At 37.5% G+C, this 72,089-nt stretch overlaps 2 pseudogenes; one reads left to right on the top strand and one right to left on the bottom strand.

Moving 5' to 3' along the window:
* Positions 1 to 14,481: 14,481 nt before the first annotated feature.
* On the bottom strand, positions 14,482 to 17,641 carry LOC149228547 (pentatricopeptide repeat-containing protein At3g12770 pseudogene; annotated as a pseudogene).
* A 14,241-nt stretch (positions 17,642 to 31,882) lies between these two features.
* LOC149228546 (boron transporter 1-like) lies at positions 31,883 to 55,363 on the top strand (annotated as a pseudogene).
* The last annotated feature ends 16,726 nt before the right edge of the window (positions 55,364 to 72,089 follow it).

The following is a 72,089-nucleotide window of genomic DNA, read 5'->3' as shown; positions in this document are numbered from 1 at the left end:
ATGGTTCTTTTAGAGATAGTAGCTTGTCATGGCCATATTTTTGTAAATTATATGTTGTGAAATGATTGTAAAAGTGATGACGTGTTTTCCATCACTTATGAAAGACAACATGATGATGTTTTTAACCTTTTGTTGATAGTTGGGGTATTGGTTTCCGTTATAATTCTGATGTAAAATTGACCAAAGAGCATGTTATAAACTCTTGGAAAGTATGGGGTTTCTTGGGTCATGATTGGTCTTGTAAAAGAACATGTATGTTGTGAGTTGTACTACAGGTTTGCATATGATACAAGTATCAGTTCATCACTTATGACTCTGAAAAACAAAGGTGAAGGAGAAGGAAGTGTGGCTTGTTGGGGAACTTGTTGTGCAGACGAGGGAGTACAACATATTGCAGATTGTGATCATGCTTTTGGAGGACCAAAATCTCCTCAGTGGGGATGAATGATCTAGGTGGCGGCGGAAAAGGTCAAAAATCAATGTGCTCAAATTTGATGGGAAAATCACTAAGTTATAGTGCTCATCGTTACGATTCCAGCAATGTGGACGACACTCAAATCCAAATCCATATGGTCATCTTATCGTAGTCAGAAGTTAACAAAACAAGCAGGAAAAACAGGGCCTGCATTGTGCCACATGATAACCACGTCTTGCATGGCATCCAATTATTGACCAATTAGCTAACTACACATGGCACTTTATCATTTGATCTTTCCCCTAAAAAAACAAAAAAAAAATATTATTAAATCTCATTAAAAAAAAGTATTAAAAGGAGAAAAGTTCATCATATAAAAACAAACTATTAAAAACCATATTAAAATATGGCTATAAAATACCATATCAAAAAAATGGTTTGTTTTTAACAAAATCAATAGATATTTGTAATGTTCCATTGGTTGAATTAAAGTTTGGACCCATGAGGTCAACATAACTATATTATGGTCATAAAATTAAGTTAAGACCAACTATTATATGAAAAACAGACATCAAAGGGCATATTATAAGGGACAAGCCATATTAAAATGGCATTCAATATTAACCCTTTGTAATATATGGCCAAACCATATATATGGCGGAGTCGACGTTAAATGGTTAACAACCAATCATAATGGAGGTCACAATGACGGATTCAACGGTAACCATAGGCGGTTGGGGAACAATATTTCTTATTGGCGGAACCTACCAAACATTACAAATGGAAAATGTGTTTTTTTATAGTGGATGTGATTTAATATATATAAGAAAAAATAACATTGCGACAAATGGGTCACCCAAACCCATGAACTTCCCTGAGGTTGTCGACCCAATCGCAATTTTCCAACCAATTGCCCAATGGGCACCACTTTGTTTTATCTGCTAATGGAATTTATATAAACCTGTTCAATCATTTGCTTAGGAAGTGGAGGCGGAACCGAGAGTAGATGGAACCGTGCACATAAACATTTTTTTAGAGTATTTTTCAGAGGATATTCTGGGAATATTATTTTTTGTGGAATGTTGAGGAATCTTTAGATTCTCTCGAAGTTTATTTTTGAAGGTGTCACAAATATGTCAACTTTATACTTAAATTACTCAGATTTTTGTCAGGAGTCCAATGGTGTAATCAGTGTCCTCATCTGAGAAGAAAAATTTCAGTGAACCTGCAAAAAATAATCTTTGTGGAACTTTGAGGAATCTTTAAGATTCTCTAGAGCCCTAAAAATAACAGTTTCAAACCTAGGTCAACTTTATACTCATTTTACTCAGTTTTTCACAAGGAATATGATGGTGAGATCAATTTCTTCATCTGAGCAACCAAATTTCAATCAGGCTGCAGAAAAGAATCTTTAAGATTTATGGGGAGCTCGGATTTAACTGAGTCAGAAGGGGGTCGAATTTACAGCTAGATTTCATGATTTTTCGTCAAGAATTCAACCATGTAGTCCATTTCTTTAGCATAGGTGTGCATTTTCAGACCATCCCCAAAAGTGAAGGTATAAGATGCATTAATGTCATGTCTTCTTTTGATTTTTGTTGAGATGATGCTTTGATGTTGAGATCCTTGTTTACTACTATGTTGGAGGATCCTTGTATGCCACATCATGTGAGAGTTTGATGTTTTTTCATGTTGATGGAGAGCTTTTATGAGTGAGAGTTATTATAGGAGAACATCTCGTGGAGAGACAATGTGCCAATCTAATTAATGGAGTCCTTCCTTTTATTGACAAAAAAAACATCATGTACTCATCATCATCTTGCAACATTTAATGAAGCGATCTCCCCACCCTTGACATTAGGCCCGGAGACGTAACCCACACTGGGTGAACTCCATTATCAACTTGTGTGTGCTCTTTGATTTGGTGGTTTCTTATATGTTTCTTCTTCTTTAAAGTATGCACATGTGTTTCATACTCTTTCACATGCAATTATGCTAACCTCAGAGAAGTCAAATATATTGGCTAAATCTGGTATCTGAGAGAATCTAGATTAGGAGCCTTTTGCGAGGGAGTCAAAGCTTCCTTCTAGTGGTGGTTGGTAAATTGTTGAGGGGGTAGAACTGGTAAACTAGATCAAGGGGTAGTAGCTCCCTTCTAGTGGGCATTGGATAATGAGTGGAAGTTGTAGCCTTTTGCTTGTAGGAGCCTACATGCTAGCAAGATTCTATTCCAATACAACACCATGATGTAATGAACGGTTTTTCATTATAATAAAAGAAGAAGACAAAGATGACAACAACAATGGTTTTCTCCCACATTGGGTTTCCACCTAAAATCGCGATGTTATTATGTGTCTTATGTTGATGTGTTAATGTGCCTTGCATTCCATGGTTTACATGTTTTATGATTAATGTTGCACATAAATCTCATATATATCTCACTTAATGTTGGTAACAAACTAATGGATTAGATGCATTGAAAGTAAAAGTATAATCTAAGTAAGTTTAAATTGGGCATGCAATATTGATTCACTCCCCCTCCCTCACTAAGTGTTTCTAACAATTGGTATTAGAGCATGTATCTCTAGTAGAATCTTAATTGTTTGAGAGTGGATCAGGGAAAATGGGAAGGAAGTACGAGAAGAAGAAAACACAAAGGAAGAAGCCAATCTAGGAAAGCAGTGATGGCAATGTATCAGACGCAGTGGAAATATCAACAACCATAGATCAAGGTCCTCTCTTTTTTATCAAGAATGACGAGGATACTGATCAAGAATCATCAGATATTGGATCTTTTTCTAATTATAGTATGGTTCCATGTTCATGTAGTAATGATGATAATGAATCAACTAAGATTACTCTTGTGCGTATAAGTGAAAGTAATAATTTTGCAAAGAAACTAGAGCCATAAATAATGGCCTTGGAAGTAGAGATTGAAATGTTCATAGATGAGAATAGAGACCATCAAAAGTTACTACAAATTTTTGATGAAAAGGAAGGATCTTACAAAGAAGAAATTTTCATATTAAAGGCTCAGTTGGAAGAGGGAAGCAAAATTGAAGAAGGAATGAGGAAGCAATATAAGGAATAAGAAGATCAGTGTCATAGTTTGGAGGATGAAGTAGCTTCATTGAGAAATGAACTCAGAAAGAAAATCTCCCAGCTATAGAAGGAAACAAAAATTGAAAAAGTTGTAACAATCAAGAAACTTAAAGAAAGAACCAGTTACTATGAAGGACTTGAAGCATAAATCATCTCTCTCAAATCTGATCTTAAAAAGTTAGACAAATGATATGAAGAGGTACTTCAAGTATTTGAAGAACAAGAAAATGAGCTTAAAAATGAAATCATCGAGTTGAGAACACAATTGGAAAAGACAAAAGGAGAAAAAGAGGTTGAGGTAAGTATACTAGAAGATAAATTATCAGAAAAGGATAAGCAATTAAAATTTTAAGATAGCTCAAAGATATTGGATAATCTTCTTAACAATGAGAAATCCCCTTCCGTCAAATCAAGACTTGGTTTTCATGAATATGTTAACGGAGAATCTAGTTCACAAGCCTATGCAACCAATTCTAAGGATAACAAAGAAAACTATAAAAATCTTGGTAAAGAGTTAAGAAGCCAACCAAACCAACAACCAAGGAAAGCAAATTTTCAAAGGAAATCATTTGCTCCCAATAATAGAAACAACAATCAATTCTCTCCTTTCAACAATGATATTGAATGTTTTATTTGTCATAACTTTGGACACATTGCAGCCAATTGTAGAATCAGATTCACAGGAAGATCATCAACTCTCAAGTACTCAAGTTTCTTTAAAGGGTATTGCTTTTCATGCAAAGTATTTGGTCACAAAGTTATTGAATGCAATAGGCAAAATATAAGGCAGAAATATTATGATTCTCTTGTTCCCTTCTCTAGTCATGTAAGGTGTTATGCATGTAATAAGTTTGGACATGTAGCAAAATAATGTAGGAACAACATAATGAACACGCAGACAAACAAGAACATTGTTGGATCCACCAACACTACTCATATTAAGCAAAAAGAAGAAGGACATGTAAGGTATGGCATTGCTCTTTGCGTATTTGAAGAAGAATAGCATTGATACAATTATAGTGGATGCTCTCATCACATGTCCGGAAATAAGGACAAATTTATCTCTCCTCATAAAAACAAGAGTGGTAAGATTATTCCTGGAAATGGTTCATTTGTAAAGGTACTAGGAATGGGTAATGTTGACCTTGATGTTAAAATAATGAAACAACTAATGTATTATTGGTTGAAGGGATAAAGAAAAACATCCTAAGTGTTACACAGTAATTTGTCACCATTGGTCACCGTCCCTGTTACCCCTGTTTCCGTACGTTGGAGGACGCATTCCGGGACCTGTGAGCAGTGACATAACCTAAAAACACTTGCATGCGCCAATGGTCGCACCCTCTTTTGAGGATCTCAGTGATTGGCGCGAGTAAGACATTGTGGACCCGCGCTAATGGGAAAAGGGCACTTTTCAGGGATATTTTGCAGAAGGTGTCTTCAGGGAACATGAAGTACATACTCAGGGGAACATAATGCAAGTGTTTTTAGGTTATTTCACTGCTCACAGGTCCTGGAATGCGTCCTCCAACGTACGGAAACAGGGGTAACAGGGACGGTGACCAATGGTGACAAATTACTGTGTAACAGACTTTACGAAAAAGGACACCCCTGGAGTTTCCTTTTCTGCTGTCTTTTCAAACTCTCTAAACATGAAAAGACGCCGAGTTATTCCTTTGTCAGACTCGTTAAAACCTGATGACATCGGATTTTGTCAAAATGACACACCACAAGCATATGCTATCCCCCATCAAGCTTGTTAAAAATAATTGGGGTACTCGCCAGAAATGGCGGGGGGGGAAATGGAACCATAATTATTGTCGTGTCGGCAGTATGTCGCTCTTGAACATGGCACTTGTCTGCTTTCGTGTCTGAGTGGGGATATCTCATCTCATTTTTCACTTGCCTCCGTGGATTTGGGTAATCCTGTTTGACCTCTCATTTGCTCATTGCCTCGTCACCATGGCCTCTGATCCATTGATGTCAAATACTGCCAATTCCACTATCGTGCCACCGATATGTTCAAGAGAAGTTGACCTCTGTAGAAAAACAACCTCCCTCTGATAGCTCACATAATCCTGATTCACAACATTATCTCTCTGTCTCGTGTCGATGATGTGGGAAACATTATGGCCCACCTTCGATCAAGGTTACTTCCTGTCGACTTCAGCTCATTATCCAGGAAGTTGATCCAGAGACTCCCTTCCGGTGCCTTGGAGCCTGCATGCCTCAATGGCAGGTTCTTCGTGTTCGACGTGAGGTTTTCATCATTGGCCTCCGATCGAATTATTCTATGGGTGTTCGACGTCAGATCACTAATTCGCACGCCGTAGATTGTACCTGTAGTACCTTGAGGGCCATTGTCATTATTGGTGGTACCTCTCGCGTCTGTTAACAGTTTCCAATATTGACTGGTAATCAGACGATGTTCATGCATGTTCGACTTCAGCTCATATATTCGCATGCTTGAACTTGTACTTTTGTTCGGGTCGAGATGGAGCGCAAGACCCTGGATTGTGTCTGTTGTAATCCAGGCGTGATTCTTGATACATGATTCATTCACTGGATGGCTGCGACCATACCTGAGTCGATTCATTGATCCTAACCAGATGGCTGCGTCCATACTATGGATCTAGATTATTATGTACTCTCTTATGGATGGCTGCGACCATACCACATACATCATGTACTTGAGCTATCAGTTGTATCTCTCAATGCAGATTCTCGGCGGCAGCTACATGTGTTCTTGTAAAGCATTTCACCCCTCTCTCTCTCTCGGGCCTCATGCTTTAGGGGGCATCTGTTACACAGTAATTTGTCACCATTGGTCACCGTCCCTGTTACCCCTATTTCCGTACATTGGAGGACGCATTCCGGGACCTGTGAGCAGTGACATAACCTAAAAACACTTGCATTATGTTCCCCTGAGTATGTATGTCATGTTCCCTGAAGACACCTTCTGCAAAATATCCCTGAAAAGTGCCCTTTTCCCATTAGCGCGGGTCCACAATGTCTTACCCGCGCCAATCACTGAGATCCTCAAAAGAGGGTGCGACCATTGGCGCTCTGTCTTAGAACAACACCCGCGCCAACCAAGTTTGGTAATGATTTTTGACAAACGCGCGCCCAGATGTTTTTTCCCTTCAAGTTATGAAGTCTTTTGAGGATAAAGCTCATCTTCTAGATGTCGAGAGTCATCATCTATCCTTGACATCTATCCACAGCGGCTTTTCGGAGATAGTGCCAATCCACAATGGGTGTCCTGATGCATTGTATCTTCCTCCCTTCTCCATCTATAAAAGTCTGTCCTCATGCATTAGACAAGCTAGTTTTTGAGTAATGCTAGTTGTGATTATGCTTGTCTTGAGTGATAGTAAGAGTCTTGAAGCATAGGGAGGTTATGCTGCTGGAAGTCTGAGAGAGAGAAGGTCTATTGCAAGACATACATAGCTGCTTGCCCAGCCAGAGGAGAGGTTCAACGTCAGAACCTTGGTTGTATCTTTCTCTGTTGATTATTCATTAATGAACGACTATCATTATGGTTCCGATCTTACTGTTTATGATGATAATGTTTGATCTATTTCCTTTATGACTGAAATATAGTTGTATTTTAGTGGATTTTATGCTTGTATTCGCTTCGTTCTTTGCATGTGCAGGTATCCACTCGCGGAGATCGCAAGGATCGTGACCTGCCGAAGCAAGGGAACGGGAGTATCAACTCTTCTACGACATTAGCGTTGGACTCCAGGTTGGTTCTCATAATCCACTTTTAGTATGCAACTAGGAACTTGCATGGTAGCGTGAATTGATTGTTGCTAGATCCATTTTGGGCTAGTGGGATCGCCTCTGTCCGCAGAGGGGATTTACCTCTCCAACACTAAGTGTAGGCCAAATAGAAGATAAATGGAATGTAATCATATACACATCAATTGGATGCAAGATTATATAAAAAGACAATGGAGAAGTCATATGAAAATGTTTCCAAAACTCAGATAAATTATATGTACTACAGAAGAATATAGGCAAAAAAAGGAGGTCTAGCCCCTCTTCTTTAGATTCAGAGTAGAAGGAAATAATCCCTTGTTGCATTATATTGTACTAAATGAATTCTTTTAACAATAATTGCAAAAGAAAATTTGAGGTAGATAGCCTCATAAAGAGCAAATGATAACTTGATGACTATCAGTTCCACATGCTCTCTAGTGCATGATCTCAGGGGGATCCTTGCATTAATGGTGATTTCACATGTTAATCTTATTGATGATGATTTATGCTACTATTGTTGCATCTATGATGACCAGGATAAGATATGACATGTTTAGGGGGAGCTATTCATTTGCTTCCAACAACTCATTGTTGGCATTATGGTTGTGATTGTTGATGCATCTATTGTGATCTAGATTGGTGATAAAGAATTGGCATAGGTTTAGGGGGATCCTCTCTTATGCTTCCAATGATTCATTTTGTTGTCGTCAGTGTTCTTATTGATGTCATGGTTGATTATTGATGTTGATCAATCTTCTTACATCTATTAATGGTGATTGGAAAATGAGTTGTTGTTTGATATTGATGTTATATTGTTTCATAATTGCATATCATGGTTGATGATTGGTTGAGATATTACCCGACTACCTTTCTTGTTATTGGTTGGCATATCATATGAAGATCTTGGTTGCTTCCAAGTATTTCCTCTATGTCACGATGTTGGTTGGTTGTTAATGATGTGTTAAATGCTTGAGATACTTTCTACATATGTCACACGCCTTGCACTCTATTTGTTGATGAATGGTCCTGCTCCATGGTGTAATTTCAGTCATATAGGAAAGATATACTTATGGATTCTGTGTTGCCTAGTCTATTGTATGCTCAAGTGGAGCATGGTCAGTTGGACCTTTTGCTTCACAACAGAAGTTGTGCATGACAGGGGGAGGTCTTCTCTTGGTTTGGTTTAGTCCTTTTCATTTGATGTGAAAGGGGGAGAGAGACTTGGTGTTTTGCAGAAGATTGCCATCAAGTCCAAAAGGGGAGATTGTTGGCATTATGTCTCTGGGTTGTTCTTGATGTCAACCTACATTAATGTTTAACCTGTCTTTATGTTTGATGCTTTCATAACTACAATGGATTAATGTGAATATGACGAGCAAGATTGTATCAATATGCTTACATGGAGAATTATTTGTTTAGCAGTCATCTAGTGTAACGATGGTTTGATTGGTGTATCAAATTTCAATACAAGGTTGATGATTGGTATGCATACTTGAGGTTTGGATTGATGCTATAGGTGATGTTTGGTATGCATACTTGAGGTTTGGAATGATGCTACATGTGCCATAAAGTAGAAAGAAGAAGTATTGACATTTTCTAGACTGAGCAGAAAAACTTTTACCTAGCCTAAACCCCAGCCGCATGGAGAAGGGCTTAAGGGTGTGGTTAGAAAGCTCCAATGGCACGAAGAAAGGACTGTGAGGGCGACGAGAACCCTTTCAGCAGAAAACTCCCTTCATTGTGGGTGCAGCTAGGACTGTAGATGAAGAAAAAAAATGAAGTGCGTGTAGGCTAAATTGATCTGGTCAAAGATCACTATTGGTTCCTTGCCTATGGTATTTGAAATGCAATGGGTTATGCCCTAAGGTATTAGGAAGAATAAAGGCTATATTAAAAAGAGAAAACCAAAGCAATGGGTATACATTTGTAAAAAGCATTCGCATAAGGTTATTTTTGAACATGGATGCACGAAGGGCATGAAGCTAATGATAGATCTGCTTGTTAATTGTTTTGATTGTAGGGATTGGTAGGAGTTATACACGGTAATGTTTGTATAGTCTATAGATCTGATGTTGATTCTACAATACAAGTCCTTCTAGTTGTTTAACATGAGTATTTGCATAGAGGTGAAGCTTTTAATTGATTTGATTAAGAATATCTCACTTGCTTGTCGTATGATGCAAAGATCAATATCTTAATGTCTTTAATTGTCTTGATACTTGAGAGCCATTAATGCTCGTGACTGATAGAATATGTTTTGTAAAGACGTATGATGAGTTTACAAAGTTATGATTAGTGTCTTGGCAAAACTTTTGTCTTATGTAGAATCCATATACAGAGAAGGGTTTGTAATGTAGAGATCTACATTCTTCTTGACAAGATTGGGAGCAGAATGTTACCAATGTATGTCTTATTGGTGGCAATCCCAAGGAGGGACACGTAGCAACGACCGTTTAACTCTTGTCGATTTTCGAATTAAATAGTGGCAGGGTTTTCGTGTGAGGTTTTAATGCAATTTATGTTTTCGGCCTGCACTTTGTACTGGCCTTGGGTTTGCAAACGCGATCTATCACACCCGCCGAGGGTATTGGGAATTCATTCTTGCATTTGTCGTGCTCTGGTTCGGCTCTATGGGAGCATTGTGCCTTCGCTTGGTTCTTGTGATGGTTGGTAAGCGTTGTGCCTTGCTTGTCCCGTATGGTGGTTTGTTAGTGTTGTGCCTTGCTTGTTCTATGTGGTGGTTTGTTAGCGTTTTGCCTTCACTTGCTCCTTGTGGTGGTTTACTTCGCTGGTTCTTGGAGGTTTCAAGTCGACTTTCAACCTACAAGTTGTTTCATTTCTGTCACCCGCTCATGCTTAGTCTCTGCGCTGTTTGTGATGATTTTTTTCTTGATGTTAGTCCTGGTGATGATTTGGCTCTGTGCAACCACGGGTTCTTTCCTTGCTACTACAGTGGATTGCTCAACGAACTCAATTCCAGGTAATTTCTTGTTCCAATTTCATTTCCTCCTTTCATTTTTATGTCTCTAACCCTCTGGCTCCTTCGTGAGCAGGCAAATCTCTCTTATGGCGTTCCTGTTGGGAGAAACCCTCTAGCAAGAGTCTCAGCTCTCATCCTCTGTCACGGAGTCAGGCCTTCTGCAGGTAAATCCCCGCTCCCTTCTTGGTTTATCTACTCACTATATTGTTGGTTTCCTTGGCCCTACCGGTTTTCTAACTGTTGCCTTGTTTTTTTATGGTGGTGTGCAGGTCCTTCCTGGGGAGCGCTGCTCCACGGCCTTATCCTTGGGAGTCTTCGCAGGCTTAGGGAAAATCTGGGTAGGGTCTTTCCGTGGCTGTATCTTTCCTTTACTTGCTCTGTTTTTAGTTGGGTATAACCCTTGGGGTTTCACTTTCTCCGTGTATCTGTATATTTTCATGGGTGTTCATACCCTCGCTACTTGACTAGTCTGGGCCTATAATTTGTGGTTTTCGGTCTTCGTGGGTTTCAAAACCCTCCACGGTTTTTGGGTTATATAATTTGTACAATGAACTGTTAAATTGGAAATGAAATGAATGCATAGGTGTGCTTGAATGCTGAATGTAAAAGTACCTGGTTTTTTGTTGAGGAAAGGAAAATGTATTGTCTATGTTGGCTTTGCCTTTGTATGGTTCCTGGTCTAAGATGCCTTCAGTCACAAGATTTTGTCGATGTCATTCGGCTTCTTAATGAGTTATTTCACTGTTTTGCTTTCAATACAATGTCTGAGATATTAATGCACAGTAAAATCAAAAAATTGTCTTGCTTCCTTAATGATAGGTTCTAGATTCATTTGCTTTCATAGATATTCAAGAAAATTGTAAATTACAAATTATGTGTCTTCTATTTGTTTTGGATGGCAGCCCCCCTTCCCTGAGGCTGTGGTTTTTCTTTTTCAACGTATAACTAGCAGTTGTTTACAGTTGAGGAACTATTCCTTAGTTACCTTTCAGTTATTTAACAGTTTCTTTAAACATGCTCTTAACTAATCCTATCTTTACTTGCTTGCTTAATTTTTAAAGGACAATGGCTGTGTCAGCCTTAATTTAAATAAAACAAAAATAAAACAGAATTCAAAATGTTTTTCTTTCTTTCCAGAAAAAATAAAAACATTTCCCACCAGTCGCCTTTTCAGTTGGATGCTCCTGCATCACTTATGCTAATGTGAATGCAAAGACTAATATTTTGCAGGGATGAGGCTTATAGCAATGTTTTATATTGTATTTGATCTTAGTTCTTTGGTTGAAGTTTTATGTTTTGTTTAGGGTTCATACTCGTGTGTAGCAAATATTAAATGACATTTGTTTATCTTCTTAGATCTTGATGACAGAGATTCTATATTGTCTACCCAAAAGGCTTAGTTTACATCATGATTTGGCCTAAGACAAAGAATGGCTACGCAAAGATCCTTTTGAAATTAATCCTTGATTGGTATTATGACCAGTATGTGTGCAGAGATCTGAAAACAATATATAAAAACTATAAATTTTGATTGCAGGAGTATACTCACTTGGCTTGAAGTAACTTATGCATGCAGAGACCAATGCATGACAATGGCTAGCATGATCTTGGATAGAGTTTGTTTTATGCAGTAACTATAAATTGTTGTATGGTTTGTTGCCAAGATCCGAATGTTGGTATTGAGGATCATATTTATCAGTTTGGTCTAGCTAGGTTGTCACCCATGGTTACACTAGGTTAATGATGCAGAGAGAAAAGGTTTGACATTGTTGGAGTCATAACTACAGTGACTGAGGTCATTCATGATTTATTATATATATCCTTCTCTTTACTCATGACAGTTGATGTGACTGGTAATGTCTTCTATATGTTTTATTTCTTTGTCTGTTGGGACATGTTGCTAGAAACTGTGTACAAAGAGTTGGACACTATACTTGATAGTGACTGGGTATATGTGCAGAGATCAAAATTTAATGTTGCTCATTGATGTCAATGAATGTCATATTTTAGGAGAAGCTATTGTTGCAGGGAATGATGTCAGGGACTATATTTGTCTTGATTGATTAAAGGGTCTGCAATAAAAGAAGTTTATGCAAACTGCTCAAAGACTGAATCTAGTGACAAAAATGTCATGACTTATGAACTTGTTATATATGTTGTTGTTTGTCCTCTTCTCATGATGTGCTTGCTAGTGATGCCATATAAAGGCCTTGATATTTGTTGGACACTATGCTTGACAGATTGTGTTGACAATTTCAGAATGAGAATTGAATTTAATGGATGAGTATTTGGATAGATTGGCATTACATTATTTGTTGCTTATGTGTATTTGAGTTGACTTGGCTTGACAGTGTTATGGCATGATTGGTTTGGTATACAATAACTTGGCATATTGATATTAGTATTTAGTGACTGGCTTGGTGAGTCAGCGATTCAGTTGGTATTCAGTGGTTTCAGCATTGGTATTCAGTTGGTTCAATGACTCGGTGATTCAGTGGTTGGCACATTGGCTTTGTATTCAATGATTCAATTTTGGTCTTTAGTGATTCAGTTTGCTATTGCAAGTTGTGGGTCCAGTTTGAAAATGTGATGAAAGGCGGCCTACAGGTTGTTTGATGGTTGATTGAGATAGGGGGTCCACTGTGAAAGATTGTGAAATGTGGTCCACAAAGGTGCTGAGGGTTGGAGCCTTTAGTGAGGGAGTCAGAGCTTCCTTCCATTGGTAGCTAGTAAATTTGTTGAGGGGGTAGGAGCCTCATTCCAGTATGAACGGGTAAACTAGATCAGGGGGTAGTAGCTTTCTTCTAGTGGGTGTTGGAGAACGAGTGGAGGCTGTAGCCTCATGCAGGTAGGAGCCTGCGTGCTGGCAAGAGTTTGCATCAGTAGAAGACCATGATGCAATGAAGGATTTTTCATTCTAATAAAAGAAGAAGACAAAGACGACAGTAGCGGTGGTTTTCTCCCACATTGGGTTTCCACCTAAAACCCCGGTGTCCCTATGTGTCTTATGTTGATGTGCCTTGCATTCTATGGTTTACATGTTTTATGATAATGTTATTCATAATCTGAGATATATCTCACTTAATGCTGGTAACAAACTAATGGATCAGATGCATTGAAAAGAAAAGTATAACCAAAGTGAAGTTTAAATTGGACATGAAACACTGATTCACCCCCTTCCCCCGCTTCCCATCTCAGTATTTATAACACCTCCTTTTCTCTGTTTTATTACAGCATAATATCTTGGAGCAACTCGGCTCTGTTATGGCAGAAGGAAGCAATTCTCTGTGGTCATTTTTCTTGGTCAATAAGTTCTGTTTCAAAAGCAGCAAAGGTCTTTCTGGTGTATCTCTGATTGAATAGTTTTATGAGGAAGGACTCATGTGGCTCTTACCTTCTTATCCGAGATCTAAGGCTACTTTAAGGGCAACGAAGGAGCAACACCAGGCAACTAAGGATACAATTGAGGCTCATTACCCTTCCTGAAGCCACTGGTAGGAGCAGACTAGGGCATGTCTGAGGCCCATTTCAATTCCCTGAGGGCTATCTATAGATGGCAGTTTCGTACACTCCTGAAGCTATTAGGGCAGCAAAACAGTTTGTTGGAACCTCCCTGAGGCTGCTTAGGGCAGTGGATCAATCCATTGGATTTTCCTGAAGTTGCAACCTATCAATGCACTTTTCTATGGCTGTTTAAGGGTGGCAAGACAGTGCAGAACTTACCCTATGGTAGTAGACCTGCAAGGAACAGTTTCCTGTGACAGATTAGATTCTGGAGTTATCTGGGAAAATTGCGGACTGCATTATCCAAAAGCTGGTCGATATGCATTGGACAAAACAAGCTTGGAAGGCAAACGACCAACCCAATTAGGGCAACATTAGATAGAAGGACTCTCTGTAGGCCGAGATCAAGCTATTAAGTAGAAAAAATCAGTTTGTAAGTTGGTTTAGTAATTGTGGAATCATTACTGTTGATTAATGTTGTAATAATATAAGTGGATAGTTTATATTTGTTAGACAGCCACTGTTGGACAATCAGAATATTGGTATAACAACCCTAGTGGCAGATTGGTATATTGAGATGTTGTAAAGTCTAGTGTTTATCTTTATGAATTTTACAACCCTAGAGGGAAAAAATTCCCTAGGGACATTACACTGAAAAAACCAATTAAATGTAGAGGTTTAAATATCTTCCTACATAACTGAGTATGTGGCCGAATATATGTAATTGTGGGGGTTAAACCATTATGAAATAACCTTTCCTTATTAGGCTAGTGGTGAAAAACGGTTCTTACTCTACTAGCACTATCAATTTCATATACTGTGATTCTCTACACTCCAGACTATAGCTGAAACAAAGTTTACTTTTATGGTCCTTTTCTAGCATGATAAGAGGATGAAGCTTTGATGCTTAAGCGATTCATGTTTCTATGCAACCACCCTAGTCATGGTTGTCACTAGTTTCTTCAAATTAGCATAATCACCAATAGTCTCCACAAGAACAAAGTCCATCTTTGAAACAATGGAAACGATTCATATCCCTCACAATGATTTCTCGTCCAACAATCTTGGAAATGAATTTAGTGGCAATATGACAATCACCACATATTCGAAGGTTCTTTGTGATCCTAATAGCTATGCCGGGGCATGTTTTGATAATACCAAAAGCAATGGCCAACTTCTCGCTGTGAGAAAGGAGAATGCGTTCTTTCTCCTTATCGTCCTCCACATCATCAAGAACAAAGTTTATGTGGGGTACATAACCCATGTCTCTCATCTGTCTGAACAAACTCTCCAGCATTGCATATATTTTATCTGATTCTGGGTGGGATTTGTCCCCTCCAACAAATGCATGAACACAAACCTTGTTCGTGCCCTTGTCCTTGACCTCAATCCAACTGCATCCTGGCTTCTTTTTTAATCCTCTGTCTTTCATCATTATCCTCACTTTTGCAACGTCATCCCATCTTCCTAATATAGCATATATATTGGACAGTAGAATATAATATCCCTCATTTTCAGGCTCTAGTTCAAAAAGGTGTTCTGCCACTTGCTGTCCAAGCTCTATATTACAATGAATTCTGCAGGCTCCGAGCAAGGATCCCCATACTGCAGCATTGGGTTCCAATGGCATTCTTTTGATAAAGTTGTAAGCCTCATCGAGATGCCCAGAACGACCTAGAAGATCAACCATGCATGCATAGTGCTCCACCCCAATTGTGATGCGATCATCACAACTCATGCGCTCAAAATAATGCCAGCCTTCACTTACCAACCCCGCATGACTGCAAGCAGAGAGCACAGCAATGAAGGTGATGTGGTCAGGCTTCATACCTGCATTCTCCATTCGTTTAAGGAGACCAAGGACATCCTGACTACGACCGTGCAATCCACATCCTGCAATCATTGCGGTCCATGAAACTACATCTCTCTCTGACATTCTGTCAAACACTTGACGTGCAATATCTATAACCCCACATTTCGCATACATATCTATGAGGGCACTTCCCACAATTACATTTGCGTCGAATGACTGTCTCAATACATATGCATGAATAGCTTTCCCATATTGCAAAACTGCCCAGTGGCCACATACTGGCAAAACACTAGTGATCGTCACGGGGTTCGGCTTCAAACCTGAAAGTTGCATTTCACAAAACAAACTGAACGATTCGCTAAAATTACCACTATGGGCATAACCTGCAAGCATTGCGTTCCACAATGCCACATCTTTTTGGCATATTTTGTCAAAAACCTGGCGTGAAATCTCTACACAATTGCAGTTTGCATACATGTCTATCAGCGTAGTTGCCGCAAAAACATCCATCTGGAGTCCACTTTTGATTATGTACTGGTGGATCTTCTTCCCATATGTCACATCTGCTAATTTGGCACATGAATGCAAAACACTTGAAATAGTAAACATGTTAGGTTCCATGCCTACCGATTCCAATTGCATTTGCATTTGATGAAACAGTTCCAATGCTTCATCATAATAACCATTCTGTGCATAACCTGCAATCATAGAATTCCACAGGCTCATGTCTCTGTGAACCATTTTGTCAAACACTTGACGTGCATCTTTTGTTTTTCCGCATTTGCAATAGAAAGCAATAAGTGCATTCCCTGCTAAATTGGTTCCAAAGTCGAACCCCATTTTTAACATATTGTTATGGATAACCTTCCCCTGTTTCAGAGCCGATAACTCGGAACATGCTTTGAGAACACACGAAAACGTGTGATTGTCGGGCTCCGGCTCCCTTCCCCTCTCATTCTGTTGTTGCAGCATTTGATTATAAAGAGAAAGAGCCTCTCCATAGAATCCATTCCTCATATATCCCTTAATCATGGCATTCCATAGAAGCACACTTCGCTTTGGAGTGTCATCAAACACTTGCTGTGCATGCATCATGCTGCCGCAGATTGCATACATGTTTACAAGTTTTGCTCTCAGAAAAGGTTTTTGGTCCAATCCACCACTACACATGTGACCATGGACTTGCTTACCTTCTGCCAAGGCTTGGGAATTAGTACACGCTTGCACTAGGGCAGCACAGGTATCAAAGTCAATAGCAATGCCCGTGCCCTCCATCATCTTCAAAGCCTCATTCAATCGATTCTCGTTGCAGAGTGTTTTCACTTGCGCTCGTAAAGCAGCTGTGTTGGCATCTTCATTTCTTCTACTTCTCATCTGTTTATGAGACGCGTGACCACCATGAACAAGTCTAACAAATAAAAGTAAAAGTAAGGTATCTTCCTTGTAATGGTGCCGATGGCATTTCAGTAGCAGCCGCAACATGTTTTAACATTCTACCGCAGTTCGCTTATGTTTTTATTATCTCAATTTATGGACTAGCAATTGTTTTCGAGGATCAAAAGCATGCCCAAACAGAGACAATTTCGATCAGTTGGTACCGAATAAATGTTGCAGATTGACACCATTGTGTATTTACACCCTGTTTCGCTTTCAAATAGACTTTGGAATCTCATCGGAATAAATATTTTGATGCCCGCTCGGCCATTTGTCCGAGCTATTCGGACATGAGCTCTACCTTGTAGTTAGCCTACAGCCTTTTCATTAGATAAAAAGGTGTGCAGTCACATACATAAACCCCAGGATAGAACAGGGCGAGCTTAAAATTGCCAGAAACGTTCAAACAACAAAAAAAGAGAGACTGAATGAACTTGCTAGACCTGAGGTCAAGAGAAAACAGACATCCAATCAAAAGACAGAGGAGCTTTGCATGAGACAAATGAAACCTCTGACCAACAGCTCACAAAGACAAACACCGATCGCATCTCTCGTAATTCTGAAAGAGAAATATGGAATGCCCGAGATACTGAAGCATTTGATCCAGTTTTGCCAATGATCGAAAATGGTTTAGTAGTGACCCACCTTTTCTCTGACAAACTTACTTTCAATCCTTTTAAGAAAACATGTTATTTTAAATGATAAACCATTTTAGATTGTGAATTCTGAAATTAAGTCATTTTATAGTATTATTTGGAGGTTGTTTTATTTTTTTCTTACAAACTATAGGTTTTTTATATTAATTTGATCTCTAACTCGATTGTCACTTGATTGTCATTTTATATTATTATTTGGAGATGGATTTTTTTGTCTTACAAACAAGAGGTTTTATATATTAATTTGGTGTCTAACTTGATTGTATGAGATGTTATCCCCTCTATTCCCTCTACCAGGTTTCAAATCCCATAGGTGTTAACTAATCTTTCGGGATCTTGTATATTATTAGTTAGGATTAGTATATCTAGTTGTAATGTTAGATGTCAGTTTCTCCCATATTTCTAGTTATGGATAAGTTATTCAAACATAATTGTCTCCCTTTGTTTTTCAGTGGTATAAATTCCATATGCTTGATCAATAACTATCAATCTTTCATTTTGTGGAGTTTATTTTGGGCTTGTTTATCAATGGTATCAAAGCTATTGTTTGAACTCCATGTCCACGTTTCCGATGTCCTTAGAAAATGATGATATATGACCGATGTCTTGAGAAGTTGATTCGTTGCTGCATGTCGGGCTTCTTTGATTCATGTGGCTGAAGCTGCTTCTAGAGGAATGCAGGATCCTTCAAGGAATGTGGGAATCAAACCTCAGTAAGTCACCTGCCATGTTGCATTGTTGCTGGACATCTCGAAGAGTGGTAGTGAGTTCTGACGAAACAATCAAGCTCTTCTATATGGAGGAAAAGGAAGGTTAGGGGGGCCAACTGTCACGTGGTCACTGATGGATTGTTGAACTAAGATGGTAACGGGGTAAGGTTGTAGCTTGGTAAATGTTGGTTGAAGCCGAACTATGGTCAGACCCTGGTAAGACCATACCATCTATGTATGTGTTCTACAAAATTGTTAAGATTCCATTGTGCACTGTTGTTATTGATATATAACTCATTTTAAGCCAATGAACATTGTCACTACAAGACTTATTGAACAACAAAGAACAAATTGTTTTATTAGGAGGAATGTTGTGCAGTCACACAAGTCTTGAAGGGTTAATTTGCATAGTTAGTTTTGACTGTCAAATTTTTCTGCAAACATGAATCCATTAGTTTCTTTAGTAGGTGTTGTTCTTAGTGGAAAGGAAAATTATCAAGAGTAGCTTAGAAAAGTTTAAAATACACTTATTTTTAATGACCCATGGGAAGGTATTTGTGAAGGAAAGGGTGATAATGAACTAGAACATCTTGAAGAAGAAAAACAACTAGCAATTTGGCAGAGTAAGGATAAAAAGGCTTATGCTTTGATCTTTGCTTTAGTAACAGAAGAGGTAAACATATATATTGGTTCTAGTAAAACAACATATGAAGCATTAAAAATTAAAAGATCTTTATGATTCACATTCAGGATTGGAGATCATACAATCACTATTGAAATTGTTTAATTTGGCGATGAAGGATAATGAGTGGATAATGATCCCATGAAACTGACTTTTGGATTAATAACATAATCAATATTTGTTGGTCAACATAATCAGGATGAACCACATTGGAGGGTTTGAAACGTCGACCAACAAATATTGATTATGTGATTAATCCAAAAGTTAGTTTCATAGAATCAATATGGATCATAAAAGTCTAAAATCAAAGATAATGATCGCATGAGGTTGGCTTTAGAAATTAAAGTCATTTGTCATGATATTTATTCCATTAGTGTTAAAGTTGATTTAAAACTCACTGCTTTTATTAAAGCTTGTTGCCGTGCCTATTCACACTAATTGGAATCTCTCCAAGCTAGTGGACAATTGAAAGAATTAGATTTTGATAAATTAGTAGGCAAAATCGTTGAAAAAGAGAAGGTTTTTGGGAAGAAGGGGTCTCTTCCCAATTTCAATGTTGAGACTTTGTGCCCTACACAAAAATAACAAAAGTCTCAAGAAGAGTATGCCATAAATAGTAAGAGTAGCAGAGGTCGAGGTAGGAGAAATTTTATAGGCAGGGGGGGCAAAAATAATCAAGGTGGCAGACAACAAAGTGACAAACAACAAAGGAATTTTTATAATGATAAACACATTGTCAATTGTTATAGATGTGGTAAAATTGGTCATACTGTTGCTAATTTTAGAATTCCTTGGGAGAAAATTAGTGAAAGGAGAGAACAATTGAATGAAAAGAAAGATCATCCACCTCCAGATAGGGAAAAACCACCTGAATTTGTTCACTGTGTTGTTGCACATTGTAACTTCAGCATAACCGATGTTTTTAGTACTTCATTTCCTTCATGGAAAGACAGTTGGATATTGGCCACAGGTGCCACTTGTCATATGACCTTTAGAAGAGATTTATTTGAAATATTTAGTTATCATATTGATTGAGTAGTTTATTTTGTTGATAAATCTCAAATTAAACCTTCAAGAATTGGATCCATTCGATCAAAGATACCAGGACTTGCAAATTATATTCTACATGATGTTCTTTATATTCCTCAATTTCAAAGGAATTTAATGTCTCTCATACAAATCTAACAACAGGGGCATTCCATACATATATTTGATGGTATAATATAAATCTGTAGAATATTTGATAATGAAACTATTATGACTAGTGTTGAAGAAGAAAAACTTTTCAAACTGAAAGGTACATCATCTACTGCATTTAATTATGCTCATTTGATTAAGCAAGGTGATACTTTGTCTTCCAGTTTATTATGGCATGTTCGTTTTGGTCATATAGATTATGATACTGTCATGATTATGAGACAACAAGGAATTAAAGGGCTTCCTACAATTCCAAGAAAGCTTACACCGTGTGATGTTTGTATTTTGGGGAAGCACAATAAGGAGTCTTTTCATAGTTCTACTTCTAGAGGTTCAAGAAAATTAGGTCTCATACATTCAGATTTATGTGGACCCATGCTTGTTGCAACTACAAATGGTAACAAATATATGATGACAATTATTGATGATTACTCGAGGATGTGTTGGGTTTATTTGTTCAAAGAGAAATCACAATTTTATGAAGTTTTAAAAAAATTTCATCTATTGATTAAAAATGAAACTCAACTTAACATTGGCACTCTAAGAACTAATAATGGTGGTGAATATACTTCATGTGCTTTTGAAAAATATTTGCAAGACAATGACATCAAGCACCAGACTACAATTCTTTATAATCCACAACAAAATGGTGTTGCAAAATGTATGAACATAACATTGCTTAATATGGTCAGATCAACGTTGTTTTTTAAGAATGTAAAGTTGATGTTTTGGGGAGAAGCAATGTTTTGTGCAATTTATATTAGAAATCATTGGCCTTCTTTTGTCATCAACAATAAAACTCCTCATGAAATGTGGTATAATCACCTTCCTTCTGTTCAACGTTAAAAAAGTTTTTGGTTCTCCATGTTATGCTTTGATTCCTAAACAACAGAGAAACAACTTGGGTGCTAGAAGTTGAAAATGTATTTTTTGGGGATATTCCAACACTGATAAGGCTTACAGGTTATACGATGAGGAAAATAATAAAGTTGTTTTTATCAAGAGATGTAGTTTTCTTTGAATCTGATAAAGATACATCCACTATTGATAGACAACTCAATCATTTGGATAAGTTTACATTTAAGAAATTTTATTATGAATCTGGTAATACTCTTCCACATCCTGAAGGGGGGATTCCCATTCTAGATCAGTAAGTAGATTTTCCTTTAATAAATTTGCCTCTCAATGATGATAATGGTTTTGTTGAGGAAAAATTGGATGGTAGTAGTGTTTCTGCAAGGTCAGAAAGTGTTTGTGTTCATGAAGAACCTAGTCCTTAAGATGAGTAACCACCTCAGACAACTCAACAACCATTGTGAAGATCAAAATGTATTAGAACATTTCCAATAAAATATGATGAATTTGAGACAATGAGTTCTTCAGGTGATATAATTTTTCTGTTGATTGTGAGCCTACTTGTTTTGAAGAATCTGCTAGTTGTGATGAATGGAAATATGCAATGTAGAGGGAGTATGATGCCCTCATAAAGAATGGTACTTGGAGGCTGGTGGGTCCTCCTATTGGAATCAAATCCATTGGTCGCAAGTGGGTTTATAAAATTAAGGATGAAGCTGATGTTTCACTTGAAAAGCAAAACAAAAGGCTTTTAGCTAAGGGATATGCACAAAAAGAGGGTGTTGATTATACAGAGACATTTGCCCCTACATCTAAATGGGGCACTATTATAACCTTGTTTGCTATTGGAACACAGAAAGGATGGAAAATTCATCATAAGGATGTGAAAACTACATTCCTAAATGAAGATATAAAGGAAGATGTTTACATGTTTCAACCAGAGGGTTTTTTTGTCAAAGGTAAGGAATAAAAGGTATGAAAATTGGTGAAGTCCTTTTATGGTTTGAAACAAGCACCTCTTGCATGGTATGAAAAACTAACTGGGCATATTCTCAAGTTAAATGCAACTCTATTTGTTAGGATGTTTGGAAGATCAGTTGTATACCTGGTTGTCTATGTTGATGATTTGATGATCACAGGGAACAATTATGACTATATATCATCTATTAAGAAGGATTTTCAAAAGGTTTTTGACATGACAAATTTAGGTTTACTTCATTATTATCTAAGAATTGAAGTTGATCAAAAACCTCATCATATTTTTATTTCTCTAAGGAAATATGTTGGATAGTTATTGAATAGATATGGAATGCAAGATTGTAATCTTATTTCTACTCCAATGGAACAAAATATGAAACTTACCTCAAATAAAGGCGATCCAATTGAAGATCCAACAAAGTACATGCAACTTGTTTGGAAGTTTGATTTATCTTTCTACTACTTGTCCTGACATAACTTTTGTTGTAGGAATTTTCCAGGTTTATGCATCAACCTTGTGAAGGTCAATGGGTCACAGCAAAACGATTGCTCAAGTATCTAAAAGGGACTCAAATATATGACATCAAATATTCCATTATTTCAAACTTCCATCTCACTGGTTATTCAGGTTTTGATTTTGATGGCGAAGAAGAGCATGGAGTATCCACTTCTTGTTATATGATGACACTTGGATCAACAATTATCACTTGGAGATCATGAAAGAAATATGTCCCTACTGATTATACCATTGAAGTTGAATATGTTGCTACAACTCAAGCTACAAAAGAAATCATTTGGCTTCAGAAAATACTTGAAGATTTGTAGGAGAAACAAAAGATTTCAACGCCTCTCTTTGTTGAAATTACTTCTACAATTCAATTATCCAGGAATCTTAGATTCCATGATCAAACCAATCATATCAACACTAAATATAATTTGATTCAACATCATGTAGAGGCCAAAATAATTCATCTGACACATTTTCCTACTTCAGAAAAAATTGCAGATATTTTTACCAAAGCATTGGGATGTGAAAATTTTGAAAAGTTCAAATTTTTACTTGGCATGTTAGATGTTCCTTCGAATTAAGGGGGGTAATGTTAACTAATCCTTCGGGATATTGTACATTATTATTTAGGATTAGTACATTTAGTTGTAATGTTAGATGTCAATTTTCCATGTATTTCTAATTATGGAGAAGTTATTTAAACATAATTGTCTCCCTTTGTTTTTCAGTTGTATAAATTTCATATGCTCAATTAATAACAATCAAGCTTTCATTTTGTGAAGTTTATTCTAGGCTTGTCTATCATTTGGGGGACATCTTTGGTTACTTGTGGTAAGGATCAAGGAGTAGGCTCCCCCATCCTACACACACACACACACACATATATATATATATATATATATATATATATATATATATAATTTCTTAAAATTAAAATTTGATTTAACATTTGATACTATAAAAATGATAAATTACTTAACTATAAAATGATATTTTAAATTTTATATAGATTGATAAGTTATTAATTATAAATATAATTACAAATTATAACCAAAATTCATTACAAAGTTATAGATCTAACTTATAAACTAGTTAAAGTATAATAGATTATGAGCTAGGTTACAATGGACCCATTTCCCACAAAATCTCTAACTCCTCAGTAGTCCAAGCAATGTTATGACCAACATCAAGCAAATACATTATTCAAGACAAAAAAATAGTGACAATAAAGTTGGCAATATGGACAATATTAAAGAGAGAATGGGGATGGGGGATGAGGTGACATATGAACTCCTATTTCACATTTATATGACAATCCTTCATATTTTTCCCATTTTTGTTCTTTTCAACTTGTTTCTCATGAAGAGGTATTTTCTACGGGTGGTTTCTCTGGAATATTGCACGGTTTCTCTTAGAGAGGAAATGGAGTAGTCTTCCATCAACAACAAAATCTTTATGGGACAACCAGCTCCACTTTACAGGAGGATCTCCCCTTTGGTGTTTCGATTAGAGGGGTAAGTGGTGAAACAACACAATTTTTTTCTAGAAGCCTCTATAAATTAGGGTTTCAGGTCGTGACAAGCCTGTAGTCAGAAGGAGTGGCTCAGGGTGTTTTTGCCTCTTTGGAAGGTTTTTTAAATAATGCAGGGGTGGAATTAAAGGGGTCTTTTGGGGTTTTTTTTGGGATCTCGGATGGTTTTTTTCAGTCAACTCTTTTTGGTATGGTTTTGCCTAGTCAGGAAGTAGGAGGTCCGACAGGGGGCTCTGGTCAAAGAAAGGGCCCTGAAGATGTGGTGGTTTCATAGGCCATTCCCCTGGTAGATCTTTTGGGTGGATGAAACAAAGTTGAGGTCCCCAAAAAGGCAGGTAGGAAAGTTAAATGCACAAAGGTTAGAGAGGAAGTGAAGAATTTAACGCCATGGGTCGACTTTTGTTTAGACGACATTATGGATATAATAATAAAAGTTATGGTAGGTAGAGTCCACGGCCAAAAGTACTCAATAGAAAGGTGGAAGAAATGGGTCAAAGAGGAATGAGGTAATACTTTATCTTCCCTCCTGGTGGTTATCACTCTAACAAGAGGATGGTTCATGTTTCGCTTCATTTCAGATTCTAAAGCCAGTTGGGTTCTTTCTTATTTCTGGAATATTGAGGCAACTCCCATTATATTTAAAATATGCTCCCCTCTATTTGATCTGAACTAGGAGAAACTTGGTGTAGGTTTGCTATGCATTCACATGCCTTGCTTTCCAATGTATCTCTAAACAAATGCTTTTCAGTTTATTGGCAATGCTTTCACGACATATTTAGACTATGACATGTCTTTCATTGAGTTTGGAAAGATGACATATGTAAGGGTGTTGATTAATTAGGACATGAGAGAAGGTTTGACTGCCAATTTAGACTTGAAGTATCGAGAGTTATCCCATAGAAAAATATTGGACTACGAGGGGGTTCCGTTCATATGTAGAAGGTGTTATGAGGTAGGGAACATGTTAAAGGATTTCCCTTTACCATATCAGGGGAAAAGTGGAAAGAAGTCAACATGCATCATAGATTAAGATTTGTGCAAGCTTGCTTCTGGTATTTTGGAGGGGTATGGTGTTGGTAGTGTTGAACAGTTGAGAGGAGACGCAGTGGGTCAGGTGGATGCGAGAGCTTCGTCGGTGGCATTTTGGGACCCGAAAGTTCATTCGTCCACCCAATCTCTATTGATGGGGGTATCTTCGAGGGGTGTATCTCTTGTTTCAGGTACTCACTCCTTTTCCCTCCCTCCTTCCTCTCTTTCTTGTAGCATGTCATGTTCTATGGTATCCTCATCTTCTCCTTTGGTTTTTGGGATGATTCATTTTCCAATTCTGTGTTCAATAGTGTCTGAGCATGTTTGTTGTCTGACCCCTTCTCCCTCCCTCTTTTCCTATGATGACTCCTCCTCTTGATCAGAGGGTGGATCCCAATACCTCTTAAGATCAAAGTCTAAGTCATAGGTCCCTCTGGATTCCATGGGAGAAATGTGTCCTCCATCCCCCTCCAAATTGTCAAAAATTTCACGTGGTCATCAATCCAATATCTCTAAAGAAAAAATCCAAGCTAGTTAGGATATAGTGGTTAGAAGACAACTTCCTTTAATTGGGGTCCTTAGAGCAGTGCAACCCCCTATAAATGTGTCAGGATGAAATACATGTATTTCAATTATAGAGGACCGGTTAGCTCCTCCAAGTGTCTAGCCTTGAAGCAGCTGGTTATTTAATCTCATTTGGATGTTTTTCTTCTTCAAGAAATGTTAGGGTTAAGTTCGTAGGTCGAAAAATCTTTGGTTAGTTTGTTCCCAAGGTGGTTCTTTCAGGTAGATGATGCCCAGGGCCGATCTGGTGCTTTGGCTATGGGTTTTAATCAAAAAATTGTTAAATTTATTAGTGTTTGGGGGTATGAGGGAGTAATGGCAGCTGACATTATTTCAGTGGAATTTGGTAGTCTTCAGGCTTGTAAATGTTTATGGGCCTTGTCGTGAAAGATTCCCCTTTTTGGAATATCTCATGAAAATTATTTTTCTAAAGGCTAACAATTTAAACTTTAGAGGGGACCTAATTTTTTTAGTATGTCTTTCATAGATTTGGGGTGCTTATGCCCATGAGGATGTTCTGTCATATTTTTTCTCTCAGATAATTGAAGTAAATGGTTTCGTTAATTTGGATATGGCCAAGAGAAGTTAAACGTGGAAAAATTGCAGGGTGGGGGAAGCCATGGTAGCTAGAAGGATTGATATCTTTTTTATAATGTCTTCTCTTATTGCCTCTATAACTTTGTTTCATCAGTGGGTTGGTATTGGGTGTGCTTTGGATCACTGTCCCATTTTTTTTAGAGATATGGGGAGGTTCCAAGAAGTAGAAAGCTCCTTTCAAATTTAGTTCAAGTTGGTCGAAGGATGAGGACTTCGGAGCGCTGCTTTAGGAGCACTGGAGACAGCTATCTCAAGAGGTTGATGGATCATGTGTTGCAAATTTTGTAGATAATTTGTCCAGGCTCAAAAAAGTTACTATGGATTGGGTGTTACATAGTATTTTGTTACACCTCCTACACTTCCCCGAGTCATACCCCAGAGTGCCCAAAAATTGACAACTATGTAGTGTACCCATCCTGATATGCAGTTAAGATCCTCCTTAAAGAACTAATTAAAAGTTGCCTTGAGCCTTTCCTGATAAAATGAGCTCAAAAACCTAATTTTTGGGTCAGTGCAACTATGTCACTGCCTACTCGTGTTGATGGCAGGTTGCACCATATTAGCCTCACACTGCTAGTGAAGTTTTTACCTAGACACTCGCGTTGATCCCTAAAAGGCAAGTTTTTCCAAAGAGGACAAGAAGCTTCGTGATCTAGAGGCTTCCAAAACGATGAGTTGGATGTTGTTCGTTGTGGATGTGGTCAAATTCTCCCAATATTACCCTTTAATATTATCCCTATGAGATTTCTCCTTGAGATGAGGACCTTCCCCTATATTTGGTGAGATCCTAACTTCCTCTGCTTGCCTATATATTCATCCTCTTCCATTCCCAAATGGTTGGTCTCTGATTATTTGTGCCCTTATGTTGAGATAATGCCTACATGTTATTCACTTTTGCTTGGAGAAGGAGCACTTGGAGAGCTTGAGCTTGGACTTCGACATTCACTCAAGGAGGGCTACTAACATCAAGGCTTGGGTTGTATGCTTCCTCTTTTGTTTATTAATATATACAATTGTTGGTTAACTTCCATAAATGCTTGTGTCAATGCTTCATTTATCTTAATTCTCCTTCATTTGTCAAGTATATTACATCGATTATGTTTATTGCACTTTTATGCTTTGTTGTGTCTTTGGCCTCTTATGCAGGTATTCAAACGTTGTGAGCAGTAAGGACTAAGCTTGAGGAGCAAGTGATCAAGATCTTCAACAAAGGAGTGCATCATAGCATCCGAACGAGGTAGGTCTCCTTCCTCTTCTCTCATTTCAATTATAATTTAGGAAAGTGTCTTGTAGATTGTCTCATTTGTTGCTAGTCCCACTCATTGGGCTTGAGGGATCATCCTTGCCCGTAGAGAGGATTTACCTAGAAAACAAAATGACAACTCCACTGGGGAAGTTATAACCTCTATAACAGGTCCGAAATGTTGGGTTCTCAAAACTATATAACAGGTCATTCCTCCTCTATCAAAAAGAAAAAAAGAAGTTATAACCTTTCCATCCATTCCTTCGATATGATTCTCTAATGAGTTTGATCAACCGTTGATTTCTCAGCTTCTGTGCATCACTATAGATTTATATAGTCACTGGCTTTTGCTTGAGAGTGTTGAGTTTGGTCTGATTTTTAAAATTTTTGGTCTTTTCCTTATTTTCCTTGCCCAATGCGTTTTCTGGTCTTACAGAAGCACTACCAGCGTTGATTTTGAATTAACAGTCGTGATGCTCTGTCTTTTAGCACTACTTTTCCTTTCACAGGTGTGATAATCCCAGAGGTTAGAGAAATTTAGGGTTTCTTCTCATTTTCAGTAGATCTCAACCTCTGTGAGTGTTTCTCCAATGTGATCTTGTTGTGTTTGCCTTGATTGTTGTCCTTTAGTGGTTGCAATTGCATCTTTGCTTTCGTTGGTGTGCGATTGAAGTTAAATTGTCTTTTAGGGTTTCTAGGTCTAGGTCACCCTTCACTCATCACTTGGCTTGTCTTTCTGAGATTGATTGTCTCCATTTAGGAGTTTTATTGTGGTCAGGACACCTTTTTCAAGTTGCTTTTGGTTCATATTTGTGAAGTTGTTTTCATTAGTATTGGATCACATTTGTACTTTGAAAATTGCTTTTGCTCCATTGTCAAATGTAGATTACAATTGTTTGCTTTGGTGAAACTGAAAGTATATGCTTGTTTTGATTTCGTTGTTTCAAAAAGAAAAGTGAAAGGATCTCTTTGTTTGAGTATTTTTGAAACAATTTTTGTTCGAAACCAAAGTGAATGAAATCTTAATTTTTGTTGTTTTGAAATCCATTATTCCTTTGTTTATGCATTAGTTTTCATTTTGAATCAAAGTGAACGAAAAAGAACAAAATATTAGTGCACCTTAGTGAAAGAAAGTGATTTTGTTTCTCATAAGATTACATTTTTGCATTACATTCGTTAGTGAAAGTGAAAGAGTAATTTTCATTTTTTACGTCTTGCATTCGAAAAGTTAGGGAGATATGTTTTGATGCATTTTGTTTGATTGATGCATTGTTTGGTTGTCTCTTTTCCCTCGTTAGTTTAGCCTTCATCGAATGAAAATCTTCATTTTCTCATTTAGTTTCATCATAGGAATTCAGGTGACATCATTGAGCCATAACATTGAAACCTAATTCAAGATAAACTTAAAATTTACCTCAATTAACCTAAGGATCATTTGTAACCTAACACAAATATCTTGAGGTCTAGACTAGAGACAAGTTTCGGTGTCTTTAAACATAATAGCTGTCATTAACTGTCTCCATTGTATCTTGGGATGAAATCTCGTTCTAGTACGGAAGTATATTGAAGGTTCTCTAGTAATTTCAGGTATATAGGAGGAACTTTAGTATGGAAAGTATATGGGAACTCTCTCACCAAATGATTATGCATTAGACAACGCTAACATGGACTTGTGCTCCCCATACCATCGAGTATATATTGGGATACCCCACCAGGTTTCTATCCTTTAGCCATAGGTAACCGAGTCAGCCACCTTGTAAATGTGATACATCGAATGCAACATTCGGGGAGATTGGTTATCGTACATTAAGTCCTTGGTTTCGGCTAAGGTGTATATTGTGGTTCATGGATACTTGGTAAAACCTCTTGCCTAGTATAACTCTTTCTTATTTATTTGTTGTTTCAAGTTATAAAATTAACTGCCAACGATAATATGTTGAACCCATGCAGTGTCTTCTTGACACCATATTGAGTAATTCCTTGTAAATTTCAATTTTAAAGCCCTCAACGAAATCATCTCTTCTCCTTCTCTTGAGAGAAAGTCACCATGGCTGAACCATTGCCTTCACCTCATCGTTCCCCTTCATCATCTGATACTGAAGGGTCTTCACAAGGAGTTTGTCCTGAACTTTCACAGTCACTTAAAGCTCAAGAATTTGAAATTGTAATTGTCCAAAGTATCCAACCCCTTGCTTCTCGTCCTCCACCTTGAGACTCATCGTCGTCTTAGGAGTCTGATCCAAAAAGCCTGAGAGTCCACAGAGGTTTCTTTTATTCCCTCTAAAACTACTTTTTGATCCATTTGTGATATCTCCTCAACAACCTTATAGTCCATATGGAAAACCTAGTGTTCCTTTGGAGTTTTCTCCTCGTCCTTCTCGAATTCCTCCTCGCCAATTGTTTCCACCCATGGCTTTAGAAGGTGAGTTTCCAACCTCTCCTCAAGGTCCTCTGGAAATCTCAGCTACTCACATTCCTGATGTTGATAATGATTCTAAATACGACTTTCCCCCAGAAGGCTTTCCTTATGTAGGAAGAGTTCCATCTCAACTACCTCTTGAAAACAGTGGGCCTATCCTTCCACATGGTTATACAACCTTGGCTCAACTAGTTTCATAAATTCCTCGTGTTCCTTCATTATACCAAAATCCAATTTGGTCATTGAATTCTATGCCTACTTCTGGTTCGTTTATTCCTAACGTGACCTCTCATATCCCTATAAAAACTGTCGTTACTTTAGTTCTGATTCAACCAACTATTCCAACACAACTGTTACTTTCATTCCAACCTACGATTCTGGTGCAACTGATAATTTCAGTTAATGCATCTGTAAGTTCCTAAATTCCCCCATCAAGTGGACAAAATGTGCCACCACCTCATTCATAGCATGGGGGGGAATTTCCAAAATATACCTATTGTATCAAGTGGAACCCATGTGAGTGGGTCACAACCTCACATGATTGGAGTGAGTCAACCTATTAGTGGTATTACTAATCTCGATGAATCATCCATTCCAACTGGAGCAAGTAATGGCCAGTATCAACAGCCTTATTCGGCCAGTATACCCCACCAACAGTCTTATGTTCCATATGGTTCACTAGCACTTCAAAATCCACCTTACATTCCACAAGTAGGTCTTCATATGTAACCTAGTCAAAATCCTATTCCCTATGCATATGGTCAATTCCCAACTGGAACTTATCAGTACCAAAAAGGAATTCCTCAAGGGACTATTCAACAACAACCTTTGCAGTAGTATCAACAACCATTACAGTAGTAGGGGAAACATTTGCAACATCAGGGGTAACCTTTGCAGTAGTTGCAATAGTCTTTTCATCAGTAAGGGAAGTTTGTCCAACAACTGAATCAACCCTTGTATCCGCAAGGTCAACCATTGCAGCAGTAAGGACAACCATTGCAGCAGCAAGGTCAACCCTTGCAGCAAAAAAATCAACCTTTATATCAACAACGTCAAACCTTGCAACCACAAGGCTAGCCCTTGCAGTAGCAGGGCAATCATCTTTATCACCAAGTTCAGCAGTTGCAACAACAACCTTACAATCCATATGCCTTGCAAAATGTTTATCCACCTTATGGTTCTCAACGGCCTATGGCAGTTCAATATTAGCCTTATCTTGGACAGAACCCACCTTTGTGGGGGAAAAATCCACCTTATGGTCAGGGTATCCCTCAGTGGGGGAAAAATCAAGCTCCTTATGGTAAAAATCCGCCACTTTGGTGACAAAACCCTTACCAACAAGGATGGAACCCACAAATTGGGCCTTACATTCCTTTCAACCTGCAATTTCTGTTTCTAGCGACGTTGGAACTGTCGGATGTCTCAAGGCTTACTAATGATCCAATACTTCATTCACCTTATTAGCCTTCGATTCCCACTAAGATTCCTAGAGATTGCCCAAAATTCGAAGGAAAACCTAAAGAAGACCCGCAGGCCCATGTGATGATTTATCATTTATGGTGTTCTTCCAATTCCTACATTGACAATTATGTTCGTCTACATCTCTTTCAGTGAACCTTGAAAAGTGTTGCCGCAAAATGGTACATCGAGTTACCTCAAGGTACCTATTCATACTTCAATTCTTTGGTCATGGCCATCCTCACTCACTTCTAGTTACCGATTTGTTATGAAACTGGTACCCATTTTCTTACATCTCTGAAATAGGATACTTCTACCACATCTCCAATCACATCCATGAATGGAGACGTCGGCATCGCTCATCAAGCTTGAAATACCTGATGACTTGTTAACTGAATGGTTCACCAAATCATTCGAAAACATTTTTTTTGTAGACATAGCAATGGGAGGGTGTGTTACTGAGGATCAATCTATTACCCGTGCACAATATTTAGATTTGGTGTTCTCCCAATCTGACACGTTATATGAGATGTTACCTCATGCTCCGAGACCATCTTCAGATCCAACATCTTCGAAGTCTCCGGACGTACCGCCTGTCGATGGTATTATTGGATCAATATCTCAAACTTCCAATACAGTTTCTTCGAAGCAAAAATATGTTTTGAATACTGCATCCAATCCTCCTTTGAAATCTTCTTCAAATCTTGGTAAAAACTCTAAGGTTAATGTCGTTCAGTCTACCATGGAAGACAAAGCCTCAAATGGTAAAAAGAAGGGTAAAGGTAAAGCAAAATTTGATACCCCAAAACAGGATTCTCCTAATCCATCTACTGATGATGCCTCCAAACGTAAACCTAAGTATCCTGGCCTCATTTTTGAGGAAGATCATTATACTAAGGATTGTCCTCATCATGCGGAAGTTAGTCGGTTATTCAAAGGGACGTTGGCTATACTGAAAGAGCCATTTCTATCATAGCATACCCAATTGGTAGACCAACCACAATCCTCTACCTCTTTAGGTTCTCAGGTTTACATGAGGGGAACAATGCTTATTTCTATTGCCACTCGGTTGAAATATTATCAAACTCCTCAAAAGCAAATGGTGGAAAAAGAATCCATTGATACACCTTCTACTTCCACTCCACCCAGTTCTAGTTCTCTTCATATCGAGAGACCTAATAATGAATCTGTCATCTAACCGCCTCCTAAAGGTGTGCTTCGGAAGTCATCTTATAATCCAAACACTAGAGTTGTTCAACATTATAGCATTGTCAAAGATCTGGCTCAAGCACTTTCGGTGATTTCTGCCTTGGAAGTTCTCCAAACTTGTCCAATGCAGCGGAAATCATTATTATCTGCTATAGGAGGAATCGATCCTTCCGATTCGAATTTGATCACTTTTGATCTAGAAAACCATGTTCCTAATCTTCCCCATCAAATTGAGTTTTTAATTCAATTCATTATAAAAGGGAAGACGATTCATCAGACTGTCATTGATGAGGGCACTTCTACCTGCATCATGTTTGTATCATGTTGGAAAGCCATCGGTTCTCCACCTCTCAATCAGTCGCTAAACACCTTAGAAGCCTTTGATGCCAGAGCCTCCAATCATTATGGTATTCTCACAAGTTTTCCCATCACTTTGGAAGGGAAAACTGTTGAATTAGAAGTAGAGGTTGTAGATGAAAATATGAATTACAATATTCTACTTGGATGACGTTGGAATCATGCCATGTTTTTTATGCTTTCCTCTTTGTTCTGTGTGCTTCGTTTTCCTCATGAAGGGAAAATTGTCAATGTCAATCAATTGTCCTTTTTCTCTTCTGATTCTTCAAATAGCAATGTCCCATATGTGGGAAATACTGATATTCCATATGAGAGCGTGGGGGCAGGTCTTTTCAAAGATTTTGCTTTAATGGGAACTTTTTCTCTCCCACCTCCGCATATCGCCTCGATCAACATGATCTCAACTTCATGTGATCCATGGATTATCCCTACTCCAAATCAAGTTGATTCTTTCGGTGATACTATGCCGCTAAGTCCTTTAGAAAAAGCTTATCAAGAATTTATTTTGGCTTCAGCAACTACTTCTGAAAGTCATAATATTCTTAGTATGCACCTGGACATGTATTCGCAATCTTCTTGGCTTGGTTCTTGGGATTATTTGGATCTCTTGAACGAGATATTTCCCATTGAAGAAAGTATTCTTGATGTTATGTCTCTTGACGAGACTCCCTGGAATGATGCTCATCATCGTTCCTCGTTTCTTCCAAGTCTTAGTGAGATTTCTTCGTGTCTTGAGACTTTTGTTTCTCATAACCCGATGCATCCACTTCAAACACCTATTTTGGTGCACAAATTTCTATCCGAAGGTAATATGGGAAATATTACTGCAACCATGCCAATCGACATTTCCATTAAACTTGGAATTGTCAAGAACATTCACATCGAGGTTTCCTATTCTCCGAAAGAGATTAGGCTTTACACTGACCTTTTTAAATAATTTCTCTATGTCTTCACTTGGTCGTATGAGGAAATGCCTGGTATCGATCCAGCTATAGTGGTGCATGAAATACCCACTTATCCTAATGCGAAGGCCGTTCATCAATGAATCCATCTAGTGCATCCTAGAAAGGCCGTTGTTATTAAGGGAGAATTTGAAAAACTTCTAAAGGTTGGTTTTATTTACCCTATCCCATTGACAAACTGGGTTTCTAATATCTTACATGTTACTAAAAAGTAGGGAACAATTTGAGTTTGTGTTGATTACTGCGATATTAATTGTGTGTGCCCTAAAGAAAATTATCCCACTCCCTTTATTGACCAGATCATTGATGCATGTCTATATCATCGTTACCGCTGACTATTTTACTAAATGGGCTTAGGTGATGCCCACATATAATGCTGACATTAAAACTACTGCTCAGTTCTTCTTTAACCATGTCATAACCCGTTTTAGCATCCCTCAAGCCAATATCACTAATCATGGATCACATTTTCATAAGTACATGATGGTAGAGCTTACTATTCAGTTAGGTCTGCGTCATGACAGCTCAACTCCTTACTACCCACAGGCCAATGGCCAAGTTGAAGTGGTTAATAAAGTCTTAGTTACTATGCTTCAACATACCATTGGGAAGCATAAAAAGGATTGGCATCTCATGTTGTTTTCGAATCTTTGGGCTTATCAAACCTCGGCTAAGACAACCACTAGTTTCACTCCATTCCAGTTGGTATATGGTTTAGAGGCGACACTCCCTATCGAGTGTGAGATTCCTTCATTAAAAATAGCTATCGAACTACTCCCTGATACCTCACCTAAAGAGGAACATTTACTTTATCTCAAGAGGCTTGCTAAAACACATTGTATTACTGTGATGGTTATCGAAGCATAGAAAAAACGAGTTAAATCTCATTATGATCAAACTGTTTCTCCATGATTTTTCGTTGAATGTGACTTGGTCTTGCTGTATGACCAAGCCAATGATAAGTTGGGAGTTGGGAAGTTCGAACCTATGTGGCATGGGCCATACATTGTTAAATGCGTTTTGCAAAAAGGTGCCTATGAGTTGGTTGACTACGAAGGTAATGCATTAGCGTAGCCCCACAACAGGCTTTATCTGAAAAAGTATTATGCGTGATTTCTGTATGATTACTTTTGTACATTAGTGTGCGAATTCATTGGTGTGCATTTTGATTTTTTGGTGTGATTCTTTGCTTTGCAGACATGTTTCCTCTGCTTACTGTGTGTTTCACTCGGTTCACAAATGTCATCAAACCATTATGTTGGTTTTGCTGATGGTGCTTTTCGTAGCACACAGAACTTATCTTCCGCATCTTGGGCACTCTTTACCTCTAATGACGAGTTGATCAATTTACAAGGTATTTTCAAGGGATGAACAACTAATAATATTGCTGAATATAGTGCAGTTATTGAACTGTTATCAGAAGAAGTTGCTCTCAGAATCAGAAATTTGGTTGTTAAGTTAGATTCACAACTCATTATGCTACAATTAAATGGTCATTATTCAGTAAGAAATCCACAGATTTTTCACATGTATCTACGTGTTTGATTACTGAAAAGAAACTTTGATTACATTACATAACAACACATTCCACGAAATTTGAATACATTAACAGATGCATTGGCAAATTATGTCTTAGATAGACATTTGTGTCACTTGTAAAAACCAAACACATCGTCATAATATATGAACACATAAGTAGACAATAGAAACATGCATATGTGTGTGTGTGTGTGTGACTATATCTATATATATATATATATATATATATATATATATATATATATATATATATATATATATATATATATATATATATATATATATATATATATATATATATATATATATATATATATATATATATATATATATATATATATATATATATATATATATGTATGTATATATCAAGTCTGTCAAAGTTTGTTATGTCAAAATACTAAAAAATAGTGTTCTGAGACACATGGCTTTAAAAGCCTACAACAATGCAATTAACACAACTAGGAATAAGCTATTTTCCCACATGATGCTCATGATAGCATGAGACCACTCTAATCACTCTGCCTAACAACCGATGTAGTCTTGCAGATACTCTTATTGTGTGCCTCTGGTACCGCAGTGACACGTCATCTATAGTAGCATACTCTGGAATTCCCTGAGTAATCACTTCCAGGTTTCGCTCCATCTCCATTATAGGATCTTCTTCTTCCTCGTATGGAGCTTATTCCTCTATTGGGCATGCTACTCATTGAACTATCAGGGACATTCTGAGAGGTCTTTATGGTCCCACATCTACAAAATTATCATAAGTAAACTCTCAAACACACTTCAAACAAATCATAAAACTTGAAAAAATCCAAAAAATAAGTTTTTACCTACATCGGTCCATTGTGCACCAGGTGGTAGAGGAAGATCTGGGTCTCCTTTGAAGTTTTTTCCTGCATAGGTATAGTCATCTACTATGATCAGTTGTTGGTGTAACCAACCAAAGAATGGTGGAGGGAAATGCATTCGTTGACCTCCTCCATCTTGAGGCATAATCTCACTCCATCTGAGCAACCTTAGATCTCGTGGAGTTGGATTGTCCACCTCTACCCATTGGTAACAAAATAGAGGAACGTGCTCTAAGAATAATGTGACTAAGATCAATCCAAACCCAAACTGCTTCAATCAACCTGTTTTGCACTTAGTCAACTGTCTTTTCATGTTGACTATCAATCCTTCGCACTAATTAAATACTATTGGAGCAAGACAATCCACTGCGTAATGGAACTGTGATTTTGTTGCCTCATGCAATGCTTGAGCCCTAGCTATATAGGCCATGGTATGTAGAATCATCCTCAAGGGAAGGTTGTCGATCATTGATATCTTCACCTTTCCACTCACAGTTGTTCTACACCTGGGAAATTCCTTCTTATCAAGATATTAGTGCTCTCTCCTCCAATACAAGCTCCAAAGAGTTGAACCCTCTCTCCTCTCCTGGACAGTCCAGTGATGAAGTAGATGTCAGCTACCTCTGGTTCCAATTCTTGATCTCCAATGATGAATATATCGCGACCAACATCCCATAATCCAATGAGATATTCTAGCAGCTCATTTTGAGCTCTAAGTCTCGGGGTCTGAAAGAACTTAAGCAACCCGCAGTCCCTTAAAGTGTCAAAACATGCTTCACTTTGGGTAGATTGGTGGTATTTCACCTCATGGTTTCTCTCTTTCCATTCGATAGCCATATCCATTGAAATCTTCTACAAATAAACCATGAACAATATTATGAAGCCTTTCAATGGATCAAAATTTTGAAAAAACCGATTAATAAATAGGTTTTCTCATTTTATTTTTCGCTTTGTGCCCAACATGAATGTTTGAATTATTTTCACGCTGGAAACACGAGGATCTTTTGGGCTCTGGGGTGATCAACATGGATCTGATGATCAAACCCACGCTGATTTACCCCGATAATAAAAATGAAAATCCTCCTCTTAAGTAATCAAAACTTCTATGAAATGGTAAGAAATGGGATGAAAAGCAAGAGAAATGGAAGAGATCTTACCTACAGTTGATGGCTCACGAAATGGTGTCCCAAATTTTCCACACCACTTGCCTGAAGAATAAGAGAAAAAAGGGTAAAATGCACTCTGCAAATTAGTCAAGGTGAAATGGTAAAATGTTTTTACTTTTTGTCTATTTATAAGTTTTCAAATACATTTTTACCAATATTTTATTATTTTTCTAAATATCGGTGATGTGTGGTTGTCTTTGTGCAGTTACAGGATATTTTGGTGGTAACGATGATCATTCTTGACCGATTCAAAAATTTATGTTTTATCTCTTTTTCGGACTCGTTAAAAATAAACGAAAAAGGAACCCCCTTGGAGTGATATTTAAGCTCTTTTCTGACTCTCAAAAGATGAAAAGATCGTCAAGTAATTGTCTTTTTGAAATCATTAAATTAAATGAATTGGCATCGTCTCAGTATGCATTTACCCCTTTTTCGGGTTGGGATTGACTATTTACGAAAAAGGAACACCTTGGTCGACATGGTCAAGAGGTTCTATCAAATATTATTTTCTACCTTTTCAGGTTCGAGAGACAAATTACGAAAAGGGACCTAATGGAGTTTTCTTTTTCATCCCTTTTTCAAACTCTCTAAATATGAAAAAGACACTGAGTTACTCTTTCGTCGAACTCGTAAAAATTTAAACGACGAAAGACTTGTCACCATGATGAGATCAAGTTTCTCCTTTCTAGGACTCGTAAAACTTACTAGGATGGATCCATTCGAAGAATGAACTTATATGACAATAATATTTTATCCCCTTCGAGCTTGTGATTAAAAGTAATTGGGGTACTCATAAGAAATAATGGGGAAAAAGTGAAAGTGAAACATCTCTTGTATAGGCATCATGTCACTCTTGAACATGAAACTCTTCTGTTTCTCGTGTCAGATTTGGGGTATCCTCACTCAGTCACTTGTCCTTCCAGGTTTGGGTGATCCATTTTTCCTCTCATCTAACTATTACACTTCGTCATCATGACCCTTGGTCCTATGTTGAATCAAATGTTTCCGCACTCTGGAGTCGTGTCACCAATATGTTCAAGAGAAGTCCTATCTGCAGTTTACTACCTATACATTGTCTGACATTTTTCCAAAATTCGGGATCATACTCGTTTATTCCACTTTATTCCTTTTTTCGTGTCGATGATGAGGGAATCATTATGTCCCTCCTTCAATGGGTCATTTCCTAATGGCTTTAGCTCATTATCTAGGAATATGACTTAGAAACTCCCTTTCAATACCGTAGAGATTACATGTCTTAATGGCAAGTTCTTCGCATTCAACAACAGGTTTTCATCATTGGCCTTCGATCGAATGATTCCACGAGTGTTCAACTTCAGCTTCATTTTCACATTCATGGGTTCTATTGTCATACCTTAAGAGCCATTGTCATTATTGGTGGTTTCTCTCGTGCTTGTTAATGGTTCACATCATTGGTCAGTAATCAGGTGGTTTTCTAACATGTTTGACTTTGACACATTCATTTGCATGTTAGAATTCATACTTTGATCAGGTTGGGATGGATCACAAGACCTTGAGTTTTGGATGATATAACTCAGGTTGCGTGGAGTTATGTATTTTTCATGATTGTATACATGTTTCCTCTATACGGATGGTTGTGACCATACAGCGGGACCTTATATCTATGTTGATAATCCTTCTATGTCGGGTGGCTGCGTCCATACCGTGGATCTTAGTCTTCAAGACTATCCTTTTCATTTGGATGGTTGCGGCTATACCGTGGATCTTTTCACATGGTATTTTTCTATCAGGATGGTTGTGTCCATACCTTGGATTCATGTTTTGATATATATGACAAAGATATCAAATATGTATATTTATATGCGTCCTTGATTTGCAGGTCTCCTGACGGTGTTTTTTCTCGTCCTTTCAGTAGTCATAAATCATCTCAACCATCACTCCCTGTTTTGCCTTCATGCTTTAGGGGGCATCTGTTACACAATATTTTGTCACACCTCCTGCACTTTCCTGTGTCATACCCTGGAGTGCCCAAAACTTGACAACTATGCAGTGTACCTGTTAGCTCTGCTATAGTTTGCAGCATTTGATGGATTAAAGCAGGTCAAGCAGTGCTGGTTTGTGTTGTAGAGGGTTGGCAGCTGTTTATTTTATCATTTGCCTTCATTTGCCTTATTCCTCTTGCTCCGTTACTTTGTTTCCTCATTCCTTATAAATTTCCCTCAAGGTTAATTTTAGGGGCAAATAATCGCCCAAAGGCGAAATTTAAGGCTTTTTATATTTTAATGGGGCGAATTTTTAATTAAAAAATAATTTTTTTTATATATAATTAGCCCTCATTTTATTTAAAAATTAATTTATTTTTTTATTTTAGCCCAGGGCGGATAAACTAACCGAATCGTATTTTCTTAAAATCGCCCCATTTTGATATTTGCTCCCGGTTTGGGATAGCAAAATCGCCATTTCTGATTTACAGTTTGGGTTTTCTGATTTGGGAGTGGGGTTTTCTGGTTTGGGAGTGGTTTGTGAGGGTCGATTTGGTCCTGGGAGGTTAGATTTGTTTTGAAATGGAGGGCGGAGCTTAATTTGTTTTCAAATGGAGGGCGGCTCCCTGTTTTCACGGATTCAGCCCGCTGTTTTCATGAATTCCGGATTCATGGTGTATATGGCTCCCTGGGTCCCTGTATAAAAATGGTTTTGAAATAGGTTTTTTCATCATAGTTCACAAATCTAAATGTTCTAGTTAGCAGCAACAGTTTCGGTGCGATATTTTTGCATTTTCAATCCGCTTATTCTTCTCTTGTTTTGGTATCCATGGTTTCTTGGATTTGAACGGCTCATGCCACTGCAGCAGCAACAACAACAGTCGGTACTTCACAGAATTGTTGGTTGAGCGCGAGAAATTAGGCCCCTTTATGCAGGTCCTGCCCATCTGTAGTCGGCTTTTGAATCAGGGTAAGTTGGCTTCATATGTCTTGTTTTTCTTCAAGTTTGAAGTACAGGAGAAGATAGTTGCTGAGTATGATACAAATTTCTAGTCAAAAGAGCTCACATCCAAGTAGTACATTTTACGTAGTTAAATGCATTCAAATGCCTGTATTTGGTCCATCAACAATGTTGCAGGCGTCCAAGAAGTCAAAAGGTCATGTTCTTTTATTTATCATTTATTTGGGCAACATCAAAATTTTATATTTTTTAAATATTCCATTGGAAAGCAAAACAACTCTGATCAATGTCTATAACATTATTTAATCTTGTGATGTGGAGATGCAAAGGCTCTAGGTAATTGAACGAGTGAACTTTAGATGCTGCTAATCCTTACAATTTCCATGTCCACATGTTACCTGAGGGATCTTGAATCTTTATGTTTAGACGTTGTGTAGATTCAAATATTGACTATTGTCATTTGGGATTTAAACTCAATGTTGGTTAAAACTGAAGGAGTTTTTCAATTTGACAGGAAAGCATAACGTGAAGAAAATGGTTCTAACCCTCAGGAAGACATGCTTTAATAGATCCCACACAAAATTTTTATGAGCTGCATCATTTGGAATCTATCGAACTCTGATGGAGTAAGGGTGCACAAATGGCAATGAGCAAAACTCTTCTTGTTTAAGAGATTTGAAGGATTGATCTGTATTGGAGAAGGAAATGGCAGCAATGAATTTGTTGTGCTTGATCATGTGGAGATCAAGACCATTCATGGTCATCAATTTGCATTTCATGGTGAGTGGGAAGTGTTTTCTCTTAGACCCTCCTAGAATAAAATCCCTAACCTCACTCAAAGGGGGAGTTGGAGGACACAATCAAGTGGGTCACTAGCTATCACTTATTAACTCACTCCGCTCTTTAGGCTAAGAAAATTTCGTACCAAGGGGGGAAATCCCTACACTAACCCTAAGAATATTGTTGATATAGCAAAGAAATCTCATTTAGGATTAGTCTCTACCTAACTAACTCAATCTGGGGGGATGTTCTAAGTTTGGAAACAAGAAAATTCTCAAAGGAAAAGTCAGACACAAACGGTGGCTTGGATTAATTTGTTTAATGTGAAGAAGTATTTGCAATTTTTACAAAGCCCATCAGAGTGATCAAATGTCAAATGTCAATCGTGAAAGTGTTGTTGTCATGACATAATGGGTTGGTGAAAAATGCTTACTAAAAAATCTTGTGGAATAAAATTATCTAGCCTTATCTACAATTCTGGATCTGTGTTATTTGCTAAGGTTCAATGTTCACCATTTTGCCCAAAACGGGAACTAGACATGCTTAAACCTTCCACACTCCTCAAAATAGTTCCGCTTACACTATTTGATTTATAAAACAGAGAATGCCAAGCCAACTGAGCAATGGCATGAATGACATTTTTAAGGGTTCATATAAAGTATGCTCAACTGTATTGAATGTTTCTTTATTTTGCTGCCAAGTTTATCCACGTTGACTGTTTTTATATACAACACTGGAGCTGCTCGTAGTATGCATAATATTTGACTAGACCATGTCGAGCATTGCAAAAATTTGCTTTTCTCTTAATTTTACCCATGGCTGAATCTCTGCTTCCACTTATTCTGTTATGTTTTTCAGAGCATGCAATGGATTTTTCATATTTAACATTATCTTGCCATTTACCCCGGTCATTTGGACTTTGATAAACCACTGACAACACGTTTTTAACAAGCAAAGTGGCCTACATTGTTGAACCATTTGAGGAATGATCCAAGATATTTAGCAGCAGTGGATTTCTTATCTCAGAAATTTTAAATATCCCTACGGTTGATGTTAATGGCATCTCTGAAAACACTGCCTTAAGGCTTCTCTCAATTTGTATTGGTGTTTTTGAACAATACCCTGCCAATCCCAAGGTTTTGCTCTACAATTGCTAGAATATTTCAATGCAAATTCTTTCTTATACAAGTTAGAATTAGTGGCTTGCTTGGTTATGAATTTCTTTCATCAAAAGGTTCAATGATGCACACACTTTAAGCCATGACTTCACTACCCTTGAATGTGCAGAGGTGGTCTGCTCATGTTTGGCAGATGCCTCCTAGGATCATCTAGCTAGGTCCTCTCAGGCATGGGTACTTTTCAGGGCCCAGGCAATATCGTTAGACAGTGTATTGGATCATTCTTAGTGATTGATTCCATGGTAGATTCTTCTTTTTACCCTTTTCCTCTTCATCCTGTCTTTTGTAACTCTAGTTAATCTCTTGCACTCTATCCTCTTTCCACTTTTTCGATCTCATATTTAGTTCATGTTCTCTATCCATGTTCTCTTGCTTCCAAAAAAAGTTGAAAAGACAACCTCTATCTCTCAACCTTATCCTTAAGCTTCGAAATGGAGACAAGCAGTGCGTGTCACATTATCAATCCACCAGGTATATTATAGAACTTAAAATATTATAAAATACTTAGTGAGATAATAGACCTGTCCTTGAGCGTCTGACCAAGATACGAAAGAACATATTATAAGAATTATCAGTTTGGATGATATGGTGGAAGCTCCTGCCATTTTTGTGTACCAGGGGAAGATGAAAATTTATTGCATATTACAAACCATCAACAAATGAAGGTATGAAAAGCCACCAATATTTGCTTCCTGCTTGATGGCTTTATTTATATGTCGTTGTAATACCTCTAACTGATTTTATTACCTTGTATTATTGTATTAGCTTACTATTGAGTATTGAGTGATTGACATTTTGTGCTTGATTCTAATAAGCGTTATTAGTACAGTGTGAGCTATATACCCACACCTGGTATATTAGTATTCTAAAGCCATATACCCACACCTCGATATCATTCTTAGTGATTGATTCCATGGTAGATTCTTCTTTTTACCCTTTTCCTCTTCATCCTGTCTTATGTACCTTTAGTTAATCTCTTGCACTCTATCCTCTTTCCACTTTTTTGATCTCATATTTAGTTCATGTTCTCTTGTTTGATCCTGTTATATTTTGTTTTATGCTTTTGGGGTTGAATAGGGTGCCCCTACATATTGGCATCACTGGTTGTACTTCTTAGTCTGTTTACCTATTTGTCAGGCTTTATTTAGACTTAAAATAAAATTATCTTGCCTTATCTACAATTCCCCCAATTTTAAATGCAATGTCCAGTTACACGACAAGATTATGTTTGAAAAAACTCTTACCAGTTTAGCAGTTGTGCCCTCCCATGCGCCTTCAAAATCTCCAACGTGGATAGCATTTTGGAGTGATTTAGCATAAGAGAGGTCTAGTTCTTCTCTCCACATCATTCCTGAGACATCCTTTTCTTATTTTAAAACAGAGGCTGGTTTTGATTTAGATTTATCCTTAACTGACAACACCTACATTTTGGGTTGTATGTGTATTTATGCAAGCGTGTAAGAAACAAACAGAGAACTGCGGAAATTATTGCTATTCTAGAGTTGACTGGCTGTATCCAAGATAGATGTCATTATGAAGCTATATGTTTAAATAGAGTGTTGAGCATCAAACTTCAACTTTCTTTTGATGACAGAAGCAACAAGGTAGCAGAACGCAAAGTAATAGTTTCTCCAACATCTAAGCCTTTAAACAAGAAAATTTAAACCATAACTAATTATAGTTTATAGGAAACTAGATACAGAAAAGAAAGAAATTGTAATAACTACAAACTTTAAAATAGTCCATCTGATTGGTTAAAAAACAAGAAATGAAACAATTAGAAGTGCTGAAAGCATCTCATATCTAAGTTTATTTAAAGGAGCAATACAAAAGTAGAAATCTTCCAAGCTGTAGGTAATGAGATAAAAACTAGTAAACAGTTCAGACTCAAATGTTGTGTCTTCTATGGCATGATATGGTTTACTAGGGCCTAGTAACATGAATCCTTTATCTCTAAAGGAAGAACCCCTCAGAAAAAGAGACACGGTTAACCTTCAAATAAAACAGATGCCATTAGGAGCTTTTTAACTCTTGAAATGTGTTACACTGTTACACCCAAGCTATTGCATGAAAGAGGGGAAAGCACAGTGATAAACTAAAAGTAGCTAATATGGTATTTAAAAATAAATAAATAATTTTTTGGTAAAGGAGAAATAGGTCCAATTGAATTATGAAAATTGGTGTATTCAAAGCCAACTGGCTGAGACTGGTTTTGGCCATTTTCAGTTGAAACTAGTTGGTCAAACCCCTTTTGTTTTGAACTAATCAAAACTGGAAGATCATACTTTTTTTCCTCTTCAGAAAAATATACAAGATGAAGACAATTGCAAATTGATTAATTTTACAGATCCTTCTTTGAAAGTGACTTCAATTTTTTTGAATATAATGGAGTATTTTGATAAGCACCAAGATAATCAACCTGAAAATATCTTTAGCAAGAAGCCAAGCAGAATTTGAATATTTTTCTTAACCAGACCATATAATGGTTCCCCTACATATTAGCATCACTAGTTGTACTTTGTAGTCCCATTTACCTATATGTCAGGCTTTATTTAGACTTAAATAAAATTATCTTGCCTTATCTACATTGTTTCTCAGCCTTATATCTTATGCTACAAAATTAGATAGAACTTTGTAATAAAGGCAGGACAACCTTTAAATCTGAGTCTTGACTTGCAGCATCCTACAAGTTGGTCAGGCTTAAATTTTTCTGTTGGCAGGTATTGAACGATGATACTATATCTATAAAATATATTTCTTCTGTACTAACTGTATTGCCTAGAATATTTTGGTCATTGAAGTTGTGGGTTGGCAGGCTCTAATAGCCCACTTGGAGCACAACCCCTTGAAAAATTTGACTTTAAGAAGAATTACATGAGAAAATTGCTGTCACTTAGATGTCAGTAAAAACAGGTAGGTCTTTAGACTTTTGATCATAGTTGAGAACATTCCTGAGATAACTTTCTTTGACACTCCAGACTATAAAATTTCTGAGAATGCTGCAAAATGGAAAACCTCTTGAGGAAATATCTTTAGCAAGAAGCCAAGCAGAATTTGAATATTTTTCTTAACCAGACCATATAAGATTTTGTTGTTATCACTAAGAAACTTGGCCAGCTTTACCCTTGACTAGTATATCATAAAGGAGATCCTTCAATGAAAAAGGTTTGCTTTGATCATAAAAAGCAAAATGCAGGTTTTGATAATTCTGGATCTGTGTCATTTGCTAAGGTTCAATGTTCACCATTTTTCCCAAAACGGGAACTAGACATGCTTAAACCTTCTGCACTCCTCAAAATAGTTCCGCTTACACTGTTTGATTTATAAAACAGAGAATGCCAAGCCAACTGAGCAATGGCATTCATCAACTCCTATATCTTCAGACTTGATTGTTTCTCTTGAAGTCTCATCTTCCTAAGGCTAGTGATTGGTCAGAAATAAGCCCTGACTTTCAGTAGATGAGATTTTCTCTAAACAAACCTCTTGATGTGGAAGTACTAGTGGCTTTCCTTGACCCTGTCAAGACTTCCAAATTAAGCTTTCCATCTTATTATATTTTAACCATTTATTTTTCACATGCTAAGGGATGGAGGCTCTACCCTTTCCATACTTAGATTTCTGGTTGTTCAAATTTCTTCCTCAGATAGCAATACCCTTTCATTTGGCTTAGCATCAGCTTTTAAGTTTTGGGCATGGTAGACATATTGTAAGCTGGCTTGGGAGGAGGGGACTAGGTCCTGAATCCTGTCAACCAACTTCTGTAGGAAATTAGGAATAATTCAAAGAAAGTGATGTTGTTTCAATGTTATACAAATGAATTATTATATTTTATGTCTTAAAATTTAATAGTTTCCCATTATCATTGTTAAATAATTTTTGTGAAATTCCATTTTGCCTCAAAATTCATTTTCTGATATATTTTCTTTCAATGTTGACTCAACAATTATTTTGCAAAGTACAATTCTATTTTCTATGAACAAGTGAATTTATATGAAGCATATCTCAACGCTTGAAAACTGTTGATGCAGGTTTGCAAATCGATTGGAAATTTTACTTGTGGAATATTTAGTGAGATGTCAAAAGATAATCATGGGAAGAAACCATCAAGGAAAACAGATGTATTATCATACTTTGAAAAGGCTCCATCCAAAAATACACATTCTCTTCATGATTCAAGCTCCTTTGAATAATCTGTTACTGAGAGAGAGGTTAACTCTTGTGGAAATGCATTTGATATCCATACGATGGATGAAGAAATAGGTTCCTCAAGTGGTCAGGGTGAGATAAATGCAGTTTCAACAGAAATTGGTGATGAAAATGTTAAAGATTTTTCCTTGGAAAGTGACACAATCCATTCGCGGAAAAGGAAAAGAGGCCAGTGGGCCATAGGGAGACGATTCCAAGAAAATTGGGTCTCAAGTTTTCCATTTATTGAAGAAATACCTCCTACAAATGAGAAAGAGGTTTTCTGACAAGTTAGATGTATTGCGTGTAGTTGGAAAACTCAAAAGGAAGTGAAATTTCAGATGAAGCTAGATACGGTACAAAAGCATGCAGGAGAGGTGTATGAAAAGAAAATTGTAAATGGTAAAGAGAAATCTATTGTTAGATGGAAATCTTCCGAGGAATGTCGACATGTTGAATATGTAGAAGAATATAAAAAATATTTATTAAGTAAGAGGAAACTTGAGGCAGACGGAGGAACCATCATATCTCTATTTGAAAAGACGATGGAAAGAAATTTGTTATCCAAGACGATACAATTGAGCACTGTATTTCACATCTTATCTAAAGGTCGTCCTATGACATATTATCCAGATCACATGAAATTACTATCTTTTCTTCAAGTGCCAAACTTTCCATCTTCTCATTGGTCTGTAACTAGTGGTTGGGGATGGGCAGGATATCTAGCTCAAGTAGAAAAGGATGATTTGAAAGAGAAGATTGCAAATGCTAGGTTTTTGGCATTGTCTTTAGATGAGGTTACAGCTATAGATAATACTTCATGGATTTGCATGAGCATTTATATGGTTAATGACCATATTAGACATTCCTATCTACTTGGGATTAATAAGATGAGAGAGACTTCTACAGCTAAAAATATTTATGAACTTGTTCTTAATGGATTGAAGGAAAGTGGTATGGATGAATTAATGATTGCAAAAAAGTTGGTATGTGTTGGAGCAGATGGAGCAGCGGTAATGCAAGGAAAAAGGAATGGCCTTTGTGTTAGTCTACAACTATCAGCTTCACCATATATGCTTAATATTCATTGTATGGCTCATAGGATGAATCTTGCATTTAAAATAGTAAGCAAGTTTCCATTAGTTTCAAAAGTTGAAGATCTTGTATGTGAGACTCATGCATACTTTTCTCATAGTCCCAAACGATATTTAGAGTTTCAACAATTTGCAGATGGTATTACGGATGGAAAAAAACTACTGAAAGATGTTGATACAAGATGGATCTCATTAAATGGACCAGCTCAAAGACTATTTAGTGAGTTCAAATCTTTGGTAGGGTTGATGTATGAAAATTGCTATAATGTAGACAAAGCTCAAGATCTTCTTTCTCAACTAACTAATATAGAGACATTATTGACGTTGGCTGGAATTCTTCCTATGCTACATGAAATGAATGTCCTCGTGAAAATGTCTCAGAATCGCACAATGTATATTGCGGAATACACAAATGCAAGAAAGTCAACATGTCTTGCATTGGATAATTTGTATATGATGCCAGACTCTTTTACTGGTCCAGAGTTTAAAAGTTGGACTGAGATCATCAATATAGAAAATACTGGAAAATTTTTGACCTTTGATGAAAAAGGGATACTATGTATCGTAGTGCGTGGGTATATGGTTCCCTTTCATTATATTAGTAAGACAGGACAAATCACCAAAGATTGCCCCGTGTCAAGAGACCAATTTGATAATATTGTGATTTCAATGAGACAAAATTTGATAGAAATTGCAAGATCACTATCATTAGAGATAAGAGAACAATTTCCTCGAGATGAATTGTTGGAGGCCATGTGTGTGGTATACCCTCAATATTGGAACAATTGTCAATGTCGAAGAACTTTAAAAGCTGATTTTCAAAAAAGATTAAAATGTTTAGTAGACCATTTTTGTAAGAAAGTCTCGATACATGGAGAACAAATTGAAGGTATTTTAGATTCATCAAAATTGTATCAACAAGGTGGACGCTTTGCTGAAACAATGTGGAAGCAATATCCTTTTTTGGAGAATCCTAATGAAAATGGTGCTATAACAAGATTATGGACTACTTTAAGTGCTAGCCAATACCTGCAAGAAAACATATTAGAATATTTCAAATTAGCAGATTTGTGTCAAACCATGATTTTGGGATCAATGGAGGATGAGAGAATGTTTAGTGCATTATCATTCTTGAAGTCAAAGTTGAGGAACAAGCTTGATAAACATGTGGATACATGTTTAAGATTATATGTAACAAAGTATGACATTGACAGTTTTCCATATGAAAGAGCGCTAACTCTTTGGCGATCAGATTGTGATAGAAGGGGAGAAAACAATATAATAAATCTATCTAATGAACTTGATATAGAACATAATGTTTTGGAGGCTCATAATGACAGTTCATTTAGAGAAGATCATGTTCACAATGTAGAAAATGAGGACCAAGATGAGAACTGGGAAATTGAAATACCCTAGGACTCTTATTTTGGTATACATGTTCCATTGATCATGCAAAATTACTATATGTCAACTTCAGGTAAAAATAGGTTCTATATTTGTATTTTTCATTGTAACATTGCAGCAACATTATTTTGATGTGTGTTATTTTAAGATTGATGTTTCATATTTAATCATTACATTGTTTGTTTCTTATCTGTGACAAGAAATAAAGCTGGATTTAGTGAGTTTGGGACCTATTTCTTTTCACATAGATAGTGTCTGACTATTATTAAATGATAAATAACAAATTTAACAAGACTTTCAAGTCATTTGCTAGCCATTTCTTGTCAGTCATTTGTCAGCCATGTTTTCAAGTCTTTTAGGTACTAAGTTGTTCGGGTCCCCACATGTCCTTAGGACCATTAAGAGATGAGATAACATGAGTCAGTCCAACTCATGCCCCGAATTTACTTTTTACCTATTGATGTAAGTGTTTTGTTACCACTTATCACCAACAAAATTCTACCATAACATAAACCAACTTGAAGACGACACTTCTCATCTTCCTTTTACATAAATGCTCCATGGATCTCCCTACTATACTTTTCCGAGACCAACGTCCCTTCTTGGTAGGTCTCTCCACCATACCACTAATCACACAATAGTAACTACTACCTTCTATAAATCTCTCTAGTCTCAGTTATTGGTGTCCCTGTCACACTCGACCAATATAATCTTACAGGTCTACTTTTTTATCATATCTTTATTTTTTGTTATTTTGTGTATTTAACATTAGCACCATCCAAGATAAACGAGTTAGTGTCCTTTGGATTTGATCTTTGATTTGAAATGAAGTCGGATTTGATGAAGCTGGGACCTATTTCTTTTCACATAGACAGTGTCCTAGTATTAAATGATAAATAACTAATTTAAGAAGTCTAACGCTAAGCAACAATGGGCTTATTCAAGTACATGAAATTGCGTTGATGTCTAGCTCTAATATCTTAGAAAATTTTAGCAGTTTGTTTGCTGCTTGTTTAGAGGATTTTGTCAAGTTTGAAATTTTTGGTTTGTTTTGGTCATATTTTTTTAGTCGCTTGACTCATTTCATGCATAGATCGACAGATCTAGTTTTATTTTTATAATTATTGTTGTTTTCTTTATATATTTGGTGGTTTGAGGAAAGATATTTGATTTCCTTTCACTTTGTGGCATGATTTCAACATCTTCACCTTTTAGAATATAGTAAAATATTATTCTTATTTTATGTTTTCTTGGAAAAGAATTATTGATATTTGGAAAGGGAAATAAGCCCTAGGTAGCTAAGCGAAGAGAAAAATGGTCTATGTACTAGGTTCTTGCGCATTCATCGTAGGAGACCTATTGGCATGAGACCGACATTCCTTTTATGCAATTACACTTTTTCAAGGCGGAGCTGAGTTTGCTGACTTGGGAAGAACACTGACCGCTGATCATAATGCTAAGGAGATTATAATGTTGGTTTCAAAAACAGGATTGTGAAAATTGTTTGCACTAGTTCTTCTTTTGGTCATATTTACTACCAAATTTGTGTCTTGCTGATTTTTTACATTTGTAATGACCTTGTGCAGAGATGGTTTGAAGAGCCCGATGTTAGAGTGTGAAGACTCTCTACAAATCACAAGGACTACATTTTCTTGGAGGGCACTCGATGTTCTTGGTGTTTCTGAGTCTCTTCGCTTGAAGCGTAAATGGATACAATGGTATGGCCATAACATCACTTAATTTGATCCTCTTTACTAATCTCCTAATATCATTTCAATACATCAAATTGCTTTGTTTTCATGGAATCCAGAGATACGTCAGTAATGTTATTTTGTCTTGGAAATACTAAATTATTTTGTTTTGATATCACCCAGTTTGAGTTGTTCTTTGCAACTACCACTTGATCCTTTAACAAGCATTTGAAATTCAAAGTGCAATAAAGCTCTTTTAGTTTTTTTCCAGAAGAAGATTAGATGTTGCACTTGGTACCATAGGCCTTGTAAAAGGGTTGTACTCCATTTCAGTCTATGGCAGTAGACTGATTTCTAACTGCTCCATGTACCCACATATGATATCATATTTTTCATTTTTGGCTTGCTGAATATACAAATAGAAAATTGCTTAACAATATTGCTTAATTTGACAACAATTTTACTTTTATTTGATACAAGAGTGGAGGTAGTCTTGGTACCGGCTAGTTGGTATGAAAATAATTTTGTGTCACGAAGTTCATTTTTATGTCCTTTTATGGAGGTGGGGTTATCAAATGTGGTTACTTAAGTCTCGAGGATCTCATATGTATACCTTTAACTACTAGCCAAAACAGTTTAATGCTTCTGTCAGATGTTTCTACTTTTAAGTTACTAATTGCATTACAATAAGAAAGTATCTTAACAGGGGCCAGCTTGTGTCGGATGATTTTGTCTTAAATATTAAAGAAAATAACAGGGAGAAATGTATGACACTTGTTGTTGCATATTGAAATTAAATTTTTGAAGTTAATATGCATTTGTTTGTTGTTTTAGGCTTTTGACCACTTGTAATGATGGAATTGTTAGGCAAACTTTATTTTAAAGTGATGATACAGTAACAAATAGATCTTGAAGAAACTCCAGTTGCATTTCACTATAAAAACACCATAATGCTACTCATTACACATGTTAGCCAATGTTGTTTAAAAAATATGTTAAAGGATAAATATCATTTTAGAGGATTTTAGTAAATCTGCATTTTCATAGCTGAGTCAATTACCCATAAAATTATGCCTTACATTATACTATCAAATTATGAGGCTCTCTTACAGTAGAATTTCCCTTGAATTTACCCGAAACTTTGAAATGGTTTCCAAAACACGCAAGGATATGGTTACCTGGGTCATAAATCCAAATGCAGCAGTTACGTGTAAACTTGGAAACCCTCTTTTTATATGTTGAATTTTGTTCCTTTTTTGCAAATTTTTATGTTTCATTTAGAAAGATTCTGCTATTTTTTTTAGTTTTGTTGTTCTGAGTGGGTACCACAAGGTTTGGGTTCCTCAAACCTGCAATTTATGAAACAAGATTCTGAAGAAATGCAGAGAACAACGTTATGTTGGCAGTTGGCACATTTCTGTTTTGGCAACACCTCAGAAAATTGTCAGGGGCATTTCTAGGATGTTTTGTACCTCAAAACGGTTCTGCTACATAAACAGGTGGTTAGGTTGCAGGAGTTTTCAGCAACCTTACAAAGACTTGGTAGGTAATAATATTTGTCTTATTCTGAAGAACTATATTGATAGAATTGAGTTATAGAAAATCTATATGATTCTGCATTTCCTAGGTTTGAGTCTACTTTTGAGTTTGGTAAGCAAAAAAATGTTCAAAAAATCACACTTACAACACACAGCTGTAGCTGGCCTTCAGATACAGAAATATGGCCAAAGTACTGATATGGTCATATCTGGCCATATATATGAATAATACTGTCGATATGTCATGGACCTTATTTTTGTTATATATTGACTGTATTGTATTTGGTTGTATTTTATCGTATTCAGCTGTATTTGCTTTTTCCAAATATAAATTTTGGACTAGACTCTTATTTTGGTCATATTTGTTTTTTCCTCAAATATGGATATTTATGGTATTTGTACATGTATGCACCAAATGCAGCAAACAAGCATTTTGAGTTAGAGAAATATGATTCTCTTACCATATATTCTCAAAGCTACAAAAACTTGAAAATGCAAAAATAATCTTCAGTAGATGTATAGATATAAATTTGTTATAGCCCATGCGTGCATTTGAGATAACCCTAGATTCATCTTGGCCACAATCATGGATCCTGCTTTGAGAGTAGCTTTGTCTCCCCCTACAGGCCCTGAAGTGGCTGTTTTTCGAAGTTTGGTGTCTGCATTAGGGAAATCTTTAAAGTCTCAGCCAATTTGTTTTGTGAAGAAGCTGGAGAACATTCTTGAAGTCTCCATCCCTATTTCATCCTGAAGGCATAAATGTCTCTGGTCATAGCGTTGCATCCCAACTTGCCCAACAAAATGAGTTCAACTTAAGAAAACCTTCTTCATACCATTATGACTTCTCTTAGGATTTTTGGTATGCAAATTACCTCAGTAAATATATATTATTTAGAACTATGTTGTAATTTTTGTCAGGGTTCATGTTTAGGTTCAACTGTCACTGGCTACCCTATTCTGGAAGAGATTTTGCTCTCCTGAAGACATCTTGATCTAACTCTTCATTCTTTGTTTTCACCTCCATAAAAAATCTCTAGTGGATTCATAAATTTTCCTTTTATTGTGACAGACTATTTTATGTGGTATTGTTGGCATACCTCCTTCAAATGGTGTTATTCCTGAATCTCCAATGCACATGAAAAGCTTAGCTACCCTCAAACATCAGGTACCAATATATTGGAGTTATCAATTGCAGCTTCTCAGGGAAAAGACACAATTCAGACATTTTATAGACGAGTAACTTGCAAGTACTTTTGTTACAGTTGGTGCTTAGCAACTTAGTGACAACAATCCGGAAAAGTATGCAGAAAAATTCAACCTTAGGGCAATTATACAAAAACATGCAAGAAGCCTATGAGCAAATGCAGACCCCAATGGTTTATCAGCCTCCACCTGCCTTGGTAATGGTCTTATTTTTGAGTTTGGGTGTTTCATTTTATCTAATTTTCCTCTCCCTTTATTTATTTGTCTTGTCATGTCCCAACCATTTATGCAGGCACTTAAGGAATTGAAAGAGACCACAATTCAGTTGGCCGCAAGTACTGGGAATATGGATGCCCCAGTTGATTAATCAATTTTTAATGTTGACAAGGACGTGGATGACCTGCTTCCTGTTGAGGTGAAAGAACAACAATTGAGTAATTTGTTGCAATCTCTGATGGTGGTTGGCTGCCTTGCAGTAATGCCCATCATTAGAAAGATCCCAACTTCTGTGCTTTAGGGTTACTTTGCCTTCATGGCCATAGAGAGTTTGCTAGGAAATCAATTTTGGGAAAGGTTATTGTTTCTTTTCACTGCTCCAAGCCGTAGATACAAGTATGAACTTTATTCAAACTATAATGTGATTGAATTTAATGCTTGTAATATAGTTTTCAAAGCTTATCAATGTTGAACTGATGGTTACAAAGAACTTTAGGAGTATCATGCTACATTTCTTGAAACGGTGCCTTTAAAGACAATTGCCACTTTCACCATTTTCTAGACATGTTATTTGCTGGCATGTTTTGGTATCACATGGGTGCCTATAGATGGTGTTCCCTTCCCACTACTAATCATGTTGTAACTTGTTAGTCCCAGCGAGGCAGTATATCCTTCCCAAGTTTTTCAAAGGAGCACATCTTCAAGAATTGGATGCAGCAGAGTATGAAGAAGCCCCTGGAATGCCATGCAATATAACAGTGAGTGCAAGACACATATCAAACAAATTTTAAAAATATTACTCAATTCTATTTCATAAGCCCTGCAGCATGAACAATAATAAATTGAACTGTAACATATATTGATTGCAGGAAGCTGGAATTCAGGGGTTCGAACTAGGAAGCATGGGAACAGGTGCAAATGATGGCGAAGTTTTGGATGAGATGATTACATGAAGTCGTGGTGAGGTCAAACACACTTATAGTCCACGGATAACTAGCTCGAGTGATTGCACACCAATTCATAGATCCGAGTCTGCATTAAGTCCCCAAGTTGCAGAAGCTAAACAAATATATAGCCCCCGTATAAGTGAGATCAGACAGACACATAGCCCTCACAGAGGGGAAAAGCATTCGGGCATTCCCCTGGTTAGTCAAGGAAAAAATACGAGTCCAAGTGCATTTGGTTTGAGGCCACATAAACCAACTTCCAATTAGGTGTTTGGAGTCTAAATCCTCGGCTAGTAATCTTTCCCTTGAGTGAGCATATCTTATGTTTAATAGTACATATTTTGTTGGCTTATCATTATTTAATCATTGTGCCATAAATCACTCGGTTGTATTTGGTGTGTCTTCACAAAGAACCTCTGTCCATCTCAGAGGACAGGGTAGACCATATAGTGCGTGTAAAAAAATGTAATGGAAGTCAAGCTTGAAGTATTTCTGTTTTCTTGAAGCATGAAATCTATTATGTCAGTCTTGTGGTTTTGTAGACCCCGGGCATGCCAAATAAGCATGGTGGTATTAAAGGGTCTTGTGAGTGGTTTGAGCTTCATAGAAAGTCATCCTTATTCTACCAGTTGGATCATAACCACAAAGTTTGCAGCCTTTAATGTTTCATTGAAATAAAAAATGTGGAAATTAAACTTGACAAATGAAAAGGAAATGGTAAGGCTCAATATTAGAACTTTTGTAAATGTTTAGCCATTACCTTTAAAAACTAACTAAGGGAAATGTCAAATGATCAAGGATATGTTGAGATGGAAATATCCATTTTTCATGACAGTAAAACATTTAGATAATGGAAATAAAGAATATGTGCATTCAAGTTAAATCAGATTTATCTTGAATGGTTGGGAAGATTTGTTATTATCTTTAATAATTTAAGTCTGGTAAAGCAAATTCAGAAGGAATAATTTAAGTCTTGTAAAGCAACAAACTTGAAGAAAAACAAAGAATATGAAGCCATATACAAGGAATATGAAGCCTGCATGTTATGTTAATTTATGAGTAGTTTTATGCTCTGCAGTATAATCTGTGAGAAAATTGGCTACAATATTCAACAGACAGGACATTATGAGTTTCTCAATTTGTGCTATTATATGCTATGGATTTTCTAACCGATATCTTGAAAACATGGTCTGCACTTGCCATCTATGCCTGAGTTTTGCAGCGGTTTGTTACTTTCAAGCCATGCCTAATGTCATATTGTTTGTTGCAACTTTAATGCAGACAACTAACCAGGAAGGCATTGGGTCATTCATAGAGGATGCTTAGGCATGATTCCAGGCTTTTGAATATAATTGTGACTTCCATCACTAGTCATAGCACTTGATAGAAAGTTGGGATATTCATGGGTGTGAATTTATGTTTGTGTGTTTACATACTTTCTTATGAATTAACTAATGCTCAGTAGCAGTAGACATTGGACAAGTATATTTGTATACTTCTGTTTTAAACTGAAACAAATCAAGGGCTAAAAGGAATGGATTGATTGCACTAGTCATCCTTCTATAACTTTCCAACATAGGCTGGAGTAAATAGATTGTAATTTGGGTAATTTTTCTAACTGCAAACAGGAACATACTTGTGTATTGGTAGGGAAGCTATGATGACCATTATGTCAGGCCAGGTGATCGCACTCCCTTGATCGTGAGCACGATTGTGATCAAGATGGAAGACTTCATATTCTAGATTGATTGTTTAGCAGTGATAGTTAGTGGGCTCATTCACAAAAGTTTCTATTTCACTAATCCTTTTTATAGAGTTGTCAGATTCAATTTCCAAAGGTTTTAAGTACACTATAGAGTTGAGTTCTGAGCGAGTTGTGATTCACAGTGTTAAGTATAGCAGCTATGACACTTGAATGAAGACAAGCATAATAGAGGTATCAGACTCTATTATAAGCTTACCTACATATTATAAGGGACTTGGTTGGTTTTTTTATAATTTTATAGACAAGTTCCATGTCGTGGAAATGTGAAAAAAAATAGTGATATTGCCACCATGTGGCTCTTATCATATATGGTTTTATACTTCTTCAAAAATTTCTCTAAGAGTTCACGATGCTAAAATTCACTAGGACTTTACAAAGTTTTATTATTTAGTGAAAGACTTGCCAAGTTTTTACAAGATTTTATAATTGAGTAAAATATTCGCCATGCCTGGTGAGAGATTCGCCAGAAAATTATATATACATATTATATTATTGATAAAATCGCCTTCCATTTTTCCTATATACCATGGAGATTCGCCCAATTATTATATTTATAAATTTGGGGGAGGTTCTTAAAATTTTCCCTGATTTCCCTTATTTCCATTTAAACTCCTTGTACCCCTGTTTTTGCATCAAAACCCCTTATAAACCCTTTTCCAGCTCCTGGGCTCATTTTTGTTTTAAAACCTTTAAAAGCCCCGCATAAACCTTCGTAATGGCTTCTCGGTGCTTTTTGTTGATAATTCTAATAAAACCCTCATAATCCATTTATAAACCATTTAAAACTCATATAACCCATGTTGTAGTTATTCCCGGGCGCTAAAGTTTTAACCCTTATAACACCGCGCATTTAATATAATTCATAACCAGTGGGCCTGTACATGTCACATCACCCCGAGACATGTGCGTTAAATCCTCTCTGCATGATCCTCTGCCTGTTGATCCAACGCCATATGCTTTCGCCGCTCCCATAAACCGTGCGTCCGTTAGTCAACGGGGAAGGCAGTTTCCTCGCTATCCCATCAACCACGCGTCATCATATAACTGGATCGCGCTCATGTGTACGTAAACCACCCTTGGCCATAAAGCGGTGCCGGGAAACCACTTCCCGCCACCGTACTCAGCTCCCCACCCATTAACCTGTCTCCATCTCCGTCTCCCATCACCCGTTGGATCATCCCCACCGCAATCCAATGGCCATCGTTCATTTGTTCACATGCCTCCCGAAAGCCCCCTAGATCCGATCTCCACCGTTCGATTTGTCAGATCCGACGGCCTATAATCAATCGCGCTCTTGTTCTCTCCCCAAGCTGCCTGCCAACAGATCTCGTTCGTCCATCTGATCTATCCAATGGTAACAACAGGGTCAAGGATGAGAAAGTATTGCCTCGAGCAGTTGAATTCATTAAGCAATTATGGACATTTATTCATGAAACATTCCACCTGTTTTAGGAGTACAACAAAGTACCAGAGAATGTCAAATTTGTTAATTAAAAAATTCAGATTGTAGCAGAGGACCCATATCTAACTGTAAATGTGGTTGGTGGTCAATTAAGACACCTCCACACATAGCCTAGCAGAGTAATTTTGTAAACAAATTCTATATATACCCAGAAAAACGATGTAATCAGGTTGATGAGTGTTATTCTGTTGTAAGCTTCAACTTCTGGAGACTGTAACTACTATGTAACCTGCAGCTTCTGGTCTTCATTTCCAACTAATACAAGCTTCTTTTGCTGTTAATTACTCACTCTCCACTTCTTCTTCTTGTTCTAGGTTGTGTCTGTTTTGTAGTTATTCATGTGTTGTTAATGTTTAGCATTAGAGGGGCTGTCATCCCACCTTTGTGTTAGGATTTAGCATGTATCATTGAATTTGTTTGCAAGTTTTTGTTATTTTAATGCCAGAGAGCTGTCATCCTGTCTGTGTATTAGAAAACAGATTTACAGACCTTTAAACTGGTTGCAGTCGGCCATCACAGGGTCCTGTGCATCTACTGGTGTGGTCAGTCTTCTCCATCATCACATTTTCTTTAAAAATGTGAGTAATTGGTGGTCTAAAGCCTTGTAGTTTGGGGGTGTTCACCAATGTCTAGAGTCAAACATAGTAGGAGTGATTATCTGGCTTGAATATGCAGCATTTCTTTCATTCATCCACCATTTTTCCAACAATTTTGTTGAGTTTGTAATGTTCCCGAGCATCTCTGATATACAACCTAGGAGAGTTTCATGGGGTGATAACATTAATTGGTGCCATTGCTGGGGAGAGGAGATTGAAGCTCAGCTTCCCTGGGAGAACGACACAGCTTCAATCTTTGATGACAGACAAGGCTTTAACACAGTTTCTGGTTGTAATAATATGTCTGGCGACTCTATTGGTGGAAGATCATCCTTTGGCGACTCCACATTGAAGTTCTAACTCAGTTTGTGAGACACACTCGAAGAAATCCTCAGAAATCTCCAGCTGAATCATTGCCTGACCCTGAGAGGAATGTCAAATCGAAGAAATCTTCACAGAAAGGGGCATCAGGATTAGGTAAGCCTAAGAAATCTTATTCATCTCTGAAAGATAAAGTTGTTGTTGAAGATTTACAGTTTGAAGATTTAAAAATCAGCATTGTTGATAAAGAAATTCTTTCAAAGATAAGTCTAGCCCCTTGTTCAGTTAGTTCCCCTTTGAATCTTAGTCCAAAGAAAGCTTCCCATTTAGTCCAAAAAATCCCTTTATCTCTACCATCCATCTCATTACTCCCTACCGTTCAATCTGCTAGTATTCTTCCAAATATTCCAACATGGCAGGACAGTAAGCACCTACAAGGATTGAGAGAATTGTTGCTGCTAGATATGGACCATTGGTATTGCCTATGCCTTTAAATCCTATGCCTGTGGGAGAATATTAATAATATATGCCTAAATTCACTGGAATGGAGGGAGTAACACCAAAAGAACATCTTGAAGCCTTTTACAGTTATGTTGATAATTTAGACATAAGTGAAAACGATGTGTGGATGAGAGTTTTTGTGCATAGCCTTGATGGAGAGGCTAGGAAGTGATTTAGAGAATTATCCTAGAGATCTATAGCTGATATTGAAGCATTAGATGATGCATTTTTGAAGTAGTGGGGAGATAAAAAGGACTTGCTGTATTATCATACTGAGTTTGGTAATTTGAAGAGGGAAAATGGGGAATCAATACCTTATTTTAATAAAAGGTTCAATCGTATGTATAGTAAGATACCAGCTGAGGTAAAACCTACTCCTACCTCTGCCAAACTCACTTATGCCAATGCTTTTGACTCCGATTTCTACTTGTTATTGAGAGAAAGGAGATGTGCTACGCTGGCAGACATGTAGGATGCAGCCCTAGAAGTAGAATCTAATATCATGGCTGCAGAGAAACTTAAAGGTCAAGCTGACAGAAGGAGGCAGGTAGGTCAGGCTTCTACTTCTTCTGCATCATATTTAGAGCCTAAATTTGACAAAATGACTAAAATGATAGAGTCATTGGCTGCTAAAATTTCTAAGCTGAAAGTTGAACATAATTCAGGGAAAACAAGGCAGCAAAACACATTTGCTCCAAGAAATCAGAATCCATTCAGAAGAGCAAATGAGCAGTTGCAAATAATGTAGAGGGGTGAAGATACAAAAGAAGATCAGAAAGTTAAAGCTCCTTTCCAAAATGTAGTCATGGAGGAAGAACAATTTGAAGTAGATGAGGATGAAATTCACTGCATGGAAGATAAAAGTAGCGCTGCATTTTTGACATTGGCTGACTATGAAGAATCATTGTTGTATGAGCAAGAAATCAAGAGTGGGACAGGGGAGCTGTTCTACAATTTGGTGAACAACAACAGAGGTATAATTTGAGGTCCAATGCAAAAAATTCTAAGGAGAATTTTTCCCAAAGAGTTGCTGTCCAAATAGAACCACAGAATATCAAGCAGAAAAGACCAGCAGTTGATCCAGTCATCCTCAAGCTCCAGTTCAAGAGGTAAAAAGTTTTGATAAATCATCTTCTTCTTTCAGCTTTGAGTCAGAAGAGAAATTGAAAATATTTGTGCCTCTGGTTGAGTTGGTAAAGAATGAAGTATTTAGAAAGCCTATCCTTGAAGCCCTTGAGCTAGAAACCAAACAAGCCTCCACTGACGCTGTTAATTTGCAAGATGACAAGCCCACCATTGTGCTCAGCCCCATGATTGAACCATTGATAATAATTCTCCATATTTTTATTTCTCATTGACCATTCATGACAAAATCCTCCATAATTTCCTGCTAGACACAGGGGTTAGCCACAATCTAATGCCTAAAGCTGTCATGGAAGAGTTAGGCCTTGATATCACTAGACCCTATCATGATTTGTTTTCTTTTGATTCAAGGAAGGTGAAATGTCTTGGATTGATTAAAGATCTGGCCATTACCTTAACTCAGTTGCCTATGAAGAGTATGATGACAGATATTGTGGTAGCATATGTCCCTCCTAAGTTTGGCATGTTGTTGTCCATAGGATGGATTAAATGACTAGGTGGGACATTACAAAATGATTTATCTTATGCCATTGTCCCAGTGTTTGGAGGAGAAAGTAGGAGGTTATATAGAGAAGCGCAGTTGGCATATATCATTAGTGATGAGAAGAATCCTACAAATCATCCTCTATATGCAGTGGACACTGATTTTGGAGCAGGCATTCTCCAAATAGAAGAGTCTCAAAAGGTCGTAATGTAGCTCAGGAAACAAACAGTTCAGGCCGAGAAAGAGCAAGGAAGTCAGATTTGGGAGTTGTTCTTTGATGGAGCATGTACTAGGGATACTGCAAGAGCAGGCATGGTGCTAGTATCTCCACAACAAGAAAGCATCCAGCTATCTTTTAAGCTGGTTTTCAAAGTCACAAACAACATAGCAGAGTATGAGGCTTTTCTGTTGGGCCTTAATGCAGCAAAATACAGAGGAGTCAAGAATATAAAAGTGTTTGGAGATGCTGATTTAATTATAAAGCAAGTGAATAAAACATTTCAAGCAAAGCACCCAAGGTTAAAATCATACAGAGATGAGGTATGGAGAATCAGAGACTCTTTTGATTATTTCTGTATTTCATACATTCCTAGAGGTCAAAATCAGCTTGTTGATTCCCTTGCTGTGTTTGCTAGTCTGTTTATGCCTCCCATGCCTCCCAGATTAGTTTATGAAGTCCAAATGAAGTACAAACCGTCCTTGCCTGATAATGTCTACCATTGGAAGGTGTTTGATGATGATGATGAGATAAATAGGTTCTTGCAAGTCATTTATGAGTTCTCTGAAATGAAAATTGACCAAGAAAATGATGCCTTGGAAGAAAATTCCTAGTCCCAGCTTAGAAATAAGATTGGTAAAGACAGCATAGTCTAGCTTCCTAGTAACCATATTCCTAAAGGCCTAATTCATATTGAAAGACTGTTTGACCAGAATGATGTGCCTTGCAAGGCTGCCCAAAAAGAAGACCAATTTGCAGTGTGTAAGCATGATATAGGAAATCCAGGTCAGCCCAGGTATGTGAATTTGTCCACTCATTTGTCTGCTGATCAAAGTGCCGAGTATTGCAATTTAATGAGGCAATTTGCTGATGTGTTTGCCTGGGAGTATAGTGACCTGAAAACTTATGATAAGTATATAATTCAACATAAAATTCCTTTGGAAAAAGACACAATACCATTCAAACAGAAGCTGAGACCAATAAATCCTATGCTTCTTCCTCTGATTGAAAAAGAAATTAAAAAGTTGTTGGCTGCTAAGATCATTGTCCCTCCTAGATATTCAAAATGGGTGGCCAATCTAGTGGTGGTGAGGAAGAAGAGTGGAGAAATTAGAATGTGTGTTGGTTTCAGAAATTTGAACAAATGCTCCAATTTAGACAACTATCCTTTGCCAAAGATGGAGAACTTGTTGCAAAAGGTCTCAGGAGCCAAAGTAATGTCCTTTTTGGATGGATTTTCAAGCTTTAATCAGATTGTTGTGCACCCAGATGATCAAGAAAAAACTGTGTTTACCACTCCTTGGGGCACTTTCATGTATGCCAGAATGCCTTTTGGATTGATGAATGCTGGAGCCACCTTTCAAAGAGCTATAGATATAGCATTTGTGGGAGAGAAGCACAAATTTGTGCTTATCTACCTTGATGATATAACAGTTTACTCCAACAACCACCAAAATCATTTGCAGCATCTAAAAAAGGTATTCTTGAAGTGCAGGAGGTTTGGAATCTCAGTCAATCCCAAAAAGTCACAATTTGCTTTAAATGAAGGAAAGCTGTTAGGACATGTTGTGTCTGCTGCAGGTGTTCAAATTGACCCAGAAAGAGTAAAGGCAATACAAACTTTGTCTGTCCCTAGATCAAAGAAGGATATTCAGTCCTTTTTGGGCAAGATTAATTTTGTGAGGAGGTTTATTCCAAATTTTACAGAATTGGTTAAGCATGTGACCTCCATGTTGAAGAAAGGATCAGAGGTAAAATGGACTATTGCAGCAAGAAAATCATTTGAGTCTATTAAAAAGGCTATTATGGAGGCTCCCACATTAATAAGTCTAGATTATAGCAAGGAATTCCACATATTTTCTTTTGCCTCTGAAGACACCACTGCAGTAGTTTTATTGCAGGCAGATGAAGAAGGTTCAGAACATCCGGTGGCATTTTTCAACAAGAATTTGAGGGATGTTGAACTAAGGTATGATATTATAGAAAAACAGGCTTATGCTCTTATTAAATCTTTAAAGGCTTTCAGAGTTTATATCTTGCATTAAAAAATAATTGCATATGTGCCTTCTGCTGCAATAAAAGATGTCTTGACACAACCTGATGCTGATGGAAGAAGGGCAAAGTGGATTGCTAAAATGATAGAATTTAATATAGAGTTGAATCCCACCAAGTTGGTCAGAGGTCAGGGGCTTGCCAAGTTATTGGCTGAAGAAAATTGCAGGTCTTTAGATGTTGATTTCCTATGCACAATTGCAGAAAATGGATAGACATATATAGAAGACGAACCAGCTGAACCAGACCGAAAGCAGTTAGTGGCTGAGAATCTAGCTTCATGTAATTGGTATGCTGAAATAATTAATTTCTTGCTGAAGCTAGAAATCCCTTCAGGATTTATTCAAATTCAAGCTAGAACTTTAAAGCTTAAGGTAGAAAAATATTGTATCAATGAAAATATACTCTACTGGAGGGATCCATCTGGGGTGCTTTTAAGGTGTATGGACAAAGAACAATCAAAAGAAGTTATGCAGAAATTTCATAACAGCATGTGTGGAGGGCACCATTATTGGAAGACTACAACCCATAAAATTCTGAGAGCTGGGTACTATTGGCCCACTTTATTTTCTGATGTGTTTGTTGTTGTTAAATCTTGTGACAGGTGTCAAAGATTTGGAGGAAAACAACAGTTGAAATCCCTGCCCCTAAAACCAATTCAGGCAAAAGGACCTTTTCAGCAGTGGGGCTTGGATTTTATTGGAGAAATCAATCCACATTCCAGTGGCCAACACAGATGGATACTAGTAGCCATTGATTATTTTACCAAGTGGATTGAAGTAGTCCCTACTAGGAAGGCTGATCATAATGTGGTCATCAAATTTTTGACAGAGAATATCTTCAACAGATTTGGTTGTCCACATAAACTGATCACAGATAATGCAGCAACCTTCAGGGCAAAAGAGTTGGTGGAAATGTGTGATTCAATGGGTATTAAACTTGTTCATTCCACCTCATATTATCCACAGGGAAATGGTATGGCAGAATCCTCTAATAAAAGTCTGATCAGATAATTAAAAAAATGTTAGAGGACAATAAAAAGAATTGGGATTCAAAGCTCAAGTATGCACTATGGGCTGACAGAGTGACTATTAAAAAATCCACAGGCAATTCTCTTTTCAAGTTGGTGTATGGCACTGATGTTGTATTCCCAATCCAGCTAATTCTCCTTGTGGCAAAATTCCTTCAAACAAAGCAGGATGAGGAAGAGGAAATGGCAAAGAGGATCATTGATTTAGCAGAAATACATCAGATTAGAGAACATCTAGTTGAAAAAGTTGTAGCACATCAAAGAAAGGTCAAGGAAGCCTTCGACAAAAAGGCAAAAAAAAATAATTTTCAGATTGGTGACTTGGTTTTGAAATGGGATGCACTAAAGGAGAAGAAAGGCAATCATGGGAAATTTGATGCTTTCTGGACAGGGCCTTTCATTATTTCACAGGTTCAAGGGAACAACACCTTCATACTGAAAAGTATGGGAGGAGAGATAGTTTTTGATGGCCTAGTTAATGGGCGGTTTTTGAAAATTTATGTTGTTTAAGGTCTTTGGCCTTAAAAGTTGTAAATATTGTGTTTTTATCTGTTTTACTTTAGATGCAGTAGACTCCATGCCTAATGGAACACTAGGAATCTTGGTTAATTTGTTTGCAGTTGGAAAGGCATTGGTCTGCAGGTTCTTGAGACCTCACAGGGAGGATCTCATCCCCAGAAGGAGCCAGTGTTAGCTCTGCTACAGTTTGCAGCATTTGATGGATTAAAGTAGGTCAAGCAGTGTTGGTTTGTGTTGCAGAGGGTTGGCAGCTATTTATTTTATCATTTCCCTTCATTTGACTTATTCCTCTTGCTTCGTTACTTCCATTTCCTCATTCCTCATAAATTTCCTTTATTTCCCTTTAAACCCCTTGTACCCCTGTTTTTGCATCAAAACCCCTTATAAACCCTTTTCGGGCTCCTGGTCTCATTTTTGTTTTAAAACCTTTAAAATCCCCGCATAAACCTTCGTAATGGCTTCTCAGTGATTTTTGTTTATAATTCTAATAAAACCCTCATAATCCATTTATAACCCGTTTAAAACCCATATAACCGATGATGTAGTTATTCCCGAGCGCTAAAGTTTTAACCCTTATAACACCGCGGATATAATATAATTCATAACCCGGCGGGCCCGTACATGTCACATCACCCTGAGACATGTGCATTAAATACTGTCTGCTCGATCCTCTGCCTGTTGATCCAACGCCATACGCTTTCCCCGCTCCCATAAACCGCGCGTCCATTAGTCAACGGGGAAGGCGGTTTCCCCGCTATCCCGTCAGCCACGTGTCGTCATATAACTAGATCGCGCTCATGTGTACATAAACCACCCTTGGCCATAAAGCGGTGCAGGGAAACCACTTCTTGCCACTGTACCCGGCTCCCCACCTGTTAACTTGTCTCCATCTCTACTCCCGTCAGTCGTTGGATCATCCCCACCGCGATCCAATGGTCATCGTTCATCTGTTCAGATGCCTCCCAAAAGCCCCCTAGATCCAATCTCCACTGTCCAATTTGTCAGATCCGACGGCCTATAATCGATCGTGCTCCTGTTCTCTCCCAAAACTGCCCGTCAACAGATCTCATTCGTCCATCCGATCTATCCAATAGTAATAGCAGGGTTAAGGACGAGAAAGTACTACCTCGATCAGTTGAATTCATTCAGCAATTATGGAAATTTATTTATGAAACATTCCACCTGTTCTAGGAGTACAACAAAGTACCAGAGAATGTCGAACTTATTAATTAAAACATTCAGATTGTAGCAGAGGACCCATATCTAATTGTAAATGTGGTTGGTGGTCAATTAAGACACCTCCACGCATAGCCTAATAGAGTAATTTTGTAAAAAAATTCTATATATACCCAGAAAAACGATGTAATCAGGTTGATGAGTGTTATTCTGTTGTAAGCTTCAACTTCTGGAGACTGTAACTACTATGTAACCTGCAACTTCTGGTCTTCATTTCCAGCTAATACAAGCTTCTTTTGCTGTTAATTGCTCACTCTCCACTTCTTATTCTTGTTCCAGGCTATGCCTGTTTGCAGTTATTCATGTGCTGTTAATGTTTAGCATTAGAGGGGCTGTCATCCCACCTCTGTGTTAGGATTTAGCATGTATCATTGAATTTGTTTGCAGGTTTATGTTATTTTAACACCAGAGAGCTGTCATCCTATTTTTGTATTAGAAAACAGATTTATAGACCTTTAAACGGGTTGCAACCGGCCATCACAGGGTCCTGTGCATCTGCTGGTGTGGTCAGTCTTCTCCATCATCACATTTTCTTTAAAACTATGAGTAATTGGTGGTATAAAGCCTTGTAGTCTGGGGGTGTTCACCCATGTCTGGGGTCAAACATAGTAGGAGTGGTTATCTGGCTTGAATATGCAACATTTCTTTCATTCATCCACCATTTGTCCAACAATTTTGTTTAGTTTAATGTTATCACCCCAAGAAACTCTCCTAGGTTGTATATCAGTACCCATCCTGATATCTTGTTTAGATCCTCCCTGAAGAACTAATAAAGAGTTGCCTTGAGCCTTTCCTGATATAATGAGCTCAAAACCATAATTTATGGGACAGTGCGACTATGACACTGCTTACTCTTGCTGATGGCATGTTGCACCATATTAGCCTTGCACTGCCAACATGGTTTTTACCTGGATACTCACATTGATCCCTAAAAGGAAATTTTTCCCAAAGAGGACAAGAAACTTCGTGATCTAGAGGCTTCAAGAACGAAGAGCTAGATGTTGTTCGTTGTGGATGTTGTCGAATTATCCCAATATTACCCTTTGATCTTATCCCTATGAGCTTCCGCCTTGAGATGAGGACCTTCCCCTATATTTGGTGAGATCCTAACTTTCTCTCCATGCCTATATATTCATCCTCTTCCATTCCCAAATGGCTGGTCTTTGATTATTTTCACCCTTATGTTAAGATAGTGCCTACATGATATTCGCTTTGGCTTGGAGAAGGAGTGCTTGGAGAGATTGAGATTGGACTTGGACATTCACTCAAGGAGGGATACTGACATGAAGGCCTGGGTTGTATTCTTCCTCTTTTGTTTATTAATATATACAACTTCTGGTTCACTTTTCATAAATGCTTGTGTCAATGCTTCATTCATCTTAATGCTCCTTGATCTATTAAGTAGATTACATTCGATTATGTTTGTTGCACTTTTGTTCTTTGTTGTGTCATTGGACTCTTGTGCAGGTATTCAAACATTGTGAGCAGTAAGGACTGAGCCTGACGAGAAAGCGATTGAGATCTTCAACAAGGGAGTGCATCATAGCATTAGGACGAGGTAGGTCTCCTTCCTCTTCTCTCATTTCGATTTTAATTTAGGAAAGTGTCTTGTAGATTGTCTCGTTTGTTGCTAGTCCCACTCATTGGGCTAGAGGGATCATCTCTATCCACAAAGAGGATTTACCTAGACAACATTGGGTGAAGGAAAAGATTCAAAAGGAGAAGTCTCTTAGGAAGATTGAAGTAGAGTTGGAGTAGCTGGAAAGTACTGAGGGGCAAGGTTTTGGTTCCTTGGATTCCAAACAAAAAATCATTCAACTAGAGGCCTCTAGGAAAAGAATCCTGGAGGAAAAGGAGGAATCATGGAGGTTGAAAACCAAGGTGATTTGGCTCCAGGTAGGCAAAGACAACACAAAGTTTTTTCAAATTTTCGCAAAAGGTAGGAAATTTTTCAATACCATCTGGGAGTGGGAGGATCTAGAAAGGGGTAGGGTTACACTTTTTAATGATTTGACAAGGCTGGGTTTAAATCACTTCCATTTGTTATTTAAAGCTCCTCAAGAAGCCTCATTGGAAGAGATCATAACCACAACTCGTTGTTTCCCTTGGTATGATGATGATGAAGTAAATTGGGGCCTGTCAGTTTCGGTCTCGGAAGAAGAGTTGGGGAAAGTATTACATAGTTTTAAAAGAGATAAAATTATTGGCCTCGGTGGGTGGTCAGTTGAGTTTTTTGTGGATTTTTATCATCTGGTGTGTGTTTATCTCCTTAAGGTAGTTGAGGAAAGAAAAAGGTTGGGTCAGATGTATGAGGCATTCAACTCGAGTTTTATTGCTATTATCCTAAAGGTGTATGCTCCTAGGTCCTAGGATGATTTCAGACCAATCTCCCATTGCAACAATGTATACAAAATTATTTCCAAGGTAATTGTAAATCGTTTGAAGCTTGATTTATCAAAGTTTATATCAAAGGAACAATTTGATTTTCTGGAGGGAAGGAAAATTCATGAAGCTATTGGGGTTGTTGAGGAATTTTTTCATAGTTTGAAGAAAAGAAAATTCAAAGGCATGGTTTATAAGATTGACCTATCGAAGGCATACGCCAAATCTATCTGGTTATACATCAAATGTTGTTAACTCATCTAGGCTTGAACTATGATTTCATCAGTTGTATTATGTGTTGCATAACTTATGTTTCTTTTTCTATGTTAATCAACGGTTCAACTTTGGAATTCTTCCATGCAGAAAGGGGTCTTTGGAAGAAATGCCCCCTCTCTCCCTTACTATTTCTATTAATTGTAGAAGGGCTAAGAAATCTTATTGATGATGCAAAGTGTAGAGGAGACTTAAAAGGTGCTACGGTGGCTGAAGATATGTTTTTGTCTCACTTTCTTTTTGTGGACTATATGCTTCTTTTCGTTGATGGTTATCACAGAGATTCCTCTGCTCTTAAAAATCCTCTAAGTCTATTTTGTAAGGCTTCTAGAATAGAAGTTAATATCGCCAAATCTTCTTTCTTTGAGGAAGGATGCTTTCTGGATGAGTCAGTTTTTGTGCAAGCTTAGCTTCCCTTTAGAAGGTCGGAGTTTGAGGAAGGTGTAAAATATTTAGGCTTTCATTTGAAACTAAACAATTATAGAAATGTTGATTGGTTATGGTTATTGGGAAAAAATGAGAAACGCCTCAAAATGTGGAGTTTATACGGTTATATTGTGCTGGAAAATTGGTTCTCATTAGTTTTGTTTTGGAGGCTATTCTAGTCTTTTGGATTTCATTAGCTTGGATCCCAAAATGGATTCTTAATTAGATTAAAAGATGTTTTTTTAGATTTATATGGAAGGGTACGAAGGATGGAAGAATCTTCTCTTGGGTAAAGTGGTATAAGATAGCCCTTCCTAAGAAGTGGGGAGGTTGGGGTCTAAAGAACCTTTTTGGTTTTTTAAAGGCGCTTGTTGCAAAAGTAGGATGGGGACTTATCACCTCAAATAATTTATGGACTGAGGTTGCAGTAAAAAAATATATTCACCCATACTCCTTAAAAGTCTGGATTAGGAAGCCGATCAATCACAAAAATAACATTTTTGTTTTTTGGAAAGCATTGGTTGATTCATTCCCGATCATTGAAAGTGGATTAGCATGGAAAGTGGTATGTGGGGAACGAGTCAAAATTGGCCAAGATCCTTGGTTCGGATGTGGGGAAATTTTTCAGCTCCTGTAAGCTTTGATAGATTATCTTTCTACTCAAGGTTTTAGAACTTTAAACCAGGGTGCAGATTTGAAATCCTCTTCTATTTGGGCGCAGGGCTAGTTTTCAACCCAAGCATTAAATCTTCCTAAGGAATGGCATAAGATCTTGTCTGCCTATACTGAAGCCCTTATATTTCCCACATCTAAATCCAGGATGAAGAGGATGAACTTCAGTGGACTCATTTTCCCTCTGGAGAATGCACCCCAAAACAAGGCTACCTCATCATTTTCACTGATAAATAGCCAAGGGAGGAGGCATGGTGGTGGAAGCCATTATGGAAGTTGAGAATCCCAGCAAAGGCTTGTCTTTTTCAATGGTTTTTATTGGAAAACAAATTTCCTACAGGGGAAAATCTAAAAAAATGTGGTTTCGCTAGGCCTAACTAGTGTCCCTTATGCAAAAGCGCATAGGAGTCAGTGGATCATTTGTTCACATTTTGTTATTATAAATTTCAAATTTGGAAATCGATGAAATAAATTCTATCTATAAACCAATAATGGACGAGAATCTCCTACTTTGATGCTTGGTATTCCTCGTGGCAGTGAGTTCCAAATCTAAAAATAAGAAATTTTCCCCTTTTGATCAACTGGGGTATTTGGATTGGTAGAAACGGTCTTATTTTCTAGGTTTAGGCTCTCTGCACAGATCGCCTAGTTGGCCACGTGATTTCCATTTATGAGATGATTTCGGAGGAAGAGGAGTCAAAAAGACCTCGTGTGATTAGGGAGGAACAATTAAAAGGTTTCGACCATGGGAATTATTTTATGGATCTTCTCAAAGGGATGGTCTATGTTATGGGGGAGAAATTATTTTTCTTTAATAAAATCAATCTTACAATCTTAAGAGTGGTTTTGGCTGAGGTTCAAAGAGAGCAACAATCAGTCCAGGCTACGCAGAGCCCAAAAGAGGCAGTGCAAAGTCCAGAGAGATTGCGTCATCCACGTAGAGGGCAAGGGAGTGACACAGAGGCTCCTAGCGGCTATGCAGTGCGTCAGAGGGTTGATGCAGAGGGTCCTGGGGCTGACGCAGGTTAGCAGGAGGCTGACGAAGTGGCCAGAAGGGCTAGTGCTGAGCTTCAGTTGTGCCGGAGAGGGTTTTGTGGGACAGGTTTTCTGAATACCTGTTTCTGGATATAGAGGTATTGCTGCCATATATTTTTCTCTGTCGGGTGAGACAGTTAGGCACCCAGTTGTACTCAGATAAATTGCACAATAATATAACCCTCTGAATAGTTGCACCAGTTTTCCTGCATTGGGATTTTTCGGGGACATTGGTCAAACAATAACAGTGTCACTTGTGTGCTTGTTTTCTTTCAATTGATGATCTGTAGATGTTGTGACTATATTGTGTTTATTTCGGTATTTAATGTATTAAATAACTTGTTTGATTTTAAACAAGTAGAAGAAATAAACTAGCAAAATACCGATTAATTTTCTAACAAATAGACTTAGAAAATTCAACATGGTATTAGAGCATGGTTGCAGATCAGAGGAAAACTGAAGGCATCAACTGAGCAGGCATTTATAGCAGATTCAATTGTCCCGAGTGACAGAGTTGATCCTTGCAGAAAGCAACATAGGAAGGAGTGACACAGAAGGACATCGGCATTAGTCTAGGCTAGAGAAAAGCTAGTGCAGAGGCTGAGGGAGGCAGAATCAGGCTCACATAGAGCCACGCAGAGGCCAGAATGGTTGACGCAGTGGGCTAAGGGAGATGATTTGCCAGTGTCGGGATTGTGCAGAGCCAAGTGGCTCAATCCTTTAGTTGCTAGGGCATAGGAGGTTGTGGGTAGTTTGCGGAGCGAAGTTAGTGGGGTACTGTGGTCAGAACAGTACCTAACAGGGCAAGACCAAGGTGGAGGGAGTTGCTGCCGAGGCAGATTTCTAGCCAAGGAATCTGGATCAGTGTTGCAGTTGCACAGACGATCAGAGTGGGGCAGCTTGACGTTGGTAGAAGTATTTCCAAAATGGAAATTGAGACTCAGAGGGAGTAAAATCGAGGACTTCAAGATGGGAAGTTGAGAGACTCAGCAGGAGTCGAACAGAGGACTTCTAGGAGGGAAGTAGAGAGACTCGGAGGAGTCGATAGAAGAGCAGCGAGATGGCCATGAATGAGATGAGAGATCAGGATAGGTTGGACAGAGCATCAAACTTTGTGGTCTGGAAGGCCAGGATCTTATCCATTCTAGATATACATCACATCAAGTGCTTCGTCTCGAGAGTGATAGCTATCCCAATTAACTGGGTAGCTAATGAAAGGTACGAGGAGGCAATGGATAAGGCAAAGTGCATCATCCTTGATGGGGTCAAGGATCATGTGGTACCACATAT

Source organism: Pinus tabuliformis, chromosome J (genome assembly GCF_031772625.1).
Source record: "Pinus tabuliformis cultivar Carrire ecotype Pingquan chromosome J, CPIR1, whole genome shotgun sequence".
In the NCBI taxonomy this organism is placed as follows: Eukaryota; Viridiplantae; Streptophyta; class Pinopsida; order Pinales; family Pinaceae; genus Pinus; species Pinus tabuliformis.
Note: the sequence above shows the minus strand (reverse complement) of the source record. Positions and strands in the feature narration are given on the sequence as shown.